The sequence below is a fragment of the Amblyomma mixtum genome, chromosome 1 (genome assembly GCF_055824585.1).
Source record: "Amblyomma mixtum isolate Tamu chromosome 1, ASM5582458v1, whole genome shotgun sequence".
In the NCBI taxonomy this organism is placed as follows: Eukaryota; Metazoa; Arthropoda; class Arachnida; order Ixodida; family Ixodidae; genus Amblyomma; species Amblyomma mixtum.
Genome location: NC_143012.1, coordinates 146,010,281 through 146,082,369, shown reverse-complemented (window position 1 = coordinate 146,082,369; position 72,089 = coordinate 146,010,281). Strand labels below are relative to the sequence as shown.

Sequence of the window (72,089 nt, the reverse complement as noted above, 5' to 3'; positions counted from 1 at the left end):
CCATGAATGAACCATACCTGTAATGTGCATCGCATGTTGCCATGAGGACTGTGCTGAAGGACTTTTTGTAGTTCAAGTTCCGTGACCCTGAATTTGTAGGGCATTCAATGCTCACATGCTTTCCGTCAATGCATCCAATGCAGTTGGGAAAATTCCACTCTGCAAGCATGTCTGTGGCAATCTGAAAGAGTGTTCGAGAGGCAATATAATATAGACTGTGACAAAAACAATAGCGTAGTAATGCGTAAGGCAACATTCAATTGCCTTATGCGCGTTATGAGATGCAAGAGTTCCACACATTTCAAAAGTCAGTATGTAATGGGCATTGGGAAAGTCAGTAGCATAACAATTAAGGTAAAGAATTGCAAGCTGGACACTTGTCGACACTATAAACCCTCTCCGCAGTAAGAAAACGGGCTATAGTGCACTTACCTTTTTCCATTCTTCTGCTGTTTGTGGAAACCTTACATAGATTGGCTGAAGTATCTCCCATAATGCAGCACAAGTTTCTCTCACGATCATTCCAGCCGTTGATCGTCCTGTCAGGAAGTTGAAGGACAAACTTCTCATTGTGTCGCCGTTTGCGAGAAATCTGAAAAGCGTATTCTCATCACATACTTCTCAAAGGATAAATGGGGAGGAGGGGGGTGGGGCTGAGTTGCATCATCGTGTTCATGCGGTACGTTTTAACACAATACTTTCCGAGGGACTGTTGATCTGGCACTATGACGGGCCAGTGCCCGGTCACGGACTTTCGGACTTACCTTACTGTCATGGCAAGTCGATCGTGTGCGGATATCGACTGCCTGAACGGAGTGTCTTGCCGCTCAATCACAGGCCGAACAAGCTGAAGCAGTGTGTCGAACGCGCTTGGCGGCATCCGAAGGAAGCTATAATCAAGAATCAAAAGCAACATCACTATATGTCACGTAAAACACACGGCACACTACGCGTTCAAAAAGGTTGTAATCACTCACTCTCTGAAGAAGCATTCATCTCGGGCGCGCAGCCGGGGCAGCAAAGCATTCGCTTGCCCCTGAGAGTCTCGGTAGCGCCAGCACGGGTGCACCCAAAACCTTCGCCTACGTGCCGTTTGCATGCGCCGCCGTCAAAACAGCAGAGAACACAGAATGACCAAAACGCTCATCGTCGTCAGAACATCGTCGTCTGCATCTGCCATTGCAGAAGTCAACGCGATCAGCGCGGTAGATGACGAGGGACGAATGCGGTCAGCTAGCCGAGCAAGAAAAAAGAGAACGAAGACCGCGAAATCACGCCTATACTCGGCCAGTTCGAGACAAGGCGAGATCTGCGCTCTCACGTGACCCCGCGGCGGCCGCCGCGCGCACAACCGATGTGGCCTCTCTGCCGCGCGGCGTTCTTGCCGCCGGCGGCGTGCCGCGCGCGCTCTGCCGCTAGTGTGTTCGTACCATAACGCGCGCAAAAAATTTTTTCATGAAAATTTTTTTTTCTTCGCTGGACTGTTTGGAAGACGATCTCCAATTCTGCTATTACAACATATCCTCTAAAATAAAAATTATAAAAGTTAATTAACGTATTCAGTTAATCAGCTAACTAATGAAAGTAGTTTGCCTCTTACCTGGCGTCCGCCGTAGCCCTCAGTATAGCCCGAGGGTTAAAATAAATCTAAAGTAATTTATTTTTCTTTAAAAATTTTGGACCTTCTAAAAAAACAACCGGAACATAGACTGAGGGCGCCGAATGCAAATAGCAGCTTTCGGCAGTGTTGTGAAACCGATTATGGGGAGTATTTTTTCATTTTGAACATTTTTATTTGTATATAGTGTACATTGGATCCCTACTGCTATCCCTTCCTTCTACCTCTCACCCCTTTCTTTCCCTCTCTCTGCCATTTTTTTCACGCTAGTCGAAGCTCAGGTGATTCAGGTTTCGATGGCAGGTGCCGCGGCTGGCAACATATTTTCCTTTCTTATGTTATTAACAGAGAGCCAAATAGTTTTTGCTGACCTCCAAGAAAAGGGTGCCCAGTTCGTTGATTCCATGTATCAGCAGAAAGCAAAAAAAAACAAAACAATTCAACACCTGCGCAAGCATAAGCCTGCGGAAAGACGCGTATGGATTCCATGCCTAAAAGGCGTCCCGGAAACATCGGCTCCTATTTTCGGAAAGATGGGGTGCGAACAATACTGTAGCCACACGGAATGGCTCCTCCCCCGCCCGAGTGACCGTCATCCTAGAGGAAAGGCCCCAGGGGTTGTCTACAAAATATCCTGCTCTTGTCCATTGGGGAAGCGAAGCATTTCGCGGAAAGGATGAACCCGCACAACGCTGACTTCATAGTGAGCGAAGCACAGTGGCCGAGCACTGCAAGGCATGTGACCCCAGGATAGACTACAACGGAACTACTGTTCTGGGTACCAAACCCAATCCGCGCACAAGGCACGGATGTATGTATGTATGCATGTATGCATGTATGTATGTATGCATGTATGCATGCATGCATGCATGCATGCACGCATGTATGCATGCACGTATGTATGCATGCACGCATGTATGCATGTATGTATGTATGTATGTATGCATGTATGCATGTATGTATGTATGTATGTATGTATGTATGTATGTATGTATGTATGTATGTATGTATGTATGTATGTATGTATGTATGCATGGATGCATGTATGCATGGATGTATGTATGTATGTATGCATGGATGCATGTATGCATGGATGCATACATGCATGGATGTATGCATGTGTTAGCAAGAAGTGGCCGGATTCTTTTCGAATAAAGAAAACAGGTTTAATTTAAGACTTAAGGATACAAGAATGAGATAACTGGATTACTGATACGTAGGAGGTTCGGCGGATCTGCAGAGTCGGGAGGGCCTCGCCGACGCGTCTCGTATCGTCGGCGCCTCTCGGTCATCTCCCTCTCATGCTGCAGCGGTGGGGCTTTTATAGCCTGAGGAACGGTGGCCCCTCCGAACTGGCCAATCCAAAGGCGGCACTCCGAAAGGACCAACCAGCGACCGCGCGGCCAACCGCTTCAAATCTTGCCGCGCGCGCTGGCGTCCGGGGGAGGAGGAAACGGCGCCTCGCTGTCTGGCCTCTTGTGACAAGTCCAGACGTGTTGGTTGAAGATACTTCTCCTTAGGACTCCGCTGCCGTAAGGCGCAGCATCGTGGATTGTCAAGGGACGCTAGGAGGAGAAGTTAGCGGCGTGCAGAATTGGAATCGAAAGGGGTTTCCAGGCGTGACAGCGTGTAAGTTATGGGAGTGCTAACACGGCCCTTCCAAAAATTGCGCCTGTCCTCAGGCGCACGTTGTGGATACTAATTCCTCGGTGTCCAGGGCGCGTTCCTTGTACCTTCTCAGCTGTTCGATGTTCACGGTTTTCTCGTTTAACTTTCCAGGAATGTGAGGGATCCTGCTTATGATAGCCATGTTGGGTCCGGTCAATGCTGTTATTTCGAACGGCCCTTCATATCTGGGATCTAATGTAGATCTTGCGCCGATTTCTAGAAGAACGAGATCTCCACACTGGAAATACGGCGTCTGACGTCTTTCGTTGTAGCGTCTCGTTGTTTCCTCCTGGCTCCTCTCAAGAGAGTTTTTCATGTCCTGGCGCCCCTTGGCCATCTCGTGGAGTCTTTCTGCGGCGTCTATTTCTTCAAAGGTGGTTCCAATGTTCAGTTCTCCGGGCACTTTCGGGTCGTAACCGTGCATGAGGTAAAATGGACTTTCGTTGCTGAGGCGGTGCTTTGTGACATTGATACCGAACGTCGCCTTAGGTAGTTCCTTTTTCCATGATTCGGAGTTGCTGATGACCTTCCTTAGTACTTGTTTCAGTGTTCCCACCATTCTTTCAATCAGTCCGTTTGACTGCGGCCAGTACGGAGGAGAGTTCACGTGCTGAATTCCAAGTCTGTGGTGAACTTGAGCTGTTCGTTTGTTCACGAAGCCTTTTGCTTGATCCGTGATGACGATGCTGGGCACGCCGAATCGGGGAATCCAGCGGTTAGTAAGGAAATCCAAATAGTGCTTCGAGGAGGTGCTTGGCACTGCCACCGCGTCCATGTACCTTGTTGCGTGATCGATGCATACAAGTGCATATCCTTCGTTTTTATCCAGGGGGCCCATATGATCGAGAGAAATGACCACATTGGGCTCGCTCGGAATTTCTCTGGGGTTCAGGCACCCTTCGGCTCGCGTCGTTCGTGAGTTTACGACTTGGCACGTGTGGCATGACTCGATGTAACTGCGGATGTCCTTCGCTATAGATGGCCACCAATACTTTCTTTGCACCAAGGTCTTTGTTTTCTCGCTTCCAAGGTGTCCAATTTCTCTGGGGTTCAGGCACCCTTCGGCTCGCGTCGTTCGTGAGTTTACGACTTGGCACGTGTGGCATGACTCGATGTAACTGCGGATGTCCTTCGCTATAGATGGCCACCAATACTTTCTTTGCACCAAGGTCTTTGTTTTCTCGCTTCCAAGGTGTCCGTTGTCGTCATGAAACACCGCCATGACACTGCTTCGGAGTGCCGCGGGAACCACAACTCTTCTGCAAACGCGTCCTATTTCGATAGACCTTTTCAACACAACGCCGTCTGCGACTTCGTAGCTGGAGCTGTTCGTTCCAGCTTCGGCGCGGAACTTTTGGCATTCGGGGTCACGCTCTTGAAGTTCGCGTATGCGGCTATGCTTGCTGACGATTACGGCGAGGCAGGTGAGATCGTTGCTGGTCACTTCGTTTTCGCTTGGTTCAGCTTCCAGCGTTTGTCTCGAGAGAGCATCAGCAGCAGCATTCTGTCGACCAGGCCGGTGCTTGACGTCGAAGCGGTATTCCGCGAGATCCAGAGTCCAACGTGCGAACCGGCGGTTCGTCGCTCCTTTCTTCACTAGGTAGGATAGACTGAAGTTGTCTGTGTACACTGTGAATTGCGGGCCTCCCCGCAGGTAGATAGAAAACTTCTCCGTGATGGCCCAGTGCAGCGCCATACATTCCAGCATGTTCGAGTGCAGACCTCTGTCATGCTTATTCAGCGATCGGCTTGCGTATTCGATCACCCTTTCTTTTCCGTCTTGCGTTTGACTCAGTATCGCTCCGAGCCCTGTCTGAGATGCGTCGACGTGCACTTGCGTTGGGCAGTCCGAACGGAAGTTTGCCAATAGCGGGGGATTCTTAAGTGCGCTCTTGGTTTTGTCCACGATTTCTTGGTGCGCGCTCGTCCAGACGAATGGCGCTTCCTTGGAGACTAGTTGACGCAGTGGGTATGTGAGTTTCGAAAACTCGGGGATGAATTTGCGGTAGTGGTTTGCGAATTGCAGAAACGAGTACAACTTCTTCGCGCTTTTCTCGGGCTCAAACTTGTCGACGGCAGTGACTCTCGCTTCATCCAGGGTTCGCCCTTCAGCGGAGATGACGTAGCCAAGGAATGAGATGTTGTCTCGCACAAATTGGCATTTCTTGATGTCCATCTTCAGGCCATTGATGACGACTCTTCGTAGTGCCTCGTCGAGCAGTGACAATGCATCCGGAACCGCAGCTGCTCCCTGGCCGACGTCGTCCATGTACGTGGATGTTCTCTTCAAGCCATCAAACGTGTCGCGCATGACTCTTTGCATCGTCTGCGGTGCCTTGCAAAACCCAAACGCCATTCGTAGGTACTCATATTTTCCGTCCGGAGTGACAAAGGCGGTCTTGTGGATATCGTCAGGCTTTACTCGCACTGTAAGAAAGGCCGACTTCACGTCCAAGACAGTGAAGTACTTTGAGCCGTCTCTCATGATGTCATCGATGACATCTTCCATAATTGGCATCGGATACGGCGGATTGATGGTCTTCTCGTTCAGTTTTCTGTAGTCGTGGACCATCCGTCGAGGCGTGGTCGGATGGTGAGGCTGATCCACCACAATGGTAGGAGCGCTGTACTGGCTTTGGCTGGGTCGGATGATCCCTTTGGCTAGGTAGTCGTTGACTTGTTCCTTCATAAAGTGGCGGTCCGCAGGGCAAGATCTGTACGGTCTTGACGCGACGGGAATGTCGTCCCTGAGTTCAATACTGTGCTCAACGTGTTCACAGAGCCCCAGAGCATCTGTCTTTGTAGTGAATGCTTTATGATGGCGCTTCAAAATTGTGCGGAGCTCATCCTTTTCGTCGGCGTCTGCGTCGCGGGTCATTTTGGATACAGCCTCTTCAACCAGATAAGCGAAATCTTTGTCAGGACCGGAGTCTTTCGAGTTCATCCTTACGAATCCGATGTCGCTTGCTGCAGCTTCGTCTAGGATCTTGCGATTGTTGAAGGCTGTTATTAATGTCTCTCCAACACGGCTCGTGTCGTGTGCGCCTGGAGCATGAAATGGTGACTCACTCACCGATGGCTGTACGGGGACCAGGGTGACGTCGTTCGAGGGGTGGAACGTGATGTCGACGTTCGCGGCACGGCGCCAATCCGAACCCAGAATCAGGTCCATGGCACTTGGCAAGGGAGCGATCACGACCTCATCGAGACGCACGGTCGATGATCCGACAGTCACTTCCAAGGTTGCCACGCGCGCTGGACTGATGCATCGGTCAAGCACTTCTATCTTTTCGGGAGATGTCCAGGGTCGGGGTCGAACGTCGGGTCCAACGGAGCTCTCGTTGAGGACGGACACGTTCGAACCGCTGTCTATGCAGACTCTCACCGGTCGGTTTTCGACGAAGCCCTTCACGATGGGTAATGTGCCGCCCGTCGATTGCAGGAAACAGTTCGCTTGCCTGTTTGTTGGCCCAATATTGAGCGCTTCGTTAGTTCTGGTTCCTCGGCGTCGTTCTGCACGGATCGTGGCTTCGGTTTTCGGTTTTGTGCAATCCCTTGACAGGTGTCCAATGTTGCCGCAGTTGAAACAGGTTCGTGCTCGCATGGCTCTACCTGGTTCTCGTTGGTCCCGCCGCCTTGACTGTTCGCCTGGATCACTGCGTCCGTCGTCCGCCGCCGCTCTGGCTTCGTCGTTGCTCCTCCCCTGGTTCCGCTGCCCCAGTACAGATTGACGGAATTGCGCCGCTTGCGCCGTTACTGCCTTACGCCGCCGGGTGTCGAGCAGCGCTGCGCGGTCGATCAGTTCGATGACGCTGCTGCAAGGCTGTGCAGCAAGAGGATTAGCCCAGGTGTCCTCGTTGATTCCGCTGAGAATCAGCGAAATTCTTTCTTCATTCGCGAGCGGATAGGGGGACTTGTCCAGAAGAGCGTTTTTGGAGTACATGTACTCGACGAGGGTCTCCGAACTGCGCAGTCTTCGAGCAGCCTGCAGGTCCAGAAACTCTTGCATTGTGAGCCTCCGGTCGAAACGTGTGGTGAAGGCATGCTTCCAGGAGTCCCACGTTTCGTAAGTCATACCGTAAGAGCTGTGCCAGTCCTTCGCAGCTCTTTGCAGCCGAGTTGCTGCCGTCGCGAGCGTCAGCGATGGGGACCAGTGGGCCAACGCAGCAACGCGCTCCACCTGCGAGATCCAAGTCTTTGCGTTTCGTTGAGCACTACCGTCGTACTCGGGGATGGCGGACGCCGTATCGTTCGTAGACTGGATCAGCACGGGTGAAGCTGGCGCTGACATTCTCGTCAATGCCTCCGTCATCTGTAGCTGTGCACGAGCGAACATAGCCACGACTTCGTTCAGGCTTGGCGTACCCTCGGGAGCTGCAGCGGCATCGTTTTCCGGAGAGGACTGGGAAGGTGTGCCGCGATCGGTTTCTGCCGGCCGTTGGTTTGCTGCCGCAGTAGGGGCGCGGACTCCCTCGTGACGTTGGGAGGCCGTTTCGTGCCCAGTTCGTGTCGGCAGCTCGTGTCGTTGTTGGGCTAGAAGCCGTCGTATTTCGTCAACCTCAGCCCGCAGCATATCGACCGCAGCCGGCGCTTTCGAGTCCGCTTCTCCGTGGTCATCGTCATCTGTTTCGCCCTGGCTGGTCGTTGAGCCAGATGTGGTCGACGGAGCCTGGAGGCGAGCGTTGTCGTCCAGGAGACGAGTCACGAGATCGTCCTTTCGGCCGGTGCACGGAAGCCCACGGGTTCTCAACTCGTCTGCCAGTCGCTGCTTCTTCAAGGCATTGAGAACGTGGCGGTCAATCGATTTCGCCGGAGACCAGATGAATGTGGAATCAGAGCTCACCGACGGCGTACTGCTGCGCTCCTCGATGTCCACACTTTCTTCGTGCACGGGAGGTTCCTCTGAAAATCCTGTCGGCTGCGCCATGTTAGCAAGAAGTGGCCGGATTCTTTTCGAATAAAGAAAACAGGTTTAATTTAAGACTTAAGGATACAAGAATGAGATAACTGGATTACTGATACGTAGGAGGTTCGGCGGATCTGCAGAGTTGGGAGGGCCTCGCCGACGCGTCTCGTATCGTCGGCGCCTCTCGGTCATCTCCCTCTCATGCTGCAGCGGTGGGGCTTTTATAGCCTGAGGAACGGTGGCCCCTCCGAACTGGCCAATCCAAAGGCGGCACTCCGAAAGGACCAACCAGCGACCGCGCGGCCAACCGCTTCAAATCTTGCCGCGCGCGCTGGCGTCCGGGGGAGGAGGAAACGGCGCCTCGCTGTCTGGCCTCTTGTGACAAGTCCAGACGTGTTGGTTGAAGATACTTCTCCTTAGGACTCCGCTGCCGTAAGGCGCAGCATCGTGGATTGTCAAGGGACGCTAGGAGGAGAAGTTAGCGGCGTGCAGAATTGGAATCGAAAGGGGTTTCCAGGCGTGACAGCGTGTAAGTTATGGGAGTGCTAACACATGTATGCATGTATGCATGGATGCATACATGCATGCATGCATACATGCATGGAAGTTGAAGTTGAAGTTTATTTCTCGCTCTCAGTGGTACAAGTATTACTTACAGTATTACAGTATTACAAGTATTACAGTGGTACAAGTACAAGTATTACTGGGAGAGAGAGGACGCAGGGAAAAAAGCTGCTTGAATGCAGCTTGAGAGGCACCCTGCGCCCACACTGCTGAGGCAACGTATTGCCTCAGTTGTTTGTTTACAAGACAGCTACAGGTGAGGCACTCGAAAACAATAAATAAAGTGTCAACATTAATATAATATCTACAGTGGCACTCAAAAATTACCATCACAATCACAACAAAAAGCGTCATAAATACTCAAAAAACCAAAAGCATCACATCAACCAGGTGTACAACAGCAGAATTCACACGTGTTACAGCTTTAATCACAGTTCGGAACAAGTTGTAATTAAATGTCTTCAAAAAGATACAAAATGGTTTTTAAGCTCTTTACCGTGATGCATTTTAGCGATATGTTGTTATTTTCTAAAATGTTTAGGTATTTCGACAGAATAAAAGATAAAGATTGCATACCGTATTTGGTCCGACAAAGAGGCAGTGACCAAGGAAAATGAGAGCGGGTATCGTAGACGGTTGAATAGCGAGACATTTTTAGAAGTGAGAGAGTGGTTTCATTGTTAGTAAAAACCGCAGTTTTGTACATTGATAGCAATCTGAAAGGAAACAAAGAAGTGAACTTTAGAATGCCAAATTTAATGAAGTATGGATGTGTGTGGGTCTGCCTCGATACGTTTGCTATGAGTCTAATTGCCCGCTTTTGTACTGTTATTAGTTTGGATATGTTGTGCTGGGTCGTCGTTCCCCAAACTGTGAGACAGTAAGTCAGTGATGGGAGAAAGAATGCTTGATAAATGAGGACCTTTACTCGAGACGGAAGTGTGTCCCTATGTTGGCAAATAAGACCGTTGAAGCGATTCAGTTTTTTCCGAACATGATTGACCTGTTCGTCCCAGGTGAGACACTCTGAGAAGGTAACTCCTAAGCATTTTATGTTTTTCACGATTGCAATTGTTTTGCCTCCTAATGATAGGGTGAAATTGGTGTGAACAGTTTTGTTTCTTGTTCGGTATAAGACGGCCTTCGTTTTTTTCAGAATTAACTTTTAGATGATTATTTCTTGACCACTCGTGAAGATATTCCAGAAACTTATTTGCTCGCGAAAATAATTCGGCTTCTGTGCTACCCGACAACAGTGCTGTAATATCATCAGCAAAGCCCACAAAGTCAACGGCAGGGGTAGAAAAGATGTCATTAATGTAAACAAGAAAAAGTAAGGGCCCCATTATGCTGCCCTGGGGAACACCAGAGAGAAGTGGCTCAAGGCTAGATAACTTGTTATCTAGCATGCATGTATGCATGTATGCATGGATGCATGCATGTATGCACGTATGCATGCATCCATGCATACATGCATCCATGCATCCTGCATGCATCCATGCATACATGCATGCATACATGCGTGGATGCATGTATGCATGTGTGTGTGTATGTATGGATGTATGGATGTATTGATGGATGTATTGATGGATGTATGGATGTATTGATGGATGTATGGATGGATGTATTGATGGATGTATGGATGTGTTGATGGATGTATGGATGGATGGATGGATGCATGGATGCATGAATGGATGCATGGATGCATGGATGGATGCATGGATGCACGGATGGATGCACGGATGGATGGATGGATGCATGGATGGATGGATGCATGGATGGATGGATGGATCCATGGATGGATGGATGCATGGATGGATGGATGCATGCATGGATGGATGCATGGATGGATGCATGGATGGATGCATGCATGGATGCATGGATGGATGCATGGATGGATGGATGGATGCATGCATGCATGCATGCATGGATGGATGGATGGATGGATGGATGGATGGATGCATGCATGGATGGATGCATGCATGCATGGATGGATGGATGCATGGATGGATGGATGGATGCATGGATGCATGCATGGATGGATGCATGGATGCATGCATGGATGCATGCATGGATGGATGCATGGATGCATGCATGGATGCATGCATGGATGCATGCATGGATGCATGCATGGATGGATGCATGGATGCATGCATGGATGCATGCATGGATGCATGGATGCATGCATGCATGCATGCATGCATGGATGCATGGATGCATGCATGCATGCATGGATGGATGCATGGATAGATGGATGGATGCATGGATGGATGCATGGATGGATGCATGGATGGATATATGGATGGATGCATGGATGGATGCATGGATGCATGCATGGATGGATGCATGGATGGATGGATGGATGGATGCATGCATGGATGGATGCATGGATGGATGCATGGATGGACGGATGGATGGATGGATGCATGCATGGATGCATGCATGGATGCATCCATGCACGCATCCATGCATGCATGCATCCATCCATCCATCCATCCATCCATCCATCCATCCATCCATCCATCCATCCATATTGATGGATGGATGGATGGATGGATGTATTGATGGATGGATGGATGGATGGATGTATTGATGGATGGATGGATGGATGTATTGATGGATGGATGGATGGATGTATTGATGGATGGATGTATTGATGGACGGAGGGACGGACGGAGGGACGGACGGACGGAGGGACGGACGGAGGGACGGACGGAGGGAGGGACGGACGGAGGGAGGGACGGAGGGAGGGACGGACGGAGGGACGGACGGAGGGAGGGACGGACGGAGGGACGGACGGAGGGAGGGACGGAGGGAGGGACGGACGGACGGACGGAGGGACGGACGGAGGGACGGACGGAGGGAGGGACGGAGGGATGGACGGAGGGACGGACGGAGGGAGGGACGGACGGACGGAGGGACGGAGGGAGGGACGGACGGAGGGACGGACGGAGGGAGGGACGGAGGGAGGGACGGACGGAGGGACGGACGGAGGGACGGACGGACGGACGGAGGGACGGACGGAGGGACGGACGGACGGAGGGAGGGACGGACGGACGGAGGGACGGACGGAGGGAGGGAGGGACGGAGGGACGGACGGAGGGAGGGAGGGACGGACGGACGGATAGGAGCGCCCCCTTTGATAGGGGATGGTGGCAATTGCCACCATGCTCAGCTTTTCTTTCTTTGTTTTTTTTAACTGTGTTGGCAATTCTCATTAAGAATCGCCATCATCTTTACTACGGTTTCCTACAATTCTAACCTTATGCCACATCTCTGCTTTTCAGCCACCAATCCTCCAATCGCTTTTTGTTAACTTCCACTGCAGATTTATTTACATGAACATTGTTATCTTTAAATCCTAGGGCCTCAGGAAGAGTGACTGCGCCTGCATCGACATCCGGATGGATACCATCACATTTGATTATGAGGTGTTCAACTGTTTCCACAGATCTACCACACACTGCACATGTGTCATCTTCTTCGTTAAATTTCTTTTTGTAGCTGCGCGTTCTAAGACACCCTGACCTAGCTTTAAAGGTTAGGGCACTGCCTCTTGAGTTATCATAGCACAATTCTTTCCTGATCTGCCTTTTCCAGTACCGATATAGGTGGTATGCATTGGCGCACAGTCGCGCCGCCGGCCGCCATGACTGAGGTGCACGTAGCAGATAAACTCCTGCTCCGCAAGCATGTTTTCTTCGCACTTCGCATGCAGACTGCCGCTTAGAATCCGCGTGCATCGCAGATTCGGTCGGTAGTCGCTGGGCACGATAGCCGCACGTAACTATGCCGTTAAAGAACGCCAATTTGATTGGGCAGCTCGAGCCAGCCGAGAAAACAAGCGCCGTGACGAAAGTTGGTCGCAGGTTTGGTTCCCCTCGATCCTAGGATAGAATCTGGGATAGTGGTCAGTGACAGCAGCGCTTCCATGAAACCAGAGAGCCGCATTTCGTTGAGACACATTCGCGGGGAAGTAATCGGTGATCAGGCCTCTCGCTACGGCGTCCGCTGTGCATGAGCACACCGCAGTAGATATGTGACGAAAGGCGCCGATTATGTCTTGTTTGGGAGTCCTCTGCACACGACGCATACTCAGAGAGGATTTGGGAAGCCTTGCTACCGCTCTGGAGCAGCCGTTCTTTTGCAAGGTGGTCATAGATTGTCACAAGGTCCAGTCATAAGGCAGAAAACTGGGCTAGGTAGTTGTTCACTTTTGTATTGCGCACGCCGGGTTGACAAAATTCGACACGAGTACCTACTAGCTGACACTTGGTAGTCAGCACTTCGTCAGTGTCTTGTTTCTTTTTCGTGCCGGAATCTTTACAACACAGGGCACGGTACAGAAATTAGTGTACTGTTATGGCTGGGATCGAGATTGTCGCGCCTACTCGCGAGCTTGCAGTATCACCCTGACGCAAGCGCAAACTTCACATCATCCACGATATAAAGACGCCGCCTGGGTGGCCACGACTCCATCGAAAAACGAAGCGCATGGCCCCAAGAATTCATTGCAAGATCAAAGCACGAGGTCGCGTCCTTTCATTCTACTTTTAAGCAAACTTTGGTGGCTCTCCGGTGCTCGTTTAGGATTCATTTCGTCCAAATATTTCGCAGGTCAACCTAAGATTAAAACCTTAATCATCATATCAAGGTCATATACGTAGTACAGCTCAGAAATCAACGGCTCTGCGCACGTATACGATGTCCACGGCAGTGCAAGGAGCACCGTAGACGCGCAGCAGCTTTCAACGTGGTGCCGGGTCACCGATCTCTCCCCCGCGAATGTGCCCGAACTAAATACGGCTCTCATTTTACGAAAGCGTTGCTGTCAATGACCACTATCAGAGCTTCTATCCCAGGAATCGAGGGCAACCAAACCCGCGACCATCTTTCGACGCTGCGCGCGTTTCCTCAACAGGTTCAAGCAGCGCTGACAAGCGCCGCTGCCCAATCAAATTGGCGTTCGTTTACGGCGTAGTTACGTGCGGCTATCGCGCTCAGCGACTACCGGCCGAATCTTTGATGCACGCGGATTCCAAAGGGCAGTCTGAGGAAGAAAACATGCTTGCAAAGCAGGAGTTCGTCTTCTACGTGCACCTCAATCATGGCGGCCGGCGGCGGCGCACCTAAGCGCCGCGGCTGTTTGCCAGTGCATACTACCTAAAGTATGTTTCTTTTAACATAGTATAACAATTTTAACTTTTTAACAATTTTTAACTTTTTAACAAATTTTAACAGTTTTTTACTTCCGCGTTTTTAACCAGTCGTTTAATGCTCTTTCTTTCTCCGTCCTCATGACCGGCATACTTACTGGTTAGTTTTCTAGTTCTTTTGCGCCAATCTGAGTCAACGCTCTTTCTGTATAAGTATTTGAATACCTTAGCTGCCCACCTGTTATCGTCCAATTTCCTCAGGCGTTCTTCATATAGTATTTTACTCTTAGCTTCCCGTGCTTCGAACGATGTCCATCCCATATCCCCTTGTACTGCCTCGTTTGTGGTTTTGCCGTGGGCACCTAGTGCTAATCTTCCAACAGCTCTCTGATTTACGTCTAATCTCGACAGAACTTCTGCCCTTAAGCACAGAACCGCATTGCCGAAAGTAAGTCCCGGCACTATTATTCCTTTCCAAATACCTCTCAGTACTTCATATTTGTTCAAAAGAAAACATTCGACAGAAGTCTGTCTGGTTGGGAAATTTAATGTTAGGAGAAGGTAAGTGACGCCAACCAAGTAAAATACAGGAAAAACACGACGTTTCGGGACCGGCTCGGCCCCTTCTTCACGGTGTGACTACGGGCGAGCGCAGCTTGGCTTTTTAAGCCCCTGTGTGGAGGACCTGCGGGTCAATGGCCGCAGCCCATGGACGTAGGATGAGGGGAGAGTCCCCAGGGAACGATTAACATTCTCTCGTGTTTGCTGTATGTGCCACGACTCGAGTAGAAGCCTCCTGCGTGGGTTAGCTTCCGTTTCCAATACAATGGTGCTGTCGAAGTCAATTGGGTGGTCACACCCTTCACAGTGTTCGGCCACGGCGCTGCGTTGACGATTCATGTGACGGACGTCCGCTTTGTGTTGGTTCATCCTTTCCGCGAAGTTCTTCGTTTCCCCTATGTACGACGCCGGGCAGACGGAACACGGAATTTTGTACACGACGCCCTGGGCCTTTTCTCTGGGCTGCCGGTTTTTTGGGCGGGGGAGAAGGCGACCGATAGTGCTGGTCGGTTTGTGCGTTGTCAGCACCCCTTCTTTTCCGAGAATGCGACCGAGCGTCTCGCTCACGCCTCTCACGTAGGGGATGCAAACACGTTTCCGCTTCTGGCATGCGTCTGAGGAAATAATAGACCGGATTTTGTTTTGCCTTTCTTGCTTCCTGATAATGCGCCGGATGAATGAGCTTGGGTAGCCGTTCTTTTGGAGGTCAGAAATGACTCGGTTCTTCTCCTTCCTTTTATCTTCACTTGAGGAACATATGGAGTCGGCTCTCTTCAGTAATGACGTCACGACAGATGCTTTGTGCGGGATGGGATGGTTCGAATCGAAATGTAGGTACCGTCCTGTGTGGGTTGGCTTCCTGTGCACCGAGGACTGCAGGCCTTTGTCGTGCCTTGTAAGTAGGACATCCAGAAAAGGCAGGCTGCCCTGCTGTTCATGTTCAACAGTAAATTGTATGGCCGGTTCAACTGAATTTAGATGACTCTGGAGGTTTTCTATCTCTGAGGTTTTCACCACACAAAAGCAGTCGTCTACATAACGGAGGAATAACTTTGGCTTGGGATTAAAGGAGGAGAGGGCCCGGCTTTCGACGTCTTCCATGGTTAGGTTAGCCACTGTGACTGAAATTGATGCCCCCATAGCAGTTCCGGTTGTTTGCTTGAAAAATTCTCCGTTGTAGGTGAAAAAGGTACTGCGCAGACAGAGGTCGAGAAGGCGACATACCTCATCGACGTTGAGTGGAGTTCTCTCGTGCAGCGTTTGGTCGTTTTCGAGTGCGCGGCGAGCGACGGACACAGCAAGGGGAACCGGTACGCAGGTAAATAGCGACACCACGTCAAATGAGACTAGGCTTTCGTCTTCCTCCACGGTAAGGTTCGAGACAAGTTGGACGAAATGCCGCGAATTCTGTACATGCGTGGGTGTTCTGCCGGCGAGCGGCGCCAGTACCTTGTGCAGGTAGTCAGAGAGACGTCGCAGAGGAGACAGGGTGAAGTCTACAATTGGCCGAAGGGGGACGCCAAGGATCCGACTTCAAACACTCAGGCAACACTCAACAAAACCCTGGCAGAGATGTTCAAGCGGCATCCTGATTTCAAATGGCTTTACCTCCGCCTCATCTCCAGAAACGGCTCAGCTCCAGGTTTTTACGGGCTACCTAAAACTCACAAACCTGGCGTCCCCCTTCGGCCAATTGTAGACTTCACCCTGTCTCCTCTGCGACGTCTCTCTGACTACCTGCACAAGGTACTGGCGCCGCTCGCCGGCAGAACACCCACGCATGTACAGAATTCGCGGCATTTCGTCCAACTTGTCTCGAACCTTACCGTGGAGGAAGACGAAAGCCTAGTCTCATTTGACGTGGTGTCGCTATTTACCTGCGTACCGGTTCCCCTTGCTGTGTCCGTCGCTCGCCGCGCACTCGAAAACGACCAAACGCTGCACGAGAGAACTCCACTCAACGTCGATGAGGTATGTCGCCTTCTCGACCTCTGTCTGCGCAGTACCTTTTTCACCTACAACGGAGAATTTTTCAAGCAAACAACCGGAACTGCTATGGGGGCATCAATTTCAGTCACAGTGGCTAACCTAACCATGGAAGACGTCGAAAGCCGGGCCCTCTCCTCCTTTAATCCCAAGCCAAAGTTATTCCTCCGTTATGTAGACGACTGCTTTTGTGTGGTGAAAACCTCAGAGATAGAAAACCTCCAGAGTCATCTAAATTCAGTTGAACCGGCCATACAATTTACTGTTGAACATGAACAGCAGGGCAGCCTGCCTTTTCTGGATGTCCTACTTACAAGGCACGACAAAGGCCTGCAGTCCTCGGTGCACAGGAAGCCAACCCACACAGGACGGTACCTACATTTCGATTCGAACCATCCCATCCCGCACAAAGCATCTGTCGTGACGTCATTACTGAAGAGAGCCGACTCCATATGTTCCTCAAGTGAAGATAAAAGGAAGGAGAAGAACCGAGTCATTTCTGACCTCCAAAAGAACGGCTACCCAAGCTCATTCATCCGGCGCATTATCAGGAAGCAAGAAAGGCAAAACAAAATCCGGTCTATTATTTCCTCAGACGCATGCCAGAAGCGGAAACGTGTTTGCATCCCCTACGTGAGAGGCGTGAGCGAGACGCTCGGTCGCATTCTCGGAAAAGAAGGGGTGCTGACAACGCACAAACCGACCAGCACTATCGGTCGCCTTCTCCCCCGCCCAAAAAACCGGCAGCCCAGAGAAAAGGCCCAGGGCGTCGTGTACAAAATTCCGTGTTCCGTCTGCCCGGCGTCGTACATAGGGGAAACGAAGAACTTCGCGGAAAGGATGAACCAACACAAAGCGGACGTCCGTCACATGAATCGTCAACGCAGCGCCGTGGCCGAACACTGTGAAGGGTGTGACCACCCAATTGACTTCGACAGCACCATTGTATTGGAAACGGAAGCTAACCCACGCAGGAGGCTTCTACTCGAGTCGTGGCACATACAGCAAACACGAGAGAATGTTAATCGTTCCCTGGGGACTCTCCCCTCATCCTATGTCCATGGGCTGCGGCCATTGACCCGCAGGTCCTCCACACAGGGGCTTAAAAAAGCCAAGCTGCGCTCGCCCGTAGTCACACCGTGAAGAAGGGGCCGAGCCGGTCCCGAAACGTCGTGTTTTTCCTGTATTTTACTTGGTTGGCGTCACTTACCTTCTCCTAACATTAAATTTCCCAACCAGACAGACTTCTGTCGAATGTTTTCTTTTGAGTCTATACGCCAAGACTTCGGCATCGAGACCATGCAGCTAGTGAAGCGATACGTCAACATCACCAAGAGTATTGCTGTCTTCCGGACACATCTAAACTTCAACAAGACCTGCAAGGAAAAGGATGTGATACCCGTGAGCCTTCGCCTAAAGCGCCCTGTAACCACCGCAGAAGGCCTACGGCTGGTGTCCAAAACGGAGCAACAGTTATTAAGTGCGCGGATACACGAGTGCCATTCCGTTCTCCGCAAAAAGGAGCTGGACCGGTTCTTCGCGCGCCGCCAACTAGAACACAGGATGCCTGAGCTCTTCCCGCGGGTGGACGCCTTTGCCATGGAAGCGGCCTCCACTGCAGCCAACAAACATCGTGAGTGACAAAACAAGAAGTTGTTTGCCCTACAGCAGCGGCAGAAGAAACAGCCTGACCCCCATAACTCTGGCTTTGTAAAGAACCTCTCCTCCCGTCGCTTAACACCGCCCGAATCCTCTGTTCTCGCAAAAGGACATGGATTCAACATATCATCTGGTCCCGCCCTCCCAAAACTAGTCGCGGCTGTTGAAGATGCGGTCCAGCACCTGGAGCCGCACGTCAGGGAAGAGGTCCGCCTGAAAGCGATTGGAGTCATCGCCAAGGTACCCCCCAAATTTCCGAGCAATCTGTCTCAACTGGAACGAAAAGCCCTACGCGGTCTCAGGGACGACACCGACATCGTCATACTCCCGGCAGACAAGGGCAACTCTACAGTGGTGATGGACCGACGCGACTACGAGGAGAAGGCGTCAGCCCTTTTGAGCAGTGGGGCGTATGAGAAGGTTCGCAAGGATCCGACTTCAAACACTCAGGCAACACTCAACAAAACCCTGGCAGAGATGTTCAAGCGGCATCCTGATTTCAAATGGCTTTACCTCCGCCTCATCTCCAGAAACGGCTCAGCTCCAGGTTTTTACGGGCTACCTAAAACTCACAAACCTGGCGTCCCCCTTCGGCCAATTGTAGACTTCACCCTGTCTCCTCTGCGACGTCTCTCTGACTACCTGCACAAGGTACTGGCGCCGCTCGCCGGCAGAACACCCACGCATGTACAGAATTCGCGGCATTTCGTCCAACTTGTCTCGAACCTTACCGTGGAGGAAGACGAAAGCCTAGTCTCATTTGACGTGGTGTCGCTATTTACCTGCGTACCGGTTCCCCTTGCTGTGTCCGTCGCTCGCCGCGCACTCGAAAACGACCAAACGCTGCACGAGAGAACTCCACTCAACGTCGATGAGGTATGTCGCCTTCTCGACCTCTGTCTGCGCAGTACCTTTTTCACCTACAACGGAGAATTTTTCAAGCAAACAACCGGAACTGCTATGGGGGCATCAATTTCAGTCACAGTGGCTAACCTAACCATGGAAGACGTCGAAAGCCGGGCCCTCTCCTCCTTTAATCCCAAGCCAAAGTTATTCCTCCGTTATGTAGACGACTGCTTTTGTGTGGTGAAAACCTCAGAGATAGAAAACCTCCAGAGTCATCTAAATTCAGTTGAACCGGCCATACAATTTACTGTTGAACATGAACAGCAGGGCAGCCTGCCTTTTCTGGATGTCCTACTTACAAGGCACGACAAAGGCCTGCAGTCCTCGGTGCACAGGAAGCCAACCCACACAGGACGGTACCTACATTTCGATTCGAACCATCCCATCCCGCACAAAGCATCTGTCGTGACGTCATTACTGAAGAGAGCCGACTCCATATGTTCCTCAAGTGAAGATAAAAGGAAGGAGAAGAACCGAGTCATTTCTGACCTCCAAAAGAACGGCTACCCAAGCTCATTCATCCGGCGCATTATCAGGAAGCAAGAAAGGCAAAACAAAATCCGGTCTATTATTTCCTCAGACGCACGCCAGAAGCGGAAACGTGTTTGCATCCCCTACGTGAGAGGCGTGAGCGAGACGCTCGGTCGCATTCTCGGAAAAGAAGGGGTGCTGACAACGCACAAACCGACCAGCACTATCGGTCGCCTTCTCCCCCGCCCAAAAAACCGGCAGCCCAGAGAAAAGGCCCAGGGCGTCGTGTACAAAATTCCGTGTTCCGTCTGCCCGGCGTCGTACATAGGGGAAACGAAGAACTTCGCGGAAAGGATGAACCAACACAAAGCGGACGTCCGTCACATGAATTGTCAACGCAGCGCCGTGGCCGAACACTGTGAAGGGTGTGACCACCCAATTGACTTCGACAGCACCATTGTATTGGAAACGGAAGCTAACCCACGCAGGAGGCTTCTACTCGAGTCGTGGCACATACAGCAAACACGAGAGAATGTTAATCGTTCCCTGGGGACTCTCCCCTCATCCTACGTCCATGGGCTGCGGCCATTGACCCGCAGGTCCTCCACACAGGGGCTTAAAAAGCCAAGCTGCGCTCGCCCGTAGTCACACCGTGAAGAAGGGGCCGAGCCGGTCCCGAAACGTCGTGTTTTTCCTGTATTTTACTTGGTTGGCGTCACTTACCTTCTCCTAACTTCATATTTGTTGTACCCCCATAATGCCCTATGTTTCATTATCCCGGCGTCTCTTCGTCCTTTTGCCCTAAGAGCCTGCTCATGCTTTTCCGTGTATATCTGCCCTTCGTTTAGCCATATCCCGAGGTATTTGTATTCGGACACTTTGGGTATTTCGTGGCCTTGTATTGTAAGCACCTGATCAGTTGTATCGTTAAAAATCATAACACCTGATTTAGTTGCGCTAAAACTGAATCCTAGAGCGTCTCCTTCGTCACCACAGCAATTAACCAAAGTTTGTAAATCTTCCTGCCTATCTGCTAACAGTACAATAACGTCCGCATACATTAAACCCGGGAGTCGCTGCTCAACTACATTTCCGCCTAATCTGTATGACAGATTATAACCTACATTACTCTCTTCTAGCCTCCTTTCCATATTTATCACGTAAAGGATGAAGAGCAGCGGTGATAGAGGACAACCTTGCCTTAATCCTTTGTGCACCCCAACAGTTGTGGTACTTTTTTTCCCTTCCTATGTAATTTGAACTTCATTATCTCGGTAGATTTCCTGTATAAAATTAATTACCTCATGAACGATACCTAAATCTTTTAATATGCTCCACAGGAGTTCCCTGTTCACTATCGTATGCACTGCTTATGTCCAGAAAGGATAAATACAGAGGTCTGTTTTCCGCCTTAGCTGTTTCTATGCATTGGGTAAGCACGAACAGGCTATCATCTAAGCGCCTACCCCTTCTGAACCCATTCTTAAGTTCTCCGAGTATCCGATTACCTTCTACCCATGACAGCATTTTTAATTTCACCGCCCGCATTGCAAGCCTGTACATAGATGTCACAGTAATCGGACGGAAGGATTTTATGTTCATCTCATCTCCTTTCCCTTTAAAAATCAAATTCATTTTACTCTGTCTCCAGCTGTGCGGAATTTGCTTATTTGTTATGACTGTCTCCAATGCTTTTATCAGCGCTTCCTTGCTTCTTGGGCCAAGTTCATTAATCAGCTTGATTGGAATTTCGTCTATCCCTGCGGATGTGGTTTTAGGAATTTTTGCTTCCGCCTTTTCCCAGTTAAGACTAGTCAGACATGTTCAGCAGACGCCCCCTCGGAACCATTCAGTAAAGCTACGACGGTTATTTTCCTTACTATATACAGGGGTGCGTCATCAGGGACGGTTTGCTGACTTGAAGGCTCCTCGCACTTCAGGTGGCCCGTGGGTGACGGTGTAATGACGACTTGCAACAACGAGAGAAAACGAGACAAATAAACTGAAATTTGTATACATGAGATTTACCAAAATGTGCAGCATATTAGACAGTGACAAATAATACGTAACTGGCTAACAGAGAAATCTTCCCTCCTCGGCGTAGCCGAAGGTGCAGAGCATCTAAACTTAAAGGGACCCTGAAATGGTTTCTTCAATCATATTTTATTGCAACAACTCTGTAGAGGTGGTCTCTGTGAGTATTCTAGTCTGATTCAGAAAGCTGCACCTGGAACCAATAATTTAGAAACAATTTTTCAAACTTGCCGCTCACAGCCGATTAGGGCGTACCTCACCGCGCGTTTTTACCCGCCCCTACCACATGACGTAAACTGGGCAGCCTTGGCCATGGACTGGGCGACCCTTCTCACTGGCTCTGCCAAATTACGTCACGCGCAATTTTTGCAATTTTTCAATTGAAACTGAGCACTGATGCTCCTTGAAATACTATTTTATTGATTGCTTATTATTTTTTAAAACGCACGTATACAGAGGTAAGAATCCAGCGCATTTCTTGAAATTAATGTGGTACTTCCGGTAAAAAAGGAAATCCGTCTGCTCACAAAAGCATGCGTTCTCGTCAAATCTTGGCACCCGCCTTTGCGAGTTTCCTAGCTGCGCCGACGAGTCGCTGCTGTAGTGGACTAGAATTATATATACCGCTGCTGTCGTCGCCCTGTGGGTCTCGGTATGGCGTGTACTGAAAGGCTCGAAGCCCATCTCAGCGGTGGCTGCACGCAGCCGCGCTTCGAGCTCCGGATCCATGCCGTTCGAGCAGCAATCAGGAGACATGTGCGAAAACTTGGACGGCGCGCCGCACCGATCGTCATCAGAAAGACTGCCAGCTATACTCGAGCAGCGACAAAGCATGCCTGCTTATGTTGGGAGCTTTCGGCAACGGCACCGCTCGCGGGCTCTCCGAGCGGCGAGTTCTGCTGCTGCCTGGCTGCCGTGGTCGTCGCTAGGCCTATAGCTCGTTTCGCGTCGAAGCCGCAGGGGCCGGCGCTTCGGAAGTTGCCTGAGCTTTAATAAAAGGCTTACTCTACACACCGCTTTACAGTCAACAGCATCATCTCACAATAATTAAAGTAATAGTATGGTCACTTTCCGCGACGCCTTCAGCCGCGAAGCGAGCGGCCGCCAGGCGAGCCGGACCCCAACGTCAGGCCAGGGGCAGCTGCAAGGCGGTTGTGGCCAGAAGTTTGCTCGTATCACAGTTGTTACCTTTACCAGCAGCTCAGTATTCGTCAGCGATCCTCAAAAATGACACTTTTTTCACATTTCTTGGCCTAGGGTTTATTATTTACGTCAAGAACACTCTTTAGCTCATTTTTTATGACGCCGGCAGACCTGATCCAGGCCGGTCGGCCGGCCGGCATACTCGGCGTACTTGACGTTCGCACAAGGAAATACAAAACAGCCATTCTAGCAGAGATGATGCTTCCTATATTCGAGCAGCGACAACATGTCTGTTCAAAAGTGGATCTTTCGGCAACGACACCGACTGCGGCAACGCCGGGCGACGAACTGCGCGCTGGTCCCAGGCTGCCCTAGTCGCGGCTGACGGCGCTTCGGAAGTCGCTTGCGCTATATCAAAAGGCCTATTCTTCACATCGCTTTACTGCGAACTTGTCCCATAATAGAATATATATTCGATTTCCACGACGCCTTCAGCAACGGAGCTAGCAGGCGGCAGGCGAAGCGCCGCAGCAGCACCAAAGCGGCTATGGGATGAAATTTGCTAGTATCGCATTCATCACTTTTACGATCAGCTCGGTATTGGCCAACGATCGTCAGAAGTGATGCATTTTTGACATGCATCTATCCCAGGGCTTGCTATAAACGTGAACAAACAATACTAGCGCGTTTTTCACTCGCCGGCGGCCGGCATCAAGGCTGGCAGGCCGGCCCGCGTGGCTCGACCCCGAGCGCCCTGAGGAGCGCGCTGTACGTCATCACGACGCTGCAGCTCTCCGCGCTCGATTTGGCTCCCGCTTCCCGTCGTTGCGTCTGCCGCGCGCGGCTCGTCGTTGACATCTAGCAAGTTGCACGCAGGCGACGAGCTGCGATCGGACGTTGCGACGCCGTTCGCAACAGCGCACCGCAGTGAATCGCACTCACTTTCGCACATGTGTCCACGACAACCGGAAGTAAACAAGCAGAGCACCATTGCTTGACGTATGCATGGGCGGAGCATCGGCCCGTCTTTTCTTCTTTTTTCGGAGCGAGCCCCGCGTGTATGAGTTGAGGGTGGTATATGGGGGAGAGGAGGAACATCATTTTTAATCGGCGATATCTTCGGTGTTGATGCAGTTCGCTTAACAATTTTTGCGGTGCGGCGACAAGTGATGGAATACCGATCTCTCGTGGGCTTTTGCTAACCTTAGCAAAGAGCTTTTCAGGGTCCCTTTAACCCCGAACGACGGATTGGACTCCCGGGCTCGGTTTTAAACCCCCGGGAGTCCATCTCGCATTCAGGAAGCATCATATAGCAGCAGGCCTCAACACGATTGGTTCCTTGCTGCGTGCTGCCCCCTTCAACTTTGACAGTATTAATAACTGTTCCCCGAAACACAAAATAAAAAAGTCATCAAATTAGTTACAAAATGCGATGCCCACAGCAATCTCCACAAAAGCGACTGACTCTCGGAATCGCGCGTCCCGCCCTACAACTTTGATAGTGCACACCAGAAAAACCCTCTTCCAAGGTAAAAAAAAAACAAAACGTGCCAGCCCGGAGCCTTCCTGAACACCTTCAGTTGGATGGATGGAAACAACTTTATTACACACACAAACAAAAATCTTCCAGGGTGGTCCCCTACTGGTCCAGGAGTCCACGGGCTTGTGCTTCACGTAAAGCCCGATCCACTAGCCATTTCTGGCCGGCGGGCTGAGCGGTCCGTAAAGCAGCCTCCCAGGAAGAATGAGTGGGATTGGGGATGAGGGGTACTGCCTTTGGGGAAGGACATTCCCAAAGGTAGTGGAAAAGCGTGGATCTGGGCACGCCACAGGTGTTACAATCAGCAGGAAAGGTGGGGTGAAAGCATGAGAGACGGTGGGGTGAAATAAAGCAGCCTGTCTGTAATTGCCGCCATGTGGCGCTGGATAAGGGCGACAAGGTACTGTGGGGTGGTGGCAGTGTCAGGCGGCTGAATTTGTAAAATGTGGTGATTTGGTGATATGTAGAGAGGACCGATGGGGCTTCTTGCGCAGGCTTGGGTGCCTGATCCTCCGGGGTCCTGGAGGAGAGTTCTCGGGCCAGCGCATGAACGCGCTCATTATTGGGGATCGAGGCATGCCCAGGGACCCACGACAGAGTAACCGTTCGGTCGAGAGAGGTGGCCGTGGTAAGAATACGGTGTGTTGCCGGAGTCGCCACGCCCTTTAGGTAGTGGCGGTACGCGGCCTGTGAATCTGTGCAAATTTCGGTTATGTTTTTGTCAATGATGGAGTGGGCCAGAGCAAGTGCGATGGCGGCTCCTTCCGTCTCTGCAGGCGAATTAGTTCGGATAGTGGCGGCGGCCCCCACTGTGCCGTCTTCATAGGCTGCGACTGCCGTGAAATATCCTGGTTTAGAATTTTCACCTTCAGTTATGACCCCCCGTACGTTTTCATTCATTCATTCATTCATTTATTTATTGGTCTTTGTTGCAAAAAATGTACGCAAACACTGCCCGGACCCATAGCCAACGGCTAGTAACGGGTCCAATGGAAAAAAAGGTATACAAACATGCAGGCAACAATGTACCAAAATAAAGACAGTAAGTTAGTATAAAGAATGCTATACATCACTCTCAACACTTGTAAGAGCATCAACAAAAGAAATACATATATTACAGATTATATAAACTAAGAAACTTAGATCAAACAAAACGCGTAGAACTTATACAAAAATTAAGGCATCACAAAAAGCGAAGGGAAAATAGCTGTTAAGTATTTACAAAGCATCACAAGGGTACAACACACAAGAACAGGATAAAATGATTTCAGTGCACACTTTTTAATCACAAACATCCTTAGAATAGACGCAAATGTACAAATCTGTAAATAAATCAAGGTATCAGGATTCGGCTACATGCAAATAATATCTGGCAAATATCTAAGACGACTATTAAAAAATGAAAGTATGAACTCAAAGTGTGTCATTCTTTTTAAGGTAATAATTTTTTATTCTAATGGAGAAGTTGTAGGCAGTCTTTAGGGCATCCAAACTTTTACGCCCGTAAACTCTAGGAGACGCTCTCCATATACATTTCTTTTTACTGGCAAGTTAAAATTGCCGTACGTGCGGCTCCGTGTTGGAAGTGGCGGGATGTTAAATATTGATATGTCAAACGGGAGGTTGTTTGTTATTATTTTATGGACACATTCAGCAGTTCTTTTCTCACGAAGTAAATTGAGGGGTAATACGCGTAGTTTAGTAAATAGTGCCTTACTGCGTACAGTGTAACTAGAAAATGAAATTATTCTAAGTGCTCGCTTCTGTAACTTTTTAATAGGCTCTAGGTATGTGCTATACGTCCAGCCCCACGACTCGATGCAATATGAAAGGTGAGTATGTATTAATGTGAAGTATAGGACACGGAGGATATTGATGTCAAAGTATTCGCGCGTCTGGAGAAGAGCATAACAACCGGAAGCCATCTTAGTGCAAGTCGCCTCAATATGATGTTGCCAGTGTAAATGTTTATCCAGTGTGACTCCAAGATATGTAAAATTATTTGTTGACTCAAGCTGGGACTGGTTAATAGTTAATGTAATATCAGTTGAAAGAATTGATTTTTTCTTTGAGTGGAACAGTATGTATTTAGTTTTCTTAGCATTGATTGTTAATTTGTTTGTGAGAAACCAGTCAGAGATTTTTTCCAGTTCTATATTTGCTATGCTTTCAAGTTCGACCGTATGATGAGCAGTAACTACAATGGCAGTGTCATCAGCATACATGATGGCTTTGGATGAAGCTAATACCTTGGGCAGATCATTTACGTACAGTAAAAAGAGCAGCGGACCAAGAGTAGACCCCTGGGGAACCCCTGTGTGTAGGCGCTGAAGGGATGACGAGAAAGATTTCATTGAAACAATTTGTTGGCGGTTTGTGAGGTAGCTAGAGAAAAAGTCAAGCACCTTATCGCGAAATCCATATGTTTTTAGTTTATTTAGCATAATGTCATGGTTAACTGTGTCGAAGGCTTTCTTAATGTCCAGAAAGATAATTGCTGCGAGTCTGTTATTGTGTAAAGCATCATTAATTGCCTGGGTAAGAGTGATGACTGCTGAGCTGGTGGAGTACTGTGGGCGAAATCCGTGCTGCTCTGGGCATATAATGTTATATTTCTCAAGAAACTGATGAATACGTTTGTAAAGAATTTTTTCGAATATGGTATTAATAACACTAAGTACAGAGATAGGTCTGTAACTAGAAGGGTCAGAGGAGTCGCCCTCCTTGAATACAGGAGTAACACGTGCTATCTTTAGGGATGATGGGTATGTGCTGTTGAGTATTGAATGGTTGAATAAATGGCATAATATGGGTCCTAGAACATCAATATTTTCTTTAATTAGCTTCACAGGAATGCCATCGTAGCCTGCCGCCTTGTTTGTTGCTAAATCCATAACGACACACATCACTTCATTTAATTCAACTTCGTGCAGAACGAAAGAATTTAAGACTGGCCGCGGAAGATCACTGCTAGTACTTATATCAGGAAGTTTCGATGCTAGATCAGGGCCAACCTTGGTGAAAAATGTATTAAATTCTTCAACTGTCTGCTCAGTCACATTGGAGGGAAGTATGGAACGTTTTTTAAAGTTATGTGTCACCTCATTTACAATTTGCCACATTTCCTTTGAATTGCCAGTGGCGGCTTTAATTCGGCGTGCAAAATATTCCTTTTTGCGGGCTCTCATTAACGACACTGATTTATTACGTTCGCATTTGAACTGGTACAAGTAATACTGGTTAGTTCTATGATGTAGCCATTTGTGATACCAATAGTCCTTCTTCTTTAACACGTTCAAAATTTCTTCTGTCATCCACGGACAAATTGGCTTGTAACGCCTCGTGGCTGTTGTACTTCGGCTACTGTTTTTTATTAGATCCACAAGGGTGGTAATCAGGTTAGAGAACTCTATATTAACATCTTCATGATAGATTAGGTCAGTATTGAGGAATAACAACTTTTTGCGGAATGATTCATAATCTAGCTTTGCGTCAGTTCGCGATTTATTCTCTTTTATTGCAGGAGGTGTGTCTACGTTAACGAAAATCGGCAAGTGATCCGAAATTGGGGTTTGATATACGCCTGCTTGTGCGCCTGTGTCAATATTTGTCAGTGCATGATCGATAGATGTTGCCGAAAAAGTGGTTATGCGCGTCGGAGAATTAATCAAATTGCGAAAGTTGTATGACTGAAGTAGATATGTATAATCCATGGTGTTCGTAGAAAGTGTGTCAATATTAACATCTCCAACGATTATAACTTCATTTTTGTAGTTCTTGGCTAAAGATGACAAGATAATTTCCAATTTGTCAAAAAACATGGAAAGACTTGAGCTCGGGGGTCGGTAAACTACGCCCACTACTAGTCCCCATTCAAGTTTCAGAAATAGTGCTTCAAGTTCAGGCGAACAAGATGAAAGTGATGATAAGATAGTGTAATGCAGGCTATCAGCAACAAACATCGCCACACCGCCACCACGAAACTGCGAGTTCCGTGGCTGTGATAATGTCGTGTAACCAGGAATTGTTATGTTTTCGTTCTTTTTCAGCCACGTTTCCGTGGTCGCTATGATTTCAAAAGACTCCCCCTGTTCAACGATAAACGAAAGTAGGGGGCTCAGGTTTTTGTTGAGACTGCGAACATTACTATGAAGTATAGATATGTTTGTTCTGGAAGCCATTATGAGCTCAAGTCAGGGTGATTATCACTTTGTGCTTGTGTCCCATGGGCCCGAGTTATTCTTTCTAGATCTGCTTCGCAGGTCACATGAACCACCTTCGATTTTTCTGCTTTCCTCATCAATATTTTCCCTTCAGACACCCAAGCAAACTTCCAGCCGACATCGCGTTTGGTTTGGATTGCTTTCCCCAGCAGTATCTTATTTTCTGGACACAAGTGTTCATTGACGAATATAGGATCAGTTCCTTCAAACCCAAGCATTGATGCGTTTAGTCGTGTCTTTTTTGCAGCAGCAAGGAATTTGTCTCGGTTGGTCCTTGCGGCAAACCGTACAATCACATTTGGTGGTCCTTTAGCCTTAGTAGCTACACGATGTGCAACCTCTATGGCATGGCTGGGTAGTTCTGTAGACAAGCATGAAGCGACTGTTTCAACAACCTTGTTGAGGTCCTCACTTTCAGCAACAGGTATGCCCTTCAGTTCGAGGTTGTTTTTCCTACTGTACTGCTTTAGTTCAATTAGTTGCTTCTTGGTTTCAGCAAGTTCCTTACTTAGAATCCGGTTCTCTTTCTGACACTCAAGGCCCAGTTTTTTCGCATCGTCAAGTTCTTTACGGAGAGTCTGAACTTCAGTTTTGAATTCTTCGAAGTTTTCATTCATGAAGTCCATCCCTGTTCTGACCGAGGTAAGTTCCGCTTGAATGGCAGTATTTGATGACTGCAACTGTTTTACTTCATCCTTTAGTTCAGTCATGACTTCCACGAACCTAGAAGTCATATCTGTTAGAACTCTGACTATTTCTTTTATACTGTTCGGTGTTTTTTCAGCGAAAGTGTTTGCAAATTCAGCTAAAGGATCACTTTTGCCTTCCATTATAACAGGGTGTATCTCTCACGGCCAATTCAAACAATGACGATAACACTTGGAATTTCAGAGCAGCCCGGCAGCCACAGAAACATAACAGATAATAGATTTGTTAGCCCACCTGCAACAAGTGAAGACAGCGATTTAGCAGAAGTGGTAGCCACAGCTGCCGGAACCGCTCTGAATGTCCCTTGACTGGCGCTCAGTCCCTTTATATTGGCGAAGATGACGCCCCCAGTCGCTGAACTGCCGCAGCACAATGACACCTTCCGTTGCGATGGTGTCCGATGCGCATGCGCATAGCTCCTGATGATCGGGCTGCTGCAGACGACCGCTTTTTATCACATGCCTGCAACAAGTGAAGACAGCGATTTAGCAGAAGTGGTAGCCACAGCTGCCGGAACCGCTCTGAATGTCCCTTGACTGGCGCTCAGTCCCTTTATATTGGCGAAGATGACGCCCCCAGTCGCTGAACTGCCGCAGCACAATGACACCTTCCGTTGCGATGGTGTCCGATGCGCATGCGCATAGCTCCTGATGATCGGGCTGCTGCAGACGACCGCTTTTTATCACATGCCTGCAACAAGTGAAGACAGCGATTTAGCAGAAGTGGTAGCCACAGCTGCCGGAACCGCTCTGAATGTCCCGCGCTTAAGACATTGCAGTAAAACGGAAAGGTCACTGTTGGTCAATCTCCCCTTCGGGGAGGTGGGGGCGTCTTTGCTGCACCCCGATGCCTCCGGTGGTTTCCTGAAGCGACCGTGTCGGTTCGAGGGAAGCTCTTGGGTTTGCATGCACCAAGGTAATGGCCCTGGCCGTCTGACGAACCGCTGAGAGCCGACCCCACTGTGGTTCCCGTCTGTATATCCCCCCACCGTCCAACGCGCCTGAAGCTGACTCTTCGACTTTTACACATTCCTTCATCCTAGATCCGCAGTTTGAGTTCAAAGCCAAGCTGTAACTTGCTCCTCGTCACACCGTGACGAAGAAACCGAGTAAGGTTTCGAAACGTCGTGTTTTCATAGAAGAACTTGGTTGGTGTTCAATGCATCCCAAACCAGACAATGAGTAGGCAGCAACAGGTGCAAGAACAAGATACTACATAGCAGCAGTTTCGATGCTTGCTTGCTTGGACGCGTCGAACTGAATCTTGTTTCGCACGCCTCATAGGGGGCCGCAGCTTCGCAGGGGGGCGCTGCGGACGCAAGTGAAAAGCGCCTTCTCCGGCCGACTCCACACTTTTGACCGGGAAAACCGGTTACCCCTCCCATTGAGTAGCTGCGCAAGCAGCGCGCTTTCTCCTGAAAAAAAAAAAGCCAGTTCTGCACGTACTTTGCACGTGTTGAGGGAAGCACACCTGAAGTTTGCTCCCACTGCACCAACGCCACTTCTCCCCTGCCGGTCATTTTGGCGTTTCTGTTCGGGCACGTCGCCGGCGGAGCGCATTGAGCAGCAGCCTGTCGACTGGTATGCGCGTGCTGCTCGCGCCGCTGGCACACTCTGTTTCATTGTGAACACGTGCCGTCCTGCTCGCGGGCGCACAAAAGTGGTGTTGCCGCTCGCTGCGAGTCATGGCTGGAATTCAGCGACGTTCTAAGAGTGGAGAAACTTGTGTCAGAGGCTGTCACAGTTGTTCTCTGAACATCAACGGCCAAGGACTGCCTGTGGAATTCTACAGATTTCCTGGACATGTCCTACATGCTTGGGAAAAAAAATTAATATTGGAAAATTGTGACGTACAGTAATGGAAATATTGAAGATAATGGTCCACCCTTTCTATATGTATCAAAATCTTAAAAAATTTTTCATTGCTCGTATCGATCAGTTGACGATAGGAAAAACGTTAACACTCTTTTCTATTCAAAAGTGTTTGTCCGGAATTGTTGGGTATGAAATTGATGAGAACGAGAAACGGCAGGCCTCGATAACTGCTGTGGGCAGGGTGAAGTAAGCGTTTTTCTGTTGCTAAACACGTTTGGTATGTTCGACGCGTAATATTCTGAGCACTTTTTGGTGTAATTCACTAAGCATGCAGTGTTTAGTAAAGCTCGCGCCAACGAAACTCATTTTTTTGCCATTTTTTATTTTGGAGGCTGACAACAACAGCTAGCGGCGTTACGCAGACGCGTGTGAGGCAAGGTCAGTGATCGCCTCAATGTTCCGACTTGTGACGCCTGGCTCAATTTTCGAAGTTGCTTTACATGTAAAAAATTTCTAAAAATCAAAATAATCAAAATGTTTGCTTGCATATGAATGAGCGTTTGCATATGAGCGATGTCTCTGCAAATAAATTGTTTTGGGGATGCGCGTGCGCTGTAATCGGCATTAAAATAAATATACCAACCGCGCTTATCCACGTTGTAGCCACTGACCCAACTAGAGCATTTTTCTCTTAGCCGTATATAGCAAGCAGCTGGCAGGCGCATTTCGTGCGTGTTTTCGTTTTTTTCTTCAGCCTCGCGTGTCGCCTTAAGGCCGCTATATTTTAAGTTAAAATAAAAATTATTTCCATTATTATTCAGCGAAACACGTAACAAAATCCTTATTATTTGGCCAACAAACCTGCATGCACCGAACTGCTCAGCCACCCAATGAAATTAAGCATCTTGCGAAGATGGCTGCGCCGAAAAAAAATTGTACTTACCTCGAATTCCATATCTTAAATGATCTCGTCATTTACTTGCGATACACATTTCGCCGTTACGGTACCGGCTTTTTCGTCAACCATCTGCTTCAGGGTGTGGGCCTGATCCACTAGCAGTTCTTTTTTTCAAGTTTGCGCAGCCAAAAAAAAATTCACACTCCACTATTTCTTTTAACCTACATCTCAGAGCGTACTGCCGCGACAGAAAGAAATGCGAACAGCACGGTGCCTATGCGCTCCGCTGTTGGAATTTATTTTCGTCACGCTTATACTTGGCTCGCAACACAAATACGCTAGTGACATCTGTGATACAATAATGTACCACTCTAGCGTCTTTTTGTTACTACCGAGATAAAAACGCATTAAAGCTAAATTCCGACTACGCAGAGCGTGGGCGCCGTGCTGTTCGCATTTCTTTCTAGCGCCCCAGTACATGAAGCTCGTCAGCGTTCAAGCACGAGGGAAAAAGCCAAAAAAGCTCGCGACTGCACAAAGAGATTTGCAGGCTGGCCAACACGTGCAAACTACGTGCAGAACTGTCTTTTTTTTTTCGGAGAAAGCGCGCTGCTCGCGCAGCTACTCAATGGAAGGGGTGACCGGTTTGCCTGGTAAAAAATGCGGAGTCGGCTGGAGAGGGCGCATTTCACTGGCGTCCGCAGTGGCCCCCTGCGAAGCTGCGGTCCCCTATTTGAGCAATAGCGAGCTTTCTCCCTCGTGCTTGAACACTGACGAGCTTCAGAGGATTTTCACCACTCCCAGCGCGAGGAGCCTCGCGCCAACCAATGGGCTCCCAAAGCATCGCCGGGTGGCGCTGCTGCGCCTGATGTGCAGCGCCATCTATGGGAGAAAAGTAAAAACTGGGGCGCTGCTCGCTGCTCGCGCTGCTTTCACCACGCTTCTTTGCACGCGCGCTTCCTTGCACGTGCGCGCGCCCGCGCTGTCGCGATGTGTCGCCTGCATGAGCCACAATAAGATCGTTCAGACTGACGCGCAGTACTGCAATGCAAACTTAATTAAAGGGGGGAAACTGATTAGTCGCGTCTACTGTGTGGAGCAGACGGTCGACGATGAGGAGGCCCATTTGACTGTAAAATGCGTTTCTCGAGTGAGTATTAACGTCGTACTGTATGACATGTAACTAGAGGTAAGTCCACGGTATAATTATATGCTCGAAATATGCGAAGTACTATCAGCTGTGAGAAATAAAGCGAGACACTTGTTGATCGTAGTTGTCAGTTGTTGCATGCGATGCGCAGGGCGATCCACTTACGTGCGAGTCGAAAGGACATGCGACCTGGCAACAGTTCGTCAACATTCTACTCCACCTTGGGGGAACCCCCTAAACATTTGACCACCATTGTTCACACTTGCAAGTGCGACCTGCGGGTCGCCTTCTTGCTTGAAACGAAAACTCTCCGGAATAACATTGCTTCCGCGCTTTCGAGAATTTCGTCTGCTTTGACCGCGTCTCCTGCACTCGCGCTCGGTGCGATTCTCAATGCACTACGGTGACCAGGAGGATGTCGTGACGGTATTGATGTGCACCGCAGTCGTATAAGCGTCATAATGACAGCGACAGCGGCGCGCTTTTTAGGGCCGGCCTGCCAACCTGTTTGCCTGCCGCAGCCGTCAGAAAAATACGCTAATATTGTTTGTTCGCGTTCATACCAAACCCTGGAGTAGAGCAACGTCAAAAATGAATCATTTTTGAGGATCGTTGGCCAATACCGAGCTGCTGGTAGAAGCGATAACTGCGATACAAGCATATTTCTTTTCCAAAGCCGCTTTGCTGATGCCCAGTGCTGCTCGCCTGTTGTCACCTGGCTCCGCAGTTAAAGGCATCACGGAAATCGGTCACGTCTTTGTTTTATTATGTGACGGTGAACACAGTAAAACGGTGACGCGAGTAGCACCTTTATTACAGCGCTGGCCAGTTCCGAAGTGCCCTCAGCTACAGCATCGGTGCGAAATGATTAGGCTTAGCGACGACTACGGCAGCGAGGGAGCAGCGCAGCTCGTCGCCCGGCGTGGCCGCGGGCGACGTCGTTGCCGAAAGCTCTACTGTCCGCGGACGGCGTCATTGCCAAAAGCTCCACTGTCTCGCCGATTAGTTCAGCGGCTTGCGACTCCCAGTCGCAAGGCTGGAAAATCGAGCAGCGAGCGACTTGCCTGCGCGTCGTCTGTCACTTTTTTCGTGCATGGTAGGGACAGACTCACTGGCTCTCCGAAGAGCGCGGCCGCATACTCGCGTGTTCGCGGTAAGAGTGGATCACCGTGTACATACGCTTTGGTTTTTACATTACGGCCTTCGTACTACCTCCTTTTTGCTTCGCCGAGACCGCGTCTGTCAGCGCGAAGATTGCGCCTCGCGCGACTCTCCCGTCGCATGTGCACACAAAGCTAGCAGGGCGTCTGCTACGGCGCCGCCCCGAGTTTCCGCTGCTCGCCGCTGCGGCGCTGGCGTCGCGCTCCCAAACTTGAGCTTGGGTTTAGACCTTTCCACAAATTGCAGCGCCGCGCCATCCCCTAGCGGATCCGCGCAAAGCATGATGGGAGAAAGGAGCGGTCGCCGCCCGCGTCGTCTGCTGTCAAGCGTGTTGCTGTGTTGTGCCGCCGTGTTCAGCCGTTGTGCGTCTTCTCGTGCGCGTTGTAAATGTTGCAGCGCACTGCTGTGGTGGTTATCTCTTAGTCTTTCTGCAATTATGTGGGGATTTTTTTAGACATTCGACATGTCTGCAGATTAGAATCGCGGTGGCGGTCAAAGGTGCTGCGTGCCCGGCTTAACAACACGAGAAAGGACATCAACATTTCATACCACGTATTCCCCAAGGACAAGAAGCTGAAGCTAGAATGGGTGCGCAGGATAAGTCGGCAAGGTTCGCAAGGGCGATTTACCCTGTGGAAGCCTTCGAAACACCACAAAATATGTGGTACGCATTTCAACACTAGCGGGCGCAAGGGATACATGGATCGTCTCTCCACGATCTTTCCACACCGAGTGTATGCGGAACGGACGCCTGCTGTGATTACGCAGAGCAATGGGCACATGCGAATCTCCAACTTCGACTGGTGACCGGGGCAGAGGGCGTCACGACTAAGTACGGCCAGGACGCCACAACCGGCAGCCTGAAGGCCGCCCGTAATGCTGCTGCTTAATTTTCGTTTTTTTTTTTTTTGGGGGGGGGGGGGCTTTTATGAATAAAGTTATTCACCACCACCATGGGCACATGAGCGGCGAGGGCTCTGTGTATACATGCATTGGGAGAACGCCGGTCTGCGTCTGCTGGTGCTCGGCTGGTGATCCGTGGCCGCGGAACGCAACATCCGACTGTGTCACGCTTACTGTGTCAACCAACTGTGTCATGTTTAGCAAATAGCTCGTGTTCTTTCTAAGGGAGTGCTTGAAGATTATATATTACAGCAGTGAACATTTACCGCGTCAGCATGAAATTCACCCAGGAGTGCGCCGATGAGGACAACTGCACTCATACTGTCGTTTACATCGCTGCGTACGAACAGTTAGTACTCGTTTTTATGACATAAAACGCAATCGGCGCTTTAGTTCTATTAATCAACCTGCTTTCTTTTTTACCGGCTGTAGCCGTGCTTGTTTACGCAGTGCGATAATGTGTGGGAAGCGATGGTGCGATCGCACGCCTGAGAAACACTTAACAACCGCGGGCTGTTAACATCGCGCAGGACCGGCGCTTCTCGTTTTTTGTCCCGGCTTCCTCCGACGTGACCAGTACTTTATTTTAAACTACTTTATCCAGAAGTATGTTTGGCGACCGTTTGCTTTAACTGAAACGGCCTAACTTGTCATCCACAATCTAGCGACGGCGACGATCTGCTGCTGGCCGTAAAGCACGGCTCGGCAGTCTGGGTCACACCGGCGTTTCACGTTCATCATATGCGTGCCCAGCGATGTAAGCAATAATTAATTTCAGGTCACTATTGCCAAAACTACACTCGGTGACCATTTTCATTCGCTAAAGCTAGTGATTCGCTCATCACAACCGCCGCAATCACAGATCATATCCCACGGACCCGCTAGGCCTAGTCGTCGCGGAAGGGAAGGGAGTCGTCGTCGACTGAAATTAATTTGGCAAGCGCTTATCGCTGGTGACTGTTCAGGTGTGCACATGTGAAATATGGCCGTTCGTTTCGCTCATTTAGAAGCGCGAACATATTTGCACCGCCGCCTCATCACCGTGCTTTCGCTCAGCCGCCGACAAGGCTGACCGTCCGCCGATCGGATTCGTCGGTGTCGTTGGCCTGAAAAACGTGTCCCACTGCAATCATATTATAGTAAACTAGATATTTCACTATAATCACATACTGCTGTTGACCGTGATAGTGTCGTTGTCGGAGTAGTGTGACCACCGCCGTCGTCATCGTTGTACACTGAAAACGAGCTGAGGCTTTCGAATGCGCTTGGAAGGTTTCGTGTAGCACCGCGCGCGTCCGTCGAGTCCGAATGTCATTCCAGTTTTCGAATGTCATTCGACTCAGATGTCATTCGAACGTTCCCGTGTAGCACAGGTATAAGAAACAGCGATGGCGACGAGATGCCAGAGGAAGGCTTTCCGGTGATCAGGCGCAGTCGGAGAGACGGAACGAAAAGACGCGAGCGCGGCGCCGCGGCGCTCCGTTTTCCCAGAGTGCTTTGCGCGGCCGCTTGGTGGCGCGGCGGAATTTGTGGAAAGGTCTATACACGCGTCTTGCCCAGACCGTGTCCGGTCGTCGCCTTTTGGACCGACTACACTTTCAACACAACCATCGCACCGAGGAAAGGGTATACGAGTGCCCGAAATGGGGAGATGCGCCATCCACGTTCGACCCCTTCCTACGAAAATGTACAAAGAAGGCCTTAATGGCCGGCGGCAGGCGCGGGCGGATGCCCTCCACCGCCATTATGGCAACAAACACGGTGTATTTTATACGGACGTGGCCGGCCCGCACCGCCCGTCGTGTGAATCATGATGAAAAACGGGAGCCGCGCTTTCTTTCAGCTGTCGCCCGAGCCCACTGGCGCTTATCTTGGAACCAAGCGCAACGCGAAGCTCTGTCTCGGGCAGCACGAAAAGCGCTAAGCGAGTGATGTTTTTTTTTACAAAGCACGGATGAGAGCGCTACAATCGCGGCGCATCCGGGCGCGTGCACAGAGCGCGCTGCCACGGGGTATTTTTCAAACTCCGCGGGCTTTCGTTTTTCCCGAATAAAAACGGCCACGCTAAGTCTATCTCGGAGGAAGTGCCTGGGTTGGACAATATTTGTGGAACTCCACAACTTTCCTATTGATGCCTGAGCGTTGCTAGCTTTATTTAAAAAGTTAATTTACTTATCTCGACTAGTTAATCAAATAGGACGAGCGAAAAGAATGGTACTGTAACTTTAGATAAACCCTAAAAACATGCACGCGATTTCAGTTCTGAAAAATGCTAAGGTTTTTTCAAAATCTTGGTACACCTTAGATGAGACAGCCTGCATATTCTTTTTTGGTTATTACCGCTTGCCAAGATCCCAGCCCCTTAGTAAAAAGACAACGAGGGACACACCCTCTAGCCATGGACTACTTGATCGCCAGCAACACTGGGAAAGCCCAATCCCTCCTACCCAATTTACGTCACCCCGCCCATCCTTTTTAAAAAAGCAGGTTTTCTATTCTTAAGTAGTTAAAATACCAGCCAGCCTTAATCAGGAAAAATGGGACACAAAAAAGAGGGAAAACAAAGGTAGGAAATAATGCAAAAGAGGGGCATGCTTAGCCAATGCAGATTGTTGTCTAATAACTGTTTCAAAAAGAAATTATAGGGGAGTGTTAATGCACACAGAGTTGACACGAAATGAAGCTGGCCTTTGCTTTTGCTTATTTCCTTCAGCAAACTCATCCAGTGCGAATAATCGCGGAGCCACGGAAACGTTTCTACAAACAGGCATCTAGCACAGCAGGACTAATCACACAACACAACCTCAACGCTTACGTAAGTGTAGCAACATATTGTGACGAAGACGAAGCTGGCAGTGGCGCGGGACGGAGCGCCCGTGCTAGGCCAGCGGCCATTAAATCATCTCATAGCCATGGTTCACCACGTCTCATTCTTCGGCTGGCCGCCAACATTTGGTGGAGGTGCGGGGTCCCTTCATCGCCATCCTGGTCACCACACTACACGACGACTCAAGACCCGATGGACCCAAGACCCGATGGACCCAAGACCCGACCGACCCACGACCCGACGGACCCAAGACCCCAACGACCCAAGACCCCATTCACCCAAACGTGAACACACCGTCCCCCTGCCTCTGCCGTTCGGTGCGTCCAGAGACCTCGGCCGTCAGCTCCTGGCACCCTACGGCCCGGATGCTTCGTTGACCGGGACTCATTCTCTCATCTTTCTCATCGTGGCGGCCAGCACTGCACCATCTTCTACATATTGTTCGATCCTTCACTCAAGACCATCGCCATTCCGCCGTCTGGTCTTCACCGATCGGGACGATCGCTCGGAGGCCCCGGGTAGTGTGACGAAGACGAAGCTGGCAGTGGCGCGGGACGGAGCGCCCGTGCTAGGCCAGCGGCCATTAAATCATCTCATAGCCATGGTTCACCACGTCTCATTCTTCGGCTGGCCGCCGCGTAACATTATAAGCAACTGCCCTGATATATTGAATATCATACCATGCACAAAATAAGGCTGGTGCCGACAACAGTAGTCTGCGGGCTAACGAAGAAGATCATTAAGTTTCTTTTAATGCTCCATTATTTGCGCACCACAGTGAGAATGTACAAAAAAAAACTGACCAGTAATGCACACTTATTGTTTTCTACATGGTGGTGGTGGTAGTGGTTTATTTTAAAAGAAAAAGACAAGAAAGAAAGGTGAAGAAAAAGAGTGTTGCCGGCCGCGGCAACTGCTATCTAATATCTTAAGCACCCGAGCTGCAGAAGGCGGAAATGAAAAGGAAGGGGAGAAGATAGAGAGGAGAAGTGTAGAGGTGAGCGACAGCAATAAAGAACAGGAGAGAGCTCTGTACACTCTTAACGAGTATTCACACACTGGCACGAGAGCTAAGCCTCGTACTAAGAGTTATTGTGTGCGCCTGACCGTTTCATGCATTGCTCACGTCTTGACGCGGCGTATGCTACAGTGCGAAACCAACTATACCCACCCGTGCTTCCTTTCGACCGGAGCGTCAAGACTTGCCCCTCCACGATCGCCTTCGTCGTGCCGTGTGCAGCGTTGTCCCGCCTCTTCTTTTCCCGGTCGTGTCCGTACTCCGGAACGGCGTCATCAGCCAGGGCTTGCATGCGCAGTCCCTGTCCTCGAGCAGTACACCGGCGCAAACACCACGAAGGGACGCGCTACTGTGCGCCAGCATCTGCGATCTGTCAATGCCGCCCAGCCACCGTGCGACATCGATGATGCGGCAACGGCTGTCAGCCACCATCTGCACGCTTCTCGAACGATAGAAGCGGCGGGTGACGTAGGCTTCTTCATGCCGTTCGGGAACGTTTATCCGCACAAACGTTTTTAGCCGCCGCGGTGGCTCAATGGTTATGGTGCTCGGCTGCTGACCCAAAAGACGCGGGTTCGATCACGGCCGCGGCGGTTGAATTTCTTTGAAGGAGAAATTATAGAGGCCCGTGTGCTGTGCGATGTCGTTAAAGAACCCCAGGTGGTCGAAATTTCCGGAGCCCTTCACTACGGCGTCTCTCATAGCCTGAGTCGCTATGGGACGTTAAACGCCATCAACCAAACCAAACCTAAACCAAACAAACGTGCCTCGTTTGCACTCGCGACGCGCGGAAACCCGGCGACAGCGCAAAAGCCGCCCTTGACTTCCAGCAGCTCGCTAGGCGACGGCTAGGTAGGAAGAAAACCAGGGTGGCCATCTTGAGTTCTACTCCGATGTCATACTCGTGCTTGCACACACTCGCACAACCACATATTAAAGGAGGCACATGCACGGGCTGTATCATGCTTACAGGCAAACGGAGAGCATGACCACGGCGCTTCTAGAACCGCTGGCGCCGACAGACGGCGAAAATGGGCTGCGTTAGACGCATGTGCAGGAAGAACCACTGCCCGTGCTTATTGCGCATTTATTCTATTCTACTCTGTGTATTCTATCTGGCTGTCAGCGTGGAGCGGGCACGCGCTTCGAATCTTCCTCAAAGTGTTCAAACAGTTTGTACATGTGTTAATCTCACGCCTCCCATCAGAAAGACACGTGTGGCGTCTATTCGAGAGAACGAATAGGAAACTGCGCGCAAGCATAGAAACATTATTCACGCCGAGCGATACCTTCAGGCCACATGCGACCTATTCACTTGCAGTCCGGTACATGCAAAACCAGTACGTGCAAACAATGCGCGCGAGAACGCGCCTAGCGAAGGGAATTAATCGGCGATAAAAACACCAACCCAACGATGGAAAGACGCAGGTTAAGTGGCTTACTGGATCCAATCACTGCTGCGGCGCACGCAGACGAGAGCATCTCGGATTATACTGTGGGGCTTGTCGCCGATTCGTGGGCTCCGATCATATCTCCAGCTGTCACCGAAAAATAACCGGAGGCAAAAAGTACCAGGGCCAGCATGACTTGCAGCTAGGTGCTGCGAACGCATATCCGGCGACTCGGGTGCTCGATCTCGGAGCGAAGAAGCTCGGAGAGATAAGCTATGCCATCTTGACCTGAGCGCAAAGGCTGCTACAGCTGCTCCTCGCTGAACACGTCGAGAGGATTCATCCTGTCGCGAATTGCACGTTCACGGCGCTACCGGTGCTCGGCCAGCCCTGGTTCAAACGCAGGCGGGGCAGCCATGTTGGGTAACAATGGACAAGATTTGCGTAAAAATGCCCATAGTAGCCTTGGTGCCAGCATTATTCAAGCATATTATTGCGAAAGCAATACTACTTGCACTTTGCACGGTGACCACCATCATGCCGCGGCGGTGACCACCATTGACTTTCATTTGATCTTGATTGCATTAGTTGGATTATATTAGATTACATTACATTAGAGTAGATTACATTTGATTGGATTCGATTGGATAGGATTGGATTGGTTTGGATTGGATCGTATAACCGATGCATCACCACAAGCACCACCACCAGCTACACTACCAGCTGCACCATACAGAAGACCATAGCGGTCGTCGCCAGGCGCGCGCGGAAGCGTTGGGGCGATACTATGGTAACCAACAACATGTGTATTACGTGGACGTTGCCGGCCCACACCACGGGGTGTGGTACACGGCCGCAGTCGTACACAACACAAACACAGTTAACGGGCTCACTTTCAAAGCCTACAGCGCAACACACGCGGAGGAGATTGCCATTGCTCTGGCTCTCACTACTCCCAAGTCGAAACACATCACCACCGACTCGCGAGGGGCCTGTCGGAACTATGAGTTGGGCTGGGCTCCCCCGCTTGCCTGGCGCATATTGGAATATAGCTGCCGATGCGAAGATCCAACTCCACGCAACCTGATTTGGGCCCCCGGTCACCAGGGCCTACAGGGAAACGAACAGGCCGATCAGGCCGCCCGCGCACTCTCTCCCCGGGCTATCTCCCTGTCCTTGGAAGCCTACTCCCAATCAGACAATCTGGCCCTTACATTCAAACACATCACCGATTACTACAAAGAGGAGCACCGGCGTTATCCGGCCCCTTGTAAGGGACTGGATCGCGCTGACGAGCGCTTAAACTTAAACTTAAACATTTCAACGAATCCTTTGATGGCACGTGCCAGTTCTGTGGGGAGGTGGCTGACACCTTCCACATGGTTTGGGCGTGTCAATCCAACTCATCTATCCCCCCCAACCCCAACCCCACCAGAGAGGACTGGGAGGCGGCCCTGCTCGGCTGTCAGGACCTAAAGACCCAAAAGGCCTTGGTTCACCGGACGTGGGCGGCGTTGCTTGCCAATGGGGCCCCGGAATAGGGGCTCCACCTAGTATTGTTAGGGGAAAGGGCCAATAGGGCCTACCCCAATCACCTCTCTGTAAATATTTATTGCACTATAAATGTTTTTCACCACCACCACCACCATGGCGTAGGTACGGATATTGTTTTCGCAATTACCGGGCTTAACCAAGCTAAGCCATAGCGAATTTTTGTGTGCCTTGTTTAACTCTAGTTTTCTCTTTCTTTTGCAAGTGACTCATCGAAGATTCTAATACTCCAATAATATTCGACTGAGCCGGAGTACCCGGGTTCGAATCCGACCGCGTCGGCCGCGTTTCGATGCAAAAGGCACCCGTGTGCTGTGCGATGTCAGTGCACGCCAAAGAACCGCAGGTGGCCGAAATTAATCCGGGGACCTTCACTACGACACCCCCTTCTTAATTTCTTCTTTCACTCCATCATTTATCCCTTTCCTTTACGGGGCGCTTCGGGTGTCCCCCGTGATATGTGAGACACCTGCTTCATTTGCTTTCCTCAAAACCTTTTTCCAGTAGGAATGGACTAATAAATTTTGTGCAAGCGAATCGTCGGTTTTTTTTGCCGAAAGGCAAGAATAGCCACCTTCCGACTATTCCCTCATTACCAGGGAACAACACCTATGGTGCAAACGAGGAGCATACCTACCCCCTCTCTGCTCTCCACTACCGACCTGTCGCACATTCCTGAACCGCTGTACAATGCACAGAAAGCGAGCCGGTGCCACTACAAGCGTCGGAGGGCTGGGCGACCTCACTAAGCTCAACGGATCCGGCGAGACAGAAGATCGTCGCTAGTGCTATGCTAGTGCGCATGCGCACACCGGGGTACGCCAAGAGCGCCGACGCTGAGCGCGTACGCCCATGAAGTGTCGTTGAAGTTCGAACTTTAGGCATGAACGTTTGAGTATGGTGGGGTCGTGCGGGGACCCAGGGGTCCCTGGGAGGCCCTAATTCCTCTGCAAAAGTTTTTTTTTTCTCTCGCTTACAAAAGCTCCGCGTACTGACTTTTGTATGTACAAACCGGCCTGGGAGGAATTACTAGCAGACATGAGTCATCGTGAAGCAAAGATGCGGCGAGGACTGGCGACGGCGGCCGGCCGGACTAGACTGAGAAGAGTCCAACCGCTGCCAACTTTTTTTTAGAGCGCTTTTTTTTTTTAGAGACAGCGCCCCCGAAGATATTTGCCTTTCGGAATGAGACAGAATATACAGGCTAGTGCGTGAACGCGTTGTGTGTCTGCCACAAGCAGCGGTTTTCGCATTAGTTACCGCACAAATGCCTGAAGATGCTGCAGTGCATAATCGCGGAATACCACTGAACACTAAATTCTGTCTGTGCCTTCCATCCTTTGAAAAACGAGCTGCTTTTTTTTTTCGGAAGCTGCGGCCTATGCCGTGCCACACACGCACAAGAAATGGCAGTAAATGTGTAAGGCCTAAGTCATTATTTTCGGAGTTGGTGCTACACGCCTATTATACAAAGTAACGAGGACGGTAATCGTTGCAAGGCGGTCAGAAGTTTGTACTGAATATAAACAGTGCTAATGAGCAAATATCTTTGAACTGTTGTTCAAATGCGATGTAAAAGACGTTCAAGATCATTGCGGCAACGTGCATGTGGAGAATACGAAAGCACTGACGCCTCCATGACCCCCCTTTGTCTCGCTTCGATACTCTCTGCTCTTAATTAGAATCGCATTGACCTTCATTAGCACATTAATTAGCTATTTAATTGGCACTAATTGTAATCGATTTTTCACCCTCATTGATTGCGGCTATCAGTTGCATTCACTTTTTTTCATTTTTTCTAAATCACCTTAATCAATCACATTCACTCTGATTACACCCATTTTCACCTGAATCACGAATTTTCATTTTCCAAATTTGGCGCCATTGCTGCTTTCCAGTCCACCTACTATATCTCCGTCCAGCCTATTCGACCGTCCAACGGCTCTTGCTCCTGATTAATTAACTAAATAATCTATGCCAATCAAACTTTAATGTTCGATTTATTATCACTCTTTAAACACATTTCAATCCATTGCAGACATATTTTCAATCAGTTACCTTTTTTTCCCACTATTTTGCCATCCACGGTTGTTTTCCCGTCCTCTCACTATACCGATGTCCATGCTATTTCGACGGTTTTTCGACATTTTTGTCTCTTAATAACTAAGCATGCTATCGACATCAAATTTCTTGCGCCCCATCCTTACATCAGTGTCTATCGATTACAACCATTAGTTTGATCCTGTCTCTTCTAAGAACGCCCCAACCGCTGCCGACACGTTTCTATGACACGACCCCGTCGACACAGCCAAGCAATGCTTTAGCATTAAAATGATTTACGAAATGCGGCTCTTCATGCCTGTGAAGCCGAAAAAGTAGCCATAAACTCGCATGTCGGCACACAAGTCGAGAGTACCTGTCGGAAATGCTGGTAAAAGTGGCGCCCTTCGCATCGAAAATGCGGTATAGATGCCTGATCTGACTGAAAGTAACGAATTAACCATTTGTTACTGGTTAGAAAGTTGTAACTAAAAAAAAGGTGCATGCTTTTCTGCGTGTGGAATGGGAACGAGAGTACGCATTGCATGGGCGAATGAGCTGTGGCGATTTCAGTAGGTCGCGAATGGCAGTAAGGCTAACGTCATTAAATTTATCCGTATGGAACCTCGCTAATGGCATTGAAACTCAAAGCATCAAACACTTACAACTGCACTAAACAGGAGTCTGAAATCGTCTTTTTACCGCGGGAACTTGATATACACTCTCCGAGCATTCTTAGAAACGTCGAATCAGTATCCCCTGCGGCTGATTTCCCTATTAAATCGGATTAAACGTCCCGGCTGCCGCCTTTTTCTTTTACTCACCTTCGAAAAGAGGAGTCTGCAGCCAACGTGTAGAGTTCTTTTCCGCCAGTGGCGTGGCGGCTTCGCTTTCGCTTTTATTTTATTTCGTAGGTTTCCGTGAATAAATAGCTGCAGTCGCAGGCACCATAGCCAAAAATTAGTCCCACAGAAATGAATAAACGGACTCTTTGCTCCGCGGATCTCTAAGTATCACTCCGCCGATGGCAGAGCGGCAAGTCGCCACACGGCTGGCTGAGAGGCACTCCACGCGTTGGCCGATTCCTTTTTTCGGAGGCGAGTTCAAACAAACAAAAAAAAAGGCGAGATCTGAGACGAGAATTGGCCGCACAGGACATTAATTCAAAGTTTCTAAGAAAGCTTGGAGCGTGCAGATGGAGTTCCCGTGTCAAAAATACGAACTCAGAATACTCTCTAGTGCACCTTTAATGGCATTAAATCAGACCGTGTGGCACGGGTATTAGACACAGCTGTCACACTGTCATTTTGGGCTCCCATCAAGTCAGTTAACTTATCAGCACACAAAGATCAAGGACGGGTGGCGCTGCAAGCAGCCGTCTCGAACAGACGCACGTTCGCATCGCTCCGACTTTTTGAAGCTTTTTGGCCCGGACGTTTTTGGGCTAGGCTCCCAAAAATGAATGGGCCACCCCCATCGTGTTCCTCTCCACCTGTGGACGACGGTTTCAACGCTTCCGCGTCAACGACTACCCCAGGAAACCATCCGGATGCATCGGATACGCCTACCGCCGAAGCCGCCAACATGGCTTCGCAGCAGCCTCGGCAAGACGCCGCGGTAACATCGTTTTGCAGCGGCACAGATAACGCGGCCCAACCTGACGCCGTGCTCGGCGCCGACGAAAGCATGGCAGATGACGAAGCCATTCAAGTGGTTGCGACGATACCTGTCTCCAACCCATTCTCTGTTCTTTCCACGGAAAACAAGCCGGGAAGCGCCCCTTCCGAGGTAGGATCTTGCACTTTTCCGTTTTCGAAATTTGCCAAGCAACCTAGGATAGGGTCAGGCACCTCGCGGATGGCTCAAGAAAGCACTCGCTTTGAGAACAAACGACACGGCGTAAAACATGCCCACTCGCAGATAGCTATAAATGCTCGCTTCACGGATGCGCATTATCGATCGCTAGGCTGTGCCTCAGCGTCCATAGTCACCCCTATGGGCAGAATCGATCAACTGGCTGATAATGATCATACTGAAGAAGATTATTGGCAGCCTGTTAGGCGAAAGAACAAGGCCGCAGCCGCCGATCCAATCAGTGTTAAATACACTGTGATAATTAAGCTAACCTCACCTGGACAACTAGGGACACTCCCCGCACACTGGCTGCACGAAGCTGTTGCTAATGAGCTTCGGAAAATTCATTTTCACTCTGGCTTTCAAGTACGGCCCCTTGAACGAAGCAATCAGTTTGCTGTCGACATATCGCATATGCATGCCAGAGACCATCTGATTGGACTGCAGTCTCTCCTAATTTCTGGAAAGGAGACACCTATCCAAGCTTATGAAACCATACGCCCCGGCCAGATACGCGGGGTCATTTATCGTGCCAACGGGTTAACAAGCGAACAGCTCATGGCAAACCTCACGTGCTACTCGTGCAGGATAATAAACGCCAGGCCTATGGGCAAGAACGGAGCAGCTCTAATCACGTTTGAGGGCTCTAGACTTCCCCGAAAAATTCATCTGTACAGCATACTGCTTCCGGTGACACCTTATCACCCGAAGTCTATCATATGTGAGACCTGTCACAAAATCGGACACAGGGCAATTTCGTGTCCACTGGTCGACCAACGTCGATGCTCGTACTGCGGTCGCCTTGCACATGGAAACCTCGAGGTTTGTCCGACGGAACCACTATGCCGCAATTGCAGAGGTCCCCACGTAGCCACGGACCCAAAGTGCCCTGCTCGGCGGCAGGCCACAAAAACCTTGAGGAATGGCATTTTCCGTCGTATCCGAGTATCGCGACGAAAAGAACGCAAACAACAAGCCGAGATTCTACGTGGTAACCAAACGGTGTCGACGACGGCGCCCAAGAGCCCTGTCAGTACACAGCAATCAGCCTCGGAGTCAATTGTGCTTGTTAATCAGGACTTCCCTCCACTACAAAGTCAGCCGAAGCAGAAGACACGAGACAGCGAACATAAAAGTAAACGGCAAGGCGCGCACAAGCCCTCCACACAATCTGAGAGCAATAGTCAAAGGAATGCCACCTCATCTCTAACCGCAGTTTTTGAGCATACCGCGATGGCACCAAAGCAAGCGCGCATTCATCGGGCTTACGCTGAAACACTCCGTGATACGCAACGCGACGCGCAAACGAATCTTGCAAAAGATAGTTCGCGTACGCTACACTTAGATGAAAACCAGCTCACGCGCATTATCGAACTGGTCACTGCCGAGGTGATCAAGCGTATGCTCCCACTCTTGGGAATGTCACAGGTTTCTCCGAATCAAGAGCCCGAAATTGGGCACACATCATCTTCACTGCCGCGTACCTTTCAGTTTAATAATGGCAGGAATTAGCGCGAAACCACATGACATTTTTGCTTCGGACTCTCCTATATGGTTCTTGCAATGGAACTGCCGGGGAATCCGTCGCAAACAAGCGGAACTTCAGAGGAGACTGTCCATCACGCCAACGCCTCCTCTAGCTGTCCTGCTTCAGGAGACTGGCATTAATAAGCCCAATCTAATAGGGTACAAACCTTACTGCACCCCTTCCATAGAGCACCGGCATCCCGGGCCAGGATCGCGATCTGCGCCTCCAATAGCCAATGGGCAGGCATGCGTTCTTGTTCTGTCGCGCACGGCCCACACTGAACTAGATACTTCCGCGTGGTGCACGCAGACGCAGGAGGTAGCGGGAGTACGGCTTAGCTTAGATGGCGACCAACAAGCCTTAGTTTTTTCAATTTATGCGCGATCATTCGGTACTACGACATATCGAGTAGATATGTCTTTTGTAGAACACTTCTTAAGGATATATCCCCAGGATCGCGTTGTAGTTGGGGGTGATTTTAACGCCATGCACAGCAGCTGGGGATATCATCACTCAGATGCTAGGGGAAGGCACCTTTGGCAGCAAATTGTCAGAGCGAAACTGACCATAGCCAACGACCTCACGCTACCTACTCGCCTTGGCCAGCACAAAGGTCAACAAGACACTTCCCCCGACTTGACACTAGTGTCTCATCCCAGTGAGATCCTATGGTCGAGGGCTGATGATGTCATGGGCAGTGATCATTATCCCGTGGTGGTCTCATGGGCTCCTCGAGGGCGAAAGTCATTACAGCGGCAACAACGCCGTCGAATAGAGGAGCACGTCTCATGGGACGATTTTCGTAGAATGCTCGGTACGGTGAACGCTCCCACAGGGTTAGACGAGCTCATTACTCAGATCAGCGATGCCAAGAAGAAAGCTACAACGAAGCTTTCAGTCAAGTTTGATGCCCCAAAGCCGGATTCCCACCTTTTGAATCTGTGGAATCGTAGGCTTCGGGCTCTCAAGGCGTATCGCCGATCAGGCCGGACACCCCATCGGAGGCGTGCTCTCACTCGCATCAGTCAAGAAGTTGAGAAGTATACTCTGCAGCTCGCTCTCCAAGACTGGCAGCTGCTGTGCCACTCACTCAATGGAGCAGCTAACTTATCGAAGGCCTGGCACATATTTCGAGCTATCCTTGGACGCAAGAAGCCAATTTCCCCTGCCCAATGCATGGCCTTGAAATTGAATGTCTCCCCGGCGAAGTTAGCTATACAAGCAGGGAAGGTATTTTTTCCCCAACCTGAAAATGCAGATGTCTTGCCTGCGGACCCCGTATCAGGTACATCAAACGATTACGACGTTCCCTTCACGTTGGACGAACTGGAGGCAGCTCTGTATGACTCCAATCACAATAGCGCCCCAGGGCCGGATGGTATACGCTACTCAACACTTCTGAACCTTCCCAAGTCACATAAAGTTGCCCTCTTGAAAGAGATGAACAAGTACTGGGCCAACGGTGATCTTCCTCTTGCCTGGAAGAAGTCAGTGGTAATACCAATTCCAAAACCTGGCAAGCCAAGTCGAACATTACAAGACCTCAGGCCAATATCGCTGACGTCCAACCTTTGTAAGGTCATGGAACGTATGGCTCTAAGAAGACTTGAATGGTACTTAGACAAGTACAACGTCCTGTCTCCTATGCAAGTAGGATTTCGTCGAGGGCTCTGTGCCCAAGACATTCTCAGAAGGCTTTATAACGACGTTCTCGCATACCCTAGCAGCGCACAGCTCCGAGTGGTTGTTGGGGTAGACGTCAAAAAGGCGTTTGATTCCGTGCCCCACTCGACCATACTTCGCCGGCTACAGGAAGTGGGGATAGGCGGCAACCTCTACCGCTTCGTGAAAGCCTTTCTTGCAGAAAGAACTTTCTCGGTAATGGTTGGAGATACTCAGGGTGAATGGCAACATAACCAAACAGGTGTCCCCCAAGGCGCTGTCATATCACCGGCTCTTTTTAACATTGCTATGTCAGGTCTCCCGCCAATGCTGTCGTCGATACCCGGTCTTAATTTTGCCGTGTATGCGGACGATATAACGTTGTGGACTAATTCAGGGTCCCCTGCAGAGCAAGAACTAGCCCTACAAACAGGCCTTAATGCCGTCCATGAATACATCAAGAAGTGTGGAATGGAAACCTCTCCCGAAAAAACCGAGTATGTGGTTGTATTAAATGGTTCGCGGGTAAGAGCCGAGGCCGAACGCAAACTTATCTCTCTTCATTTAGGGCACTCAATTATCTGCCGGAAACAAACAATCCGTATACTCGGCATGCTTATTGACGAGGATGGAGGAGCCAAAAGCTGGCTTCACAACACGATGCATAGCTGTCATCAGGCATTACACCTTATGCGCCGCGTCTCTGCGCGTGGATGGGGAATCAAGGAGGTGGGGCTCCGTCAGATTACCCTGGCACTCATAACATCAAAAATCCTGTACGCATATTCGTACATGCGGCTTAACGCAACCCAACGCCTTCAGCTTGAGCGAATCAATCGCAAGGCGATGCGCCTGGTTACTGGTCTGCCGCAGTACTGCCCAGTAGAGAACCTACACGCATGCAGCAAAATCAATGCCCTACAGGATCTGGCAGAGCAGCAATCGCTAGCCCAGCGAGTCCGTCTCTCCACAACGGCGGCTGGCCGACAGATCCTGCGGGCATTAGGCTACAACGTTGACAACTTAGAGCCACTTTCGTCCGCTGCCCCGCCATGGGAACTGATCGACTTAGTAGATGGTATGCCATTACCAAAGAATATGAGTTCGGCTAATCCTCAAAGGCGCAAAGCTGCCGCCAAACGGCACGATAAGACATCATACAAGTTAGCCCAGGAAGGAGCCATCCAACTATACACGGACGCCGCTCAGTTTCAACATTGTGCCGCTATAGCTTGTCACGATTCTGTGTCAGATACCTCAGTAGTTCAACGGCTTTCCGAGGAACACACCGTCACCAATCTCGAACTCATGGCCATACGACTTGCCATTACTCGAATAGTAGAAAGACAAGATCCGGCTCCTTGCACCTACCATGTTTACACAGATTCACAAGCAGCGTACACCGCCTGCCGCGCAGGGGGAGCTGACTATGCCGTTCTCAACACTATTCGAACAGAAGCCCGTCGCCTGCGAGAGGAGGGCTACACTGTCATTATCAAATGGATTCCTGCACACGAAGGAATCACTGGAAACGAAAAGGCACACCAGGCAGCGCGCGCAGCAGCTCTTTCCGCACCTTTGCCTGGATCCACATTCGTTTCCGCTTCTTGGCCCCCTGATGACGTTGCGCACCCGTCATCGCCCCATATGGATAGGGCGGAGACATGGCATCGCGCACAACGCTATCGTCGCAGCATACTCCAGCACTTGGCCAACCCTGAGCAACTATATCGCCGTCCACATAGCGCATTAAGGAGAGTGGAGGCAGTGCTCCTTCGCCGAGCCCAGACCGGCCAGCTTCTATCACCAGCGAAGTTGCACCTCATAAACCCGCGCTCATACCCGACTCCTCAGTGCCCGACGTGCCCTGCCAGAGGCACGGCCGAACATCTCCTGTGGAGCTGCCCTACCTTTGACGCAGTACGGGAAAGAGCACTCAAGTCCCTGGGCGGGCTTCGACCTGGAACCCTGCAGGAATGGGTCGATCCGCCATCGCACATCGGGCCATCAGACGCACTCCGGCTCTGGCGAACTTTTCTTTCCTACTTCAAGGAAGATGAAGGGCCAGGCCATCACTTCGCGGAGCCGACCTCGGGACGACACTACCTCGAGGAAGAAGTGGACACCAGTCCCCAACCCGCACTCCGACCTTCACCCCCACCCCCATCCTCACCCCCACCCTTAACCACTCCCCCACCCCAACCTCCATGAAGCACCTTAGTTCTGCCGCAAGGTATCGGCCTACTAAATGCAGAAATAAAGACGTTAAAAAAAAAAAAAAGATCAAGGACGAAATAGTACAGGACTTTACAAGCACTGCCTCTGGAACATAGGCGTCTGGGCCGGGTCATCACTGCGCTGCTGCAACAAATATGAAAACTTCCAAGCCCTGACATTTATTTGGAGATTAATTTCCAAAGCAGTTTCTGGTCACTCAGTGAGCCCTTATTTAGTCAATATAAATGCATTCGTTTTTAAAAAGATCAACAGGCTGAGGCATGCAGCTGTTTGTCAAGCTGGACGACCTTGGGGAAAGAAAGAAAGAAACAAAGAGAGGGAGAAAGGAAGGAAGGACTGAAAGAAAGAAAGATAGACAGGCAGAAAAAAGAAATAAAAAAGAGAGAAAGAAGAAAGAAAGAAAAAGAAAAGAAAAAACAAAAGAAAGGAAGGAAGAAAGAAAGAGAGAAAGAAAGGAAGGGCTGCTGCGATCTTTTCGGATCCACCCGAAGTCAACGGTTAGGAAATGCCACAAACACCGAAGAGACCTCTAATCGGTGTTGAAACACATTGTTCAGAACAGCTGCCTACTGTTATGCGCGGAGAAAACAGCAACTTATGGAAAGAACACCGAAGGCGTATAGTGTATATTTTTTGTGAGTGTTATTTTATACAATGCATATATGCAATATGATATTTTATACAGAGAGTGAGATTTTATACAGTGCAAAAACGTAGCAAAAAGTTCCACGGGACACACAAGAATAACATTCAGCATGGCATCATTCTACTCCGAGGAAACGAACACGTTGCTCAAGCTCAAGAAATGCCGTATGCGACGTAGACAAATATCGGGCAAGTCACACAGCTGCATCCTCCCGTCACCTGTGCTACTACTCTCCATGAAGTCCTGCACAACGCCTGTGAGGCGCATGAACTCTGTGAAGTCTTGAAGTTGGAGCACGCGCCGGGAAATCAGTTGCTTTGCTTCAGCTTTCTCAACGAACGCCGTCGCCTGCAGCTCGTCTACCAAGGTAGGAGAGGCGGAGACCTTCTCGAATGCCTCCGCAGTGTACTTCACGCGGGAGCCGGTGACGAAGCGAGCAGCGCGCTTTGCCAAGGCTCGGTTCCTGCACAGGACGTCCTGGATGTGCAGACGCTCTCTCACCCTCACATTACCGCTATGGGCAAATATCAGGTACTGGAGAGAGTAGTTACTCACAAGCTCCGGCTTTGAGAGGTCCGTGATGAGCGCAGTGAAGGATTTGTCGTCGCTAGGTGACAACGAACAGGAACGCAGAGCTCGGCTTCGGTGGAAAAGGATGGCCAACGGTGCCAAGTCATAGCCACACCGATCGGGGAAGGAGACAGTAAGGCTTCTGATGCTCGGATTTCTGCACACGGCATCGCATATAGCGGGACCACACAGATTCCAGCCCTGGGTACAGCACTCCCGTTCCAGAGATAGCACCAGATCTTCGATGAAGGTCGCTCCCTGGATAAACTGAACGATGGGCAGTGAGGCTGGCTCTGCTTCACCGACAACGCGCAAAAGCGAGTACACTCGTAGCGTCAAGCTCGTGAGGTTGCGAGGCAAGGTCATTGTGTCCGCACCGGCTTGGAGCAGGCCGAACGGCCCGACGCAAGGGCTGCACCGACAGGGGCCTCTGCCCGGGTAGTCCACGGTGCACTGGCTGTTGACGACGACTCTGTCTTGTAGGCCGCATTCAGCGACGGTTCTGCAGATTTCCAATGTATGGCTGCCGAGGTCTTCAAGGATGACCTTCTTGAGAGACCTGTTGGCGGACACCGCTCGACAAAAATTCTGGCACTCTAACAGACTAAAGCCCCACATTGAAAATCTCAGTTCCGTGATGGACGTCTCGTTCTCGAGAAGAGCGGAGATCCAGGGCTTTACATGGTCGTCGTCACTCAAGTGGAGAATCCTGCACCGAAGGCACTCCCCCTCTGCAAATTCATTGTTGTTGGCCTCTTCTTCTTCCTCTTCTTCTCCATATTCTTCTTCTTCTTCACCTCTACAGACTACGTCGTCATCGTCATTCACGGTGCACGTGAGGCGGAAGTACCTGAGCGTCTTGTTGGTGTACAGAAGCTGTTTTATTGCAGTGGCGTACTCCAACCTGAGTGTGCTCACCTCTAGCTTAAGTCTAACCAGCACCTTGTGAGTAGCCAGGGCATCGCATATAGTCAAGACGTCCATGTCTGGACCATATTTAGCGTCTTTTATAAACACTGATCTCAGGGACGTATTCAGCCTCAGGTATGTTCCAAGAGCGACATGCGGGTTGCCTATGCCGTAGGATGCACTGCCACCGTTGAGAATCCTCGACGTGATTGACAGGTCAGTGATGCTCCTGTTCCGGAACAGCCCTTCCAAGAAGGTGCCGGTCGCCGCACCCTGCACACGGACCTCCAAAGCTATGAGCGTCTTCATGGTAGCAGTTTTCGCGAGCAGAGGCGCAAGATCGGCAAGCAAGTGCCCGTTTGTGTCCACAAACAGGTTGAGTGATTCCAGCCGTGTCAAGGAAAGTATAGCCGCTGCAAGGGCGCCGGAGATAACCACATTCGGTGCTATGAACTCCAACGATATCCTCTTCAGACCCAGCGCGTCGCGAATTGCAAGGCACACGAGTTTTTCATGGGCGGTGATGATTTCGTCGTTGATGGTGACCTCCGCAACGCACCGGTGCTTCGTCAGCAGATGGTACAAAAGTGTCGCGGCCTGCCGCTTCTCTTTCATTGTGGCCGGCTGGTCTTTGTATGTGCCGTCTTCCGCCGTAGCGAGGACGAGCTGGGAGGCAGCGTCCTCTTGTAGTTCCAGCCCGACGTCCCAGAAGAAGCTGTTCCAAGCTTTCAAGTTGCTTACGATGTGGCACAGACGATCTTCCCGGCCCGTGCATGGTCGACGATGGTAGACTCTTAGACCGACGTACCGGCTGCAGAATCCGTCCATCTCTTTCAGTGGCAATGATGGTGCCTTGGGCACCTCTGTGTCTTCGGGTACCGCCATGTTTTCGCGCACCTCCACGCCTGCTGGATCCTTGACACCTGACGGCACGTGGACTTCAGCGGGCACTTGCTCGCCTTCGGGCACTTTTTCTTCAGGGACCTCAGCCTCCTCGGGAACTTCTACGTTTTCGGGCGCACCCAGATTTTCTCGCTCCTCGACGCCTGCGCGCATCTCGACGGCGGCGGGCACCCTGACGGCATCCGGCACTTGCTCGTCTTCGGGAATCGCAGCCATCTCAGGAACCTGCACCTGCACAGGAACCTGAACCTCTTCGGACACCGCTACCGTGGGCAGCACAAGGTCCACCCCATGGTCACCTTTGATGGCAACACTTTCAGGTGCGGGCTTCAGCTTGGGCATCGCGGGCAATAGCCTGCAAACAAAGCATCGCGGGATGTATATGAAGTCGTTGGTGGAACGTAAATGGCGCAACAAGGTACCTACTGCTATCGCCCAGGCTATTAACAAGAGAGCGCACAGCATGATGAATGTAAAGCACGCATGATGCTTGCTTCAAGCAAAGCGTCCGTATCGCAGTTTGAGCGCGTCGCAAGTGAACTACCTCATTCACCTGACTATTCAAATGGGCATGACCCACAACGGCGACGTGGGAATGTAGGGTTGCTTGGAAAAACATGTTACAGTGACAATCCGAAACATATGACAACCTGAGGGTTTTCTTAATCCGCTTAGCGCCTCGTGCCTCTACTCTGAACACTAGCGCTTGCTTTGCGGTGCAGGCATTAAGTCTATAAAGTCACGTGCAAACCATTTAACTTACCATAGAAGGTACGAAAAGAGAAATTGAGAGGACACCTAACAGGGGTCTGAAATGCCTTTTTTTTTTGAAAGTCCATTAACTCGCTCAATTACTACATTCTCCCGTCATGAACACTCGAGCCAAATAATGCACCCTTACACGCAGCAGAGAGCACACAACTGCGCGTGAATGTTGGCGAGTCCTTCCCGGCCGCTTTTTCATCCTCGCGCCCTCATCCGTCCCAAGCAGTGGCGTAATTATGTTCAGGGATGGACACTGGTTAGATTCATTCAGGCATTACGCAGCTAGCGTGGCCGCTGCCATTAAGCAACGTCCCGCCGGAGGGTCAGGTGCATTGCTCGCCGGGGAACTCGCGCGCAAGGAGAGCCGACTTTTGAGAGGACAAGAAGTGACGAGAGGAAAGGAAAAGACGCGCGGACGCTGAAATTGAGATTTTGACTACAGATAACAGAGTCTACAAAAAAAAAAATAAAAAAATCCATGCTGGAGAATATTCGTGAAGCGGCGTCGTTATCATCCCAGGAGTGCAGCACCTTTTTCCACAGCATCTTTAAGCCCCGCCTTAAAGGTATGACGCGAGAGCTTTAATGGGTCCCCTCAGCGGCTAGGGTTCCTCCTCGCGTATCACTTCACTGACACGGACACTGTTTGTTCTTTCATCATCGTTCACAGCATCAGCCTGACAGCATCAGCATCAGCCTGATAGTTGTAACATTAAGGTGTAATGAGAGATGCAACGTTAAGAGACCGCAAGTGGGCCGAGTGAGTGAGGGAACAACAGCAGGTTACTGACATCCTAGTCGAAATCAAGAGGAATAAATTGGCTTGGACAGGGCATGTATTGCGAAGGCGAGATAACCGCTGGTCCTTAAGAGTACGGAGTGGATCCCAAGAGAAGGCAAGCGTAGTATGGGGCGGCAGAAAGTGAGGTAGGCGGATGAGATTAAGATGTTCGGGGGGACCTGGGGGGGGGGGGGGGTCTGGCAAAAGGACAGGGTTAATTGGGGACACATGAGAGAGGCCTTTGCCCTGCTGTGGGATACAGAAGTTTCGTGGCTGAAAAATAAGAGTCGGCTTTATATAACATCATCTCTTTAAAACAGCAGATTGAAAAATACGCGCTCTGGAACTGGTAAAACGACGCTATGGAGAAGGACGACCGCAAAGAACAGACACCGCCACTCCTTCAGAGAGCAATTCTATAGTTGTGTTGTCCTCGTGCCTTAGTTCAGTTTCGGATTGTTGATTTGCCTCCAATTAGCCTAGAGTAGCCTAGAGTATACACACTGTTCAAGCCGTGTGGCACGGTACTCCGTTTCATACATAGCAGGCAACGCTGCCAAAGCTAGCGCGACTGCTGGCGCAGGCTACGTCCGCGCGCAAAAAGTAGTTCGCCATAAAACCAAAGCGAACACAGGCATATTTCATTGTCACAAATCTTACGTGCCGCGACTGGCACCTCCTTGACTTCTTTTACCTCGTGCCACATTTTCGTGAAGCGACTCGTCGAGACTTCGAAAATAAAAAAGTACACGTTGCGGTATGATACGCGCTTGGCAGGGCGAACCACTCCTACTCAATCCGCGCCCAAAAAGTAGTTTCCACTCCGTGAAAACTATGGCCAGAAAACCTGCGCACTGGGCGCCTGACAGCTTCGACTGCGATTTTCAAATATACCAAATCGTTTTATACCGCTGTTTATTTTCGTCCAAACAGTGAGCGGAGTTTCGAAAAGAACGAATGATACGTGGCGGAGTAATATGGTTTCCCGGACGCAGTACTTGTGCAATCTCCGCTGCGTTGCGTGCTATCTATGAAACGGAGTATAGCCAAGACAGCAGCAGAACAAAGTGCAGTTAGCAGTGTGTACATGCATATACAGGGTGCGGCCCCTAAGACCCTTCACAATTAAAAAAAAAAGAGAATAGCGCTTTTTTCCGGAAGAGCATTGTCAGCGGATTAGTACATCAGAATACAACAAAGAAGTGGGAACTAGCAGGCTAGTTGACTAATGTTGCTTACGGTGGGCTACAGGCTTCTGAATAACTAAGCGTCTTCACAGTAATAGTTTAAAAGTTAACTATTCAATATTAGTTAACCAGCCTATTAGTTAGCATGTCTGATCTTGTTTATGATGTTCTGTTGTGCCTAAAAATGCACTCTTCTCACTCAAAAAGCCTATCTTTAGCAATTGTCCCTAGCTCGCTCAAATGCGTCTTCCAGTCATCACACAGCAACTATTGCTCCAATTCTATGACTTGCGTTCCTAATTCTGCAAAACACCATGTGCTATCGCAATGACAGATTGTTGTGGCCCATTGAATTGTTCCTTCCAAATGGGCACGCCTTTTAAAAAAATTCCTGTGATAGACAAATTTTTATTCTACGTGACATGCACTGGCACCTTGCTCTCTTTGAGAATGCACGTGATAAAGTCCTTGTAGTATAAAGCCGAAGTGCTCACGCTTTAACTTGCATCCCACTTTTCTGGACTGGATCGGAGATATCCAAGCCAGCTGTCAGCAGTTGGCCCATGCTAACTCTTACTAATCCTGCCGTTGTTTTTGGAATCTCAGGCAACCCTAAAAGTATTGTCATGGGGCCTTCCCTTTTTAATGTAGTAGCACTGATAGTGGCCATTACCCGCCTTTAGCCGTTGTGTGTTTGTATTAAGCCGGTTTTGTGGCAGGCTGCTCAACTGCCCCCTGCATAAGGTGGTAGCTCAATCAATTGTGAAAGGCTGCTCGGGAAGAGCAGCCTGAATGGCAACCCGACCAGAGTCCCACCAATGGCAGCAGCACCTGCCATAGAAGGACAGCGACGCATTACTTGACCGCTGCACCGCTGCGCCAGGAGGGCTAGGAAGACTCCCAGGGATCTATGAATGTAGAAGATGACCAATTCCACATAACATGTGGACATTAACCCATTATCGCTTCTCGAAGAACTGCCATCCGTGAACACTGGATCTGAACACCGGAATCGAAGTGAACACGGAAATGCTCGCGCACCTAATTAGTATTTCGCCTAACTACGCAAATCGACTGTCACTTCTTTGTTACATTCATTAATGACCTTTCTTTCAGTGTGCCATTTGACTAGACCTCATTGATTACTGTGGTCTGCAATCAATACCAGCGTCCCAACCTTCCGAAAACAACCATGTGCATGCTCGAGAATGGCCTTTTTGCTAATGTTAATAGGACTGTAGTAAGAGCCCTTACTGTGAGCATAACTACATTTTGTCTACTTATAAGGCCTTGCCAAAATAGGAATAACTGCATGCTTGTTAAGATACCGAGCCATTGATGCTGCCATCTAACATGGTCCGATCATATTAATCGTAGTGCAAGCTCCCATATTATAATTGGTAGACAAGGGTAGGGAATTGAGGCGCTCGTATCAATACATATATGAAGAACGCAGCAGTAGGTGAAGCCGAGAAGACCATATGGGAGTATTTTTGTTTTTTAAAAATTCCCACATGCTTTCCTTGACTTCAGTGACATTGGCTCCTTTTTTACACTCCCGCAGTCTAGGAGATTTACGCTTTCACATCCCTTGAGCATCACCAGCTTAGTTATTCGATTCCAAAACCCCCGCACAAACATTGCTGACCTATTCTAATGCCATGTGTGACTCAAAGCTTACTTTGCTGAAGCCCGGGGTTCAGTTCAAAACCAAGCTACTTATTCTTTCTTGAAGCTCCACTGTCCCTGCACTAAAGTGAAATTTTAAAATTACTTCAGTGCATGTAGAAGCTGCAGGTTTTGTACACTATACAACCGCATAAGCAAATTATCTGTTACAACTAACGGTTCCTCCCACAACAAAAGCACAAACACTGTTGCGTCTCGACTCACCCGACTGCATTTCGGCATCAGTTTTTGTTCTCACCACATAAGGCTGAATGTGATCTTGTACCTGCTTTTACACCCAGCTTTGTTGCTTACTGGCGTCCTGTTCTTCAAACTGGTCACTGTAGAAACACATGCAGTAAATGATGAGCCGCCTAGCTCCTACTTGGTACACCGTTTCAGGGCTTGCCCCTCCAGCACTGACAATTATGGCGGTTGAGATTAAATCAATATTAAAATAAATTGGCCTAATAAAATACTTATTCCTTTACTCACGACGGCGAACATATACAATCCTATATGTGTTACGTATCCGTTGAGAATTTTTCGGATAAGTTATTTCAAGCACTATCAAAGCAGATTTACACAACAGTTGCGTCTCGGTTAACTTCTACGTTATGCTCAGGCTATCTCTGCATGGCTTAATTCATGCACTGCATGGACAGCGTGTTTCACCTATGATTTCACACAATTTTCAAAAATAGGCTTTTTGAGTTAGAAGAGCGATTTTTGCGGCGTAGCAGTGTTAGCTTTGTAATGCATCAGATTACAGCAAAGACGTGCTGACTAGCAGGCTGATTAACTAATACTGAATAGTTAACTTCTCAACTATTACTGCTAAGATCCTTAATTACTAAGAGCCATGTAGCCCACCGCAAGTAATATCCACATCAGTTTTTAGAATTTCTAAAACGCGGTTACCATAAGCTCTATGGCCCAACAAAGTTGGGCTACATCGCGCCAAAATACATGCGCTTTCGAGAAGCTTGCAGGCAAAGCAACCTGTCCAGTGCACCTCGTCGAAATAGCCAAAGTATGTTGGGCAACAGCGCCGAGGGTAACTACATTTTGGAAATTCTAAAACCTGATACTATTATTACTTGCAGTACACGCTTCTCAATAATTAGCAAGCCCGACAGTGATAGTTAAAAAGTTAACTTTCAATATTAGTTCACCAGCCTGCTAGCTAGCACATAGTAGTAGTAGTAGTAATAGTATGTTTATTTGGCCATATTATGTACAATATGTCCTCGAGGTGAGGCTAAAGAAGGTAGACCAAGCATGCCTCCTGACAAGGCCTACACCCCGATTAACACATGGAAACGGCGGCCGAATAGACAAAAGGTAAAAAACAATGAGCAACATTATCACAATAGAAAATAATTAATAATAGACAATAATAAATATCAATTAACCATAAACCAAACATTTTATAATATGCACAAAAAAGGAAGAGAAACACACACTCAAAAAACGAAGTATACATAGTTAGCTGAAACTTAACATCTTAGCTGTATTCTGATGCATCACAACACTGACAATGCTATGCCGAAAAAATCGCTTTTCTGACTCAAAAAGCCTATTTTAAATAATTGTGTAAAGTCTTCGGTGAAACACGCTGTATAGCTGGACATTCACTACGAGCCCATATGTGTATTTCCTTTGTGCTTGTCTCCTGCCCTGGGTCAAGTGAAGCAACTCAGAGACTTCCATGATGTTACATGGTTAAAATGCTAGGTGCGTATGTTTAAACATGTGGCTTTTACACACTGAAGGTAGAGGGAGAGCTTCAAAGGCTTTTGGCTGACGTCTTTCGGTTTGTTCCACCTCAGCACAAGTCCTTGTACTTCAGACTCCTTTGTCACAACGGGTCTGCACCTGCATTATATGGTCTCCCAAAGATCCACAAGCTGAACGTTCCAATTCGGCCAATAGTGGATTTTACCCGCTCTCTCTTGTACCGGCTTTCAGGCTACTTGCACAAGGTTTTTTCGCCACTCGTCGGCAAGGGTCAGACTTCCATACGGAACTCTTTCGATTTTATTGAAAAGGTACGTGAGGTCACGATCGACAGCGACGAGGTCATGATGTCGTTTGACGTCATATCACTGTTCACGAGTGTTCCCGTGCATCTGGCTGTGGATGTGTGCCGATCAGTTCTTCAGAACGACGACGGACTGAGTGCCAGAACACCTATCGAGCTACCGGACCTGTTGAGGCTGCTGCAGTTCTGCCTCGAAAACACATACTTTGTCTTTCGGGGTACTGTCTACAAACAAGTTCACGGCACTGCCATGGGAGCGTCAATCTCGGTCACAACAGCAAACCTTACAATGGAAGCATTGGAAGGCCGAGCTCTGGCTTCGTTCCAGCCATGCCCGAAGGTCTATTTTCGTTACGTTGACGACTGCTTTTGCATAATCAAAAAGGATGCCTTGGCTGCTTTCACGAACCATTTGAACAGCATGGAAGATTCCATTCAGTTCACGGTCGAGGAGGAGATTTCTGGACGTCTTCCATTTCTGGATGTTATGATTGAGCGATGCAATGACCGAATGTCATTCAAGGTGCACAGAAAAGACACGCACACAGGCCGGTATCTTCATTTTAACTCGGTCCACCATACTTGCCACAAGCGCTGCGTCGTTTCTACCCTCGTCCGACGTGCGGAAAGAATATGCTCGGAGCCTCAGGATAAAGCCTCTGACCTATGCCAAGTACGCCACGAACTCAACGAATGTGGCTACCCAAACCACTTTGTGGATGCTGTTATACGCCAAACAGCCAGGCCACCTCAGCCCGCTCGCATTCCTTGCCGCGCACAAGCTGCCATCCCTTACGTGCCAGGCGTGAGTGAGTCATTGGCTGGAACTTTTCGCACATATGATGTGCATACAGCCCACGTTCCTGCGTGCAAGCTTCGTCATGAGGTGGTGGTCGTAAAAGACAAGATGAAGAAGGAAAGATTTCCCGGCGTAATTTATAAAATCCCCTGCTCAGACAGATTATTCCTACATAGGGGAAAGCGGAAACTTCGAGAGACGGCTGAAAGATCACAAGAATGACGTCAGAAACAAGAAGGTGGCTTCCAACGCACTTGCTGACCATGCCGAAAGCGCGAAGCACAGTATCGCTTGGGAAGAGGCCGCAGTTATCGGCCGTGAGAAAAACTGGACGTCACGCCAATATCTGGAGTCCTTGTTTATACAGACAACAGATCACACGCTGAATCGTAAAATCGGTAATCTGCCGCCCGCGTACGCTAGATGCCTGCGGCGATTAGTGCAGCGTACTTAAGCTTTATGTTGGAAATTTTTTCCTTCAGTGAACAAGGCTTCCGTGTGGAAGCCGAAACGTCTGTCATATTGACTACACCTTTTTGGTCGGTGCCTCTTTATTTTTAACATGTGGCATTTGTGTGCGTGTGTTATTTCGTCCTTATCCTAATCTTAAATGGCTAGCGAGATATGTTACAGGGCTAATATTTACAAAGTATATAAAACAGTGCCTCTTTCTCCTCTATAATGAGACCAAAATCGCACATACAGTACCGTCGTCCTGAACGGAGTCAGATTACAGCTGCACAGATTTTCTTGCATTGACAACAGTGGAATACATGGAGAATCACAAACCTGAACTCAATATTAAATTATTCATAGAGCTGCTGGTTTTCTTGCATTAGTAATGCGAGTCGTTTTCTTGTAACGTCCTAATGTGGTTTATCGTCTTGGTGCATAAACTTGCAAGAGCAGGCCGCAGAACAATGTTTGTCTGCTTAATTACATGCAGCCATTTTAGCACGGTTTAAATTCACATAGACACTTTGTATGAAACACAAAAGTAGGCATAGCCGAGACAAATATCTTCAAACATATTAGGTTCCGGGCAAAGTCACTTTAACTGAAGGTACGCCTAAAGGGAAATTTGGCAGTTTGAAAACAAAACTGGCAATTAAATAAGCTTTAATTTGCTGAAGATGTTGCTAGTAAACAATAGACAGCATGTTCCAAAATTTTATATAGAACAAGGTGTGTCGACAATGCTTTTACCTTTACCTGCTGCTTCGGGAACAAGAATCGCTGTTACGATCCCTATTTTTTTGTCTCGTCAAAAAAAAAAAAAAACCTTAAACATCACTGTAAGGCTATACGAGAAGGGACATATTCATGTATGCCCCACACACACTTAAATGCTGTTTTTTTATTTCACTGTACTTTGAGACATCATAGCTTTCATCCGGTAAACATATTTCTACAAATCCTTCTTGAGACAACCACTATACACAGCCAATGTAACCTGTTTCCGTGAATATAAGACTTATTCTTTCCCAGCCTCAACCAGGAGGCGTCGAGCTGCATGTCACTTTACCAACTTCCACCTCATGTTATGCTTATGCTGAAGGAGCCATGTATGACATTTTCTATATCGCAAAAACTTCCGCAAATACCGCATTTCCTGGCATAATTTGAGCAGTGAAAAAAAAAATAATCCAAGACCGTTGTGAGAACGGTTGCATAATACGCGGTTTTTAGCCGAAACTAACCGACTTGCGATCGAACGAGTTGTACAAAATCGCGGGGCGATGACTTTTTTAACTTCCTGGGATAGAAATAGCGCAAACGTATATAGTTTCTTATGGCGCTGTTTCAGATAAAGCTCGCCTGCGTTGTTGCAAAGTTTTGCTGTAACTTCGGTCACGGACGTCAGGGTTCGGCAGCGCCGAGATCCATGGCTAAGACAGCCGATCGCGGTTTTGCCTTCTACAAAAAATCTCGCAGCTAAACATATCTCGAGTGAGGCACGATCAATGTGGACATTTCTACCGCAAGTTATCTTCACGTTTTGCTGCGACACGTGTCTGTGACGCTGCACGGACGGCAGTGACGGGCGCAGCAATGGACAACTTGCAAAATTGCGGGAAAGCTGGCTTACAGGAAGATGTTTTCCAGCCAAAAACCCTCGATCACAGACACGTTTTCGCTTCCTGCCCTGCTGCCTGAAGGGGTTAGCGCGAGGGGAGATGTGTCAGCAGCCCTGCACTGTGTCCTTCGAAAAGGTGTGCGGGGCTGCCCCCGAATCTGCGTGAACCTGAAGCCCCGCCGGACATTCCCAGCTTTTGAGGTAGAGTGTAAAGGAAAGTTGTGCAAAGGTTACAATGATGCATTCCCTTGACGAGCACCTGTCTCGACCCGCTCCTGTCGTTCGCGCCTCGGCTCTATTGTGTCCTTTCAACAATTTCCCTCCCATACAGATAAAGGGACGTCTCTCCTCTCCCTTTTCGAGGAAGAATACGAGATTGCCGTCTGCGTACACAAAGCCGGTCCGCATGCGCCTCAAAAACGATCGTACTGTGAATTTAACCGTGTGTGCGTTCTGTTGCTGGGTTCAAGAAAGCAGCGCCATTCTTTAGCGTCCCGAAGCCATGCAATTGTGTAACCATGACCCGTCTTGTGCAGAATATCTTATCTCACTAAATCTAATCAGCACGACAACTGCAAGCTGTGAGCTTGCAATCTCAGGAATATAAGGAAACCGGGGCAGTGGAGCTGCAAAACTGATCGTATCCGAGACTGTTGGTGGAAGCGGTTTAAAAGTTGCCAGAATGGCCTACGAAATGGGGCCGTTGATAATTCAGAAATCAGAACATCCCAGTTAAAATAGCCGGGTCTTTCAACGCCTGTTGTCTCTTATTACTCGGAATAGTCAGGTCTTATTAACTTGACCGTTGCTAACAATTCGACGTGAATCATCGCGCAGGTGAGTCGGACCACGTGGACGGAGAAGACATGGCCGAGACCCTCCTCGCGCTCAGTGTTCCCTGGCCCTGCAACCAAAGCTATGCACGGAAGCGAAAGAGACCGGCCTTTGTTCTTTTGCCCTGTGACTGCGCCACGCAGCGAGGTCAGTAAACGAGGCTTGTGTCCGCCCGCGCCGAGAAACAAAGCATCTGTCGATGATACAATGCGCTTGACCGCCACTTCCTCCCCTGAAATCTGATCGTATACTTGCAACGGATGTCTCGCGCGGTCGCTCTCTCGCTGAGCGGTAAAGGAGGAGTATTATCTTTTATATAAACGCGCTGGCCTCGTCACCGTCGTCTTCGGGACAATATTCTGCTGTGGAATGACACTTGCGTCGCGGGGCTCCACTCTGACTGCGGACCAAAGGATAGTATTCTTTCCTTAGCCATAACATGCACGTGGTGTGCACACTCATAAATAAACACGCACTGAAGAGAAAAATGATATATGAGCTTCAACGTATTACTTATCGCTAGAAAATTACATGGCAGCATCTCTAGAATACACCCTTGCTTAAGGCGACAAAGAAAAAAAAACGCACAAGACAAGAAAACATAGTCTGCTACCAACAAACTGCATAGCATTCTTTATTAATCAAGTCTGAGAAACCGTGAAGCCAAGCGAAGCAGCACGCGTGGTCAAGCGCACCCAACAGTTAAAGGCAGTTACACTCACGACTTCATAGAGTGAAAACAATCCTAAGTTTTACACAGCGCTGTTAATGCTTTCGGCGTCATAGAGGCAGCATTTTGCTGTCTGCGGAGCAGTGAGAAAGGCCGCCGCCGCTGTGTCTAAAAAGATACTCGTCTCCCACTGCGGCCTGCACTAGTCATGCTACGCGCTGGAGCGAAAAACGTGGCCAAACACGAACATTATCTCTTTGTCCGGTACAAACCCATCGTTTCTACGTGAGAGACCCTGGACGCTATAGGAAAATCTTTAGAACCGCTCTGCGCAACAAATAACACTTTGGTAGGAAGTCATTCGCGCTCACCGTGCAGGTCTGGCAGGCAGGATGAAGTGTGACGCGCTGTGCCGAAGACGCCTTCCACAGTCGACGTGTCAGCGATGCTGCACGTCAATGCGGGTGTCACTGTCCACCGACTGACCGTCCCCGGAGAAGTGCTGAATGCGACTGGGCGCGGAAGCGCGTGTGAAGAGAGTCCTCCGAAGACCAAACCAAGGGGAAGGGGAGAAGGCTGTAGTGTGCGAGAAGGAAGCCCCACGTGCAACGTCATCCGGGTATCAGCATGACTTTGGCAAGGGCGGGAATGCCCGTCCAGGAAGCGAGTCATTTTTTTCCAGTTCTCGGAAACACAAGGAGGAGATAAAGGCATCGACATTACACGCTGCCTTCCTCTCTGCCAAGGTCCGGCTGGTGTCTACGCACCTACTCAAGCGTTGTCACCCTGCTAGGGTGACAATGCACGGCCGGCGTCCACCAATCCGCGTGCAGGCACGTGTCATTTTGGTTTTTCGGTTTGCCAACAGATGGCTCTGCTCTACGCGCATCTCGGCGGTACCCATGGATGAAGGAAACCATAGGAGAGGCCATGGGGAGAGTCCCTCGCTATCCGGGCCAACGTTTATATAAACGTTGATCCGGGCCGCGTGACAAAAAACGTGCAGGAAGTCACGTGGTTTTGCAAGGCCTACTGGGATTTCTTGGCCGACGGCGCCAATGTTACTAGAACCAGGTTAGTTTTCAAACTCCGTTGTGATGCGCGGAACTGCCACCGCACGTGCGAGTGAGTGGCGCTGCAGTCGTACCAGGCTCCAGGAATCCAGGCAAAACAAGTCGCCATTGCCGCCGTCCAAGCAGACCGAGTGTCGTGTGTGTTCGGTGCAAGTGTGATGATTTGTGGGCTGTGCTGTTGAGAGGAACCATGCCGGCGTGCAGTGTGCCCGGCTGCACGAGTGGCTATCGAAAAGACAAGAACAATTCAGGCCGGCATTACTTTTCACCTCCGAGCGACGAAAGACTTCTGGCTGCGTGGAATAGAGCCATTCCACGTGCGGACAAGGACCTCTCAGCAAAGTCGAGTGTGTGCGACCGGCATTTTCACGAGCAAGACGTGCTGAAAACGTTCACACACGTAATTGAGGGCAAAACCGTGGAAATTCTGCGAGGGAAGTGGAGCCTCACGAAAAATGCCGTACCAAGAACTTTTCCCTATCTCCCGTCATATTTATCTAAGCCGCCTGAAAAAAGGCGCATTGAAAGGCGGGAAAAACTTGCCCCTATGCATGAAGAGCACTACGTCGAATGCACGGAAGGACAAGAATTTCCAGGTGGATATGAGCATTTTTTTTTACAGAATCTTCGGGCGTTAAACCACCTGCTAATGATGAACTGAAACATGTGCAGTTGCCCCCCTGCTGGCGCGTGATAGTGCTCTACAGCGGTGACAATGACCAGGCTGCATTTCTCTCTTTGAGGCTGTCTGACAAAACTTTGACAATTGAAAAATGTGTAGCCGTAGGCTGTGACAGGCTGGCGACAGCAAGCGCTTACGGTCGTAGAGCGACTGCTTTCCTGAATGTGCCCGTCCCCACGCCGGATGGCCTGTCAGATTTCTTGAAAAAAGTTGACAAGCTTCATACTTGCCAAGAGAGTCAACACCATTCTCTCCACTGGAATTCAAAAAAGTGCAAAGTGCACTTTCACCACAAGAGGTTTGTATCTCCTGCAGGGTTCACAAAAAGAAACTGCTCAGAGAAGGAATCCGAAAAAAAAATTGTAGCTGCCCGAAGGAATAACAAAGTAAAGAATCTGCAGAAAAAGCTTGAGAGCTGCAGCCAGGAAAACTTCAAGTGCCGTGAAGGCATGCACACTGTACAAGCTTGCAAGGGTGCAAGAGCGGGCTAGTTGGTAGTTCATCTTGAGGAAAAACACAGCGCACTCCTAAGACACGGACTTGCCTTTCTTTGTCCGTGTCTTAGGAGTGCGCTGTGTTTTTCCTCAACACTGTACAAGGCTTTGCATAATAAAAGGATGAATTTTCAAAAGCTTATGCTGTCGGGGTCTGGACCACATGTTATGCATGATTTCTTTTATGACAAATGCGTATTATGTGCAACCATCGGCTGTGGTCCTATATCGCTTGAGCGCACAAAAAAAAAGGCGGGGGGGGGGGGGGGGGGGGAAGCTGCGAGCCGCTGAACCCCTCATCGTTACTTTCTCCTGGCTTTTATCATTTCTATACGTCTGATATACTATCTACATCGGCCCATCTAGCAGAAAATACCTTGCAGATTTATCACTAAAAACTTTGCTATTAACATTTCTAGAAACTTCGCTGGAGGCTTCAAAATTGTTGAGCTTGTTTAATTATTGGAGGCTGGGCACGCGTATCACACGCGCGTGCTTTGCATGCCGCTTTCTCGAAATGCGGCCAGCAGCGAAGCCGACCCTGAAGCCCAACTTGAATCACATTAAAGGTACTCAAAGCTCTACATAATGCGCAACCCACTGCTGTCGCGCTGCTAGACCCGAGATCGCGGGTGGGCTTCGCTGCTGGCCGCATTTCGAGAAAGCGGCACGTAAAGCACGCGCGTGTGATACGCGTGCCCAGCACAACATATTCGCGGAATTACTCAGGGAGATAAGCATTGGGTGTCGCTCGATTCTCTCTTCACCTGCGTAGTTAATTTTTTCGCCGAAAATGTCTAGTTTCATAGCATCTATTCTATGAAACAGAGCGGAAAATAAGGCTCACGCGCAGCGTGACACCGAGCACCGGACGCGTAATTCGGAGGTCGTGGGTTCGGATCCCACCGGCGGCATGTGGTTGTTTTTTCTTCTGCTTTTCTAATCAATTAGCTTTAAGCGATGACATATTCAGTAATATTCTAAATTGATCAACACCACAAAATAAAGAAATAAATTAAAAAAAAATCCCCTGTGCCCAATTGGTTTCTGTGGCTGTTGGCTTCTGTCATATTTACAACGAGCCCCTCCATCCCCTTCCTTGTTTGCGGGTATCAGCATGACTTTGGCAAGGGCGGGCATGCCCGCCCTGGTAGCGAGTCCTGGTTTTTTCCAGTTCTCGGAAAAACAAGGAGGAGATAAAGGCATCGACATCGCACGCTGCCTTCCTCTATGCCAAGGTCCGGCTGGTGTCTACGCGCCTACTCAAGCGTTGTCACGGATATAGGCTGTAGATCGTACATTATGACGTACCGCCATTGCCAAAAGTAACCGAGGAGCAGTGCTGCCAACCTCCAACGCTGCTTCTCCCCAATTTGCAATAAAAAAATTCCCTAGATACGAAAAATAGCGTTCTATTGTGGGCTCGGTGGCTGTGCCACGATGCAGTCGCTTAACCAGTTCTACCTCGTCATGCAGGTGATCGCTCCCCTCTGGATTACCATGCTTTTCCCCGCCCCTCTGGCTGCCTGTCCACCGGACATCTCGCCGGAATGGACGCCCGCTCTCAACCGAACCGATCTGCGCCATTCTTGAGCCATCACCGCTTCGCTCGATCGTGCGCTGACCTCACCAGTGCACTGCACCCTCGACAGACAGTTGGAAACACCATCGCCATCGACATCTTCTTCCGCTCCAGCTTTTAAGCAGCTTCGGCCACCAACGTCGCTCTGTGGGCTCGGTGGCTGGGCCACGATGCAGTCGCTTAACGCGTTCTGCCTCGCCATGCAGGTTAGTAAGCCATGTTGTCTTTACGCTAAGAAATCTAGCAATTACTTTTTGATACAGCTGCCGAGCCCGCAGTGCTGCCTTGCCATTGTCAATGAGTGTTCTGATGTCATTATTTCCTTGCTTTTGTTGTCCGGTGACATAGAGACTAACCCCGGCCCTGCCTCACTCGAAACTGTAGTTACGGAACTTAAAAAATTGTCCGCCGGTCAGTCGACATTAATCGCGGAAGTTACAGACCTCAAAAACCAGTTACTAACAACAAAAAACCTTATTTCTGATCTTAGCAGGCGCATCAGCGCGCTTGAAGGTCATTACCAAACCATACAGTCACTACGCACAGAGATAGAAGGCCTAAGCACTCACACCACCCAGGCAACTCGCCAGCTCTATGATCTCGAGGATAATATAGACGAAGCAGAAAACCGATCACGAAGAAACAACCTCATATTCTACAACATTCCAGACCCTGACCCATCTGAAACGTGGGCCGACTCTGAAAAGCTACTAATTCGCCATTGCTCCGAATTTTTGGACATCACCCTCGACCCCAAAACAATAGACCGCACTCACCGTCTTGGGCGCCACGAACCTGATCGCTGCCGTCCGTTAATTGCCAAATTCGCACTTTTCAAAACGAAGGACGAAATTCTAGCTAATGGCCGCAAATTCAAGGACACTGACTACTCCGTCGGTGAAGATTTTTCACGCCGCGTTCGCAATGTGCGCAAATACCTAGTTACTTTTGCCAAAAGCAAGACTAACCGTTTTTCTTTGCGATACAAAACCCTGTTCATCGGTTCCCGACGATATATCTTCGACGAACCATCGCAATCTGTAAAAGAGATACCATAGCGGTTGCTGCGCCGCCAGCTCCCAGCCGCTCATGTGCCTGTCACCCCCCAGCTTAATCTTTCCTTTTCGGCGATTTTCCCAAACATACGTAGTTTACTTCCGAAATGCGAAATCATCTACAATCTTGTGTGTTCATCTGCTAGTAACTTGCTGATACTTACCGAAACATGGCTCACTAATGGCGTCACCGATGCTGAAATTCTTGCTGACTTACCGAATTTTAACCTTTTTCGCAAAGATCGCACATCCGCTCGAGGAGGAGGCGTCTTCATCGCAGTTAACAATCAGTTCTCGTGTGCAGTTATTAATATTCCATCAGACCTTGAGATAGCATGGATACTTTGTCGCGCTGCGCCCCAAACCGTACTACTGGGTGTTTGTTATAGAGCGCCAAATACCAACTCCGATTTTTCTCGAATTCTTAACGACGTGATCAGCCAATTAACGAGGAAATACCCAAAAGCGCATATCATTCTTTTTGGAGACTTCAATTTTCCAGAAATCAACTGGCAGACACAGACAGCAGTCGGCAACAGGGAAGCGAATGATTTTATCGAGGTCTGCCTAAACTTCAACTTAACCCAAGTGGTATCTGAACCGACCCGCGTTGCAAACATCCTAGATCTAATCCTGACTACCCACCCGGATGCCCTCTCATCTATCACTTATCTACGCGAAATCAGCGACCATAAAGTAATCCGCGCCACATTTGAGTTCCACTCATCACGACGCCAGAATCAAAACAAAACTAGTTCGCCTCTACGACAAAGGAAACTATGAAGCCTTTAGTCTTGAATTAAACCAATGTCGCACAACATTTGAAGCATCTTTTCATGATCATTCAGTAAATGATAATTGGTCCCGTTTTAAGAACAAGGTTAGCGAACTAACCGATAGATACATTCCCAAAATAAGCTTCCACTCGGACCGCCAGAAACCATGGTATGCCAAAACGATAAAAAGGCTCGACAATAAAAAGAAACGCCTTTTCCGTGCGGCGAAATTAAAGCAATACGACGAGTGCGTGTGGGAAAAATACTATGCAGCCGAGCACACGTACCTATCAGCAATTCGCAACGCAAAATACTCTTTCCTTCACAACGACCTCCCCAAATTGTTGACTTCCAATCCCAGAAAGTTTTGGCAGGTAATAAGTGAGCACCCGGCACATACCATCGCTCTAACTAAAGAGTCTGGAGAAGAAGCTCATGACAATGAGTGCGCTGCCATTTTTAATAACGCCTTTTCATCTGTGTTCACTAATGAAATTCACCCACCAACTGCAGCTTTCGCCGTCAATATAGAGTCCAGCATGCCTCCCATCGCGTTTTCTGAAGCCGGCATTTCCTCGCTCATTGAACACCTTAAAACTTCATCATAGGCCGGCGTCGACGAAATTAACTTTAAAATACTCCGCAACACTAAGAATGTCTCTGCAATGTACTTATTGTTATTGTTTTCACAGTCGCTTTCTACAGGTTCCATTCCGGATGACTGGAAAGTGGGACAGGTCATTCCCGTCTTTAAGTCCGGTAACAAAGATACTCCTTTAAATTACTGCCCAATATCATTAACCAGCATACCTTGCAAAATCATGGAACACGTCATCTATTCTCAAATCATGGACTTTCTTGACGCTAACAACTTCTTTCATCCCTCACAACACGGGTTTCGCAAGGGTTTGTCATGTGAAACTCAACTGGCCATCTTTCTTCATGACGTTCACTCCAACCTCGACCTAAATTTACAAACTGACGCTATTTTTCTAGACTTTGCTAAAGCATTTGATAAAGTTCCCCACAGGCGTTTACTGCTAAAACTAACCATGCTAAAACTGCATCCTAACGTCTTATTGTGGATCGAAGAATTCCTTTCTAACCGCTCCCAGTTCGTTCTCGTTAACAGCCAGAGTTCCCACCCTCTTCCAGTAACATCAGGCGTACCCCAAGGTTCTGTACTTGCTCCCCTCCTATTCTTAATCTATATAAACGACTTACCCTCAAACCTGGTTTCCAATGTTCGTCTGTTAGCAGACGACTGCGTTATTTACCGCACAATTTCGAACACCTTTGACCAATCATAGCGCCAAAACGACATTGACGCAGTGCATGCCTGGTGCGATGACTGGCTAATGTCACCTAATCCTAATAAATATAAACTCGTATCTTT

The 72,089-nt window shown here is 49.4% G+C and overlaps 2 protein-coding genes across 2 annotated transcripts; one reads left to right on the top strand and one right to left on the bottom strand.

Moving 5' to 3' along the window:
- Positions 1-51,944: 51,944 nt before the first annotated feature.
- LOC149367855 (uncharacterized) lies at positions 51,945-65,554 on the bottom strand. The gene is made up of 2 exons (XM_089567426.1): positions 65,403-65,554; positions 51,945-54,561 (listed from the first exon to the last, which is right to left on the bottom strand). Exon 2 carries the CDS (start codon positions 54,546-54,548, stop codon positions 51,945-51,947), a length of 2,604 nt encoding a protein of 867 aa, XP_089423552.1. The 5' UTR covers positions 54,549-54,561; positions 65,403-65,554.
- A 3,463-nt stretch (positions 65,555-69,017) lies between these two features.
- Positions 69,018-69,930, top strand: LOC149367854 (uncharacterized). Its single transcript, XM_089567425.1, has one exon. It carries the CDS (start codon positions 69,033-69,035, stop codon positions 69,918-69,920), a length of 888 nt encoding a protein of 295 aa, XP_089423551.1. The 5' UTR covers positions 69,018-69,032; the 3' UTR covers positions 69,921-69,930.
- Positions 69,931-72,089: the final 2,159 nt, after the last annotated feature.

Excerpts from the sequence above, each read along its gene's own strand:
- LOC149367854 (XM_089567425.1), top strand. The coding sequence starts at position 69,033 with ATGCAGTCGCTTAACGCGTTCTGCCTCGCCATGCAGGTTAGTAAGCCA.
- LOC149367855 (XM_089567426.1), bottom strand. The coding sequence starts at position 54,548 with ATGCCCAAGCTGAAGCCCGCACCTGAAAGTGTTGCCATCAAAGGTGAC.